The sequence below is a fragment of the Balaenoptera musculus genome, chromosome 11 (assembly GCF_009873245.2).
Source record: "Balaenoptera musculus isolate JJ_BM4_2016_0621 chromosome 11, mBalMus1.pri.v3, whole genome shotgun sequence".
Classification (NCBI taxonomy): Eukaryota; Metazoa; Chordata; class Mammalia; order Artiodactyla; family Balaenopteridae; genus Balaenoptera; species Balaenoptera musculus.
In genome coordinates, this window is record NC_045795.1 from 95,988,372 (window position 1) to 96,059,744 (window position 71,373).

The following is a 71,373-nucleotide window of genomic DNA, read 5'->3' on the forward strand; positions in this document are numbered from 1 at the left end:
TCCCGGGTGCTCTGAATACGTCAGAATCACAGACCAGCGGAGCGGTGTCCAGTAGAAATGTAATGCGACCCGTTATACAATCACCCTATGTCATTTTAAGTTTTCTAGCAGCCATGACTTTAAAAAGGAAAATCAAACAGGTAAAGTTAATTTTCATGACATTTCTCATTTAAGCCAGTATGTCCAAAACAGTATCATTGCAACGTGTAATCACTACAAAACAATTACTGGTGAACAACTGTATAATCTTTCTTCATCTTCAAAATCTAGTGTGTATCTGAGACGTGGGATGCATCTCAGTTCAGACTCCAAAGTTTTTATGAGAAACCCTCTGTCTCGAGATTTCATAAAATGAACAGTTGAAAATTGATTCACAAACCCAAGCTGTGCCAAACATTCTTACAAGTTTCCCAATCACAGAGTTAACTATCAGTTTTTACATTTTTAATTAAAATTAAACACGATTTAGAATCCTTCAGTTGCACTAGCCACAGGTCAAGTGCTCGTACACAGCTCAAGGCCACTGGGTTAGACAGCGGGGTTAAGGGCTCGTTCTAAAGGACAGCCCTGCGTGGTCACCTTCAGGGGGACACCTCCCATGCTGCATGAGTCTAACGTCCCCCCATGGCATTCGAACCCCAGCACGTCTGGCCCCCACCTTCCTCTTCCACCCCCAGCCCCCATGCCAGGAGCTGGCCACACCAGCCAGAACACACCCCTGTGTCTTTGCCAGCACCTGGCCTCCTCTCCTCCACGCGGTGGACGCCCACCCGGCCTTCGAGACCTGATGCAAACGTCACCTGCTCAGGAAGCCTTCCCCAACTCCTCCAAGCAATCGGGAGCTCCCTCCTCTGTGCCCTCACTTCACTCAGGGCATTTCCCTGCAACAGCTCACATTATGCTATTACTGTATTTATAAATATCATTTGTGGTGCAGAGAGGGTCATCACAGCACAGTTTGGGAAGTGCGGCAAAATTAGGGCATGAATTTTCCAAACTGAAAAGCACCATACAAACGTCAAACAGTATTTGTGGTGGTTTGTGCAGTGTGATCTAGAGGGAATGGTCCCAGACTTGACACTAACAAATGTGGTTTCAAATCCAGATTCCTCTACTTAAAAACAAAGACACTGGACCCCCTGTAAAACGAGCATAATGTACTCCCCCGGGGTAAATGGATCTCAGAGCAGCGCTGTGCAATAGAAATAGAACGAGAGGATTGCATGAGATAAGAGGTTTGATAGTGCCTAACAGAGTCCCTGGCACACAGCAAGGGTGTGCAAATGTGAGCTGATTAGGAGCCTGGAGGAGCTTGCAGGACAAGAGAGCTAAGCCAGGGCCAGCGCTGACACTCAGGTTCCCCTCTGGTGGGCCCTAGCTGGCTGCGGGAATGCAAAAGAGGACCCTAAGGGAGAACGTGTTTTCTGCAGGATCCCGCAGCAGGTGACAAGTGGAGAGAGGCTCTCGGGTCCCAGTGAGCCAGGAGTGAGCTGGCTCCAGGCTCGAGGCCCAGATTATAATCCAAGGGAGGGATGGGGGCGGCCACACAGATGCAGCTGCTTATGCAGCCTCCCAGGGGGCTGGGAGCTACCCTCTCCTGGAGGCCCTGAGCCCCAGAAAACCATGCCTCAAAGGTGAAGCAAAAGGCCCACAAATGTTCTTGTCGAGAGGAGATGATTATTTGGTATATTTACTGGACATTCCCTGGTTTGGGAACTTATTTGACTTTTTCTTTCATTTTTAATGAGTGAGAGATGAAAACGTTTTGAAATTTAGAACAGGGATTCTAAAACAGAACCAGATAAGTACCACAGACAGGTTCAAGAAGACTTCAGGTTGGTGTAATGGGATGTGAAAGAATGCAGAAAAGGAAGAAATGGGAGAGAGCGTGGCTGAGAGAGGTCCATCTGAACAGGCTGGCCTTCGGGTCACCTGGATGTCTTTCATCGACCAGGGAAAGGACCGGGGTGGGGGGGGAGGACAAGGGACCGAGGGGGTGAGGAGGACAGAGATGGAGAGGAAGAGAAACAAGGTCAGGCCAAGATGAAGGCTGGAAAGGCTCCCGTCGGGGTGGTGTCACATGTGGTAACAGGCTTCACGTGTGTGAGGATGACGCCGTAAGACAGTAGAATAAGACAGGCTATAGAGACCCAAGTCTACTCCCAGTCCTGACTCTAACTTGCTGTGTGATGCTGGGCAAATCCCTTTCCCTCTCTGGGCCTGAGTCCCTAGTGTAGACAGAGGCCGGGTGGAGAAGAGGGAGACCCGTTCCCTCCACCGCCAGCTGCTGAGGTTTCACACAGAAAAGACAAGGGTGAAGAGCAGGAGACGCACCCACCAGGTCCTTGGATTTGACCCTCAGCAGAAGGAGGTGCTCCCTCTGGATTTCTAGAGTCAAAACTTTCCCAAACTTCCCTGAGCAAGGCCTGGTGCTACCCTTGAACCCAGGCTGGAAAGTGAGTGCCAACAGCAGAGGGAGAGCCCTGCACAGCCCAGCAGACTTGACTGTAGTCTCCAAGCTCCGGGCTGGGCCTGGGCAGAGGGGAGGCTCGCCTCATTCCCTTCACCCCCACCATCACCACCACTCATGGAACATCGATTCCACGAGTCATTCCTGAGCGCCTGCTCCGTTCCAGGCACTGTGCTGTCGCAGACGACATGGCAATGAGCAAGTGAGACCCACTGCGCGTAGGGCCCGTGCTAGGCTCTCGGGGGGAGGGAAAGGAAGCCAGCGGTCCCTGGCACTCCAGCTGGTCAGTGAGGACACCATTCCCTTCAGACCCAGATTGCAAAGCCTCCAGCCCCTTCCCCGTGCACTCCTGCAGGCCCCCAGTCCCACCCCGAAGTCCACCAGTTATTTGTGAGAGGTCTCAGGGCTTTCTCATCGACACCCCTCCCCCTCCCCAACTCACACTTAGGCAGCCAGGCCCTAGAGGAGGGACACCTGAACCAAGCGTCAGGCAGGTCCTTCAGCTTCTGGTTTCAACCACTCTCCCCTCAGGCACTCAGAGCCGGCCCCTTCAAACAGGGTGGAGGGAGAGACCTGACCCCAGCCCATGACACTAGTTCCCACCTACCTCCAACCCACATCTGCCACAAGACCCTCCCCCTTCAGAAAAGCACAGAGACAGCAGCTTCTGCCTCTCAGCTTAGGCTAACAAACACCCAGAGGACCCAGTAACCCTCCTTCCCCCAAGGTCTCCAAACTCTGCTGCCAGTGTGGGCCCATCTGGACACCCTGCTTCACAAAGATGAAACTGACCTGGTGCTTCCTCTTGAGAAGAATCCAACAGATTCCAAGAATCCAAGAATTCCAACAGACAGAGAAGATGAGACTAGAAAAAATGAGAATGCACTGGAGGAGGTGCTAAATGCCTTAAATCAGTGCCAGATGAAGGGTCAGGGGAAGGAGGAAGACATTACTTTCACCTGGGAAAATCAGGCACCAGCTTCATGGAGAGGTGGTATCCAAGGTGCATAAATAATAAGAAAAATGTAAAATGTGGAAAGGGGGCATCAGGCTTTCCAAGAAGAGGGAACAAAATAAGCAAAGGCCACAACGTAGAGAAGAATGATGGGCAGAGTCGGAAAACGTGAGGAACGGGTATTGCCACTCCCCTGCCTGTGTCCGTGGCAGACATTACTAATGGATCACAGCACGTTTCCAGGAAGCCATGGACCATCAGCTAGGCTGAGTTGGCACACAGGCGAAACCTCTTTGCTATGCTGTCTGCAGGCGAACAATGGGACTAGGAGCATCTGAAAGGGAATTTGTGGGAGAGGAGGCAGAAGGGGCAGGTTGAGGCTGAATTAGGAACGGTCATGACCTGCCAGGCATTCCACATTGGCAATTCCTTCATTTTGGAAAGTACCCCTGGCAAGTACCTCTAAGAAGGGCTATACCCTGGATTAACTCACACTGAGGTATTTACAACTCAGTGTTATGGGGACTCCTGTGTATCAACTAGAGTTTTTAAAAACGGCCACTTTTTTGGGGAGCTTGTGAAAATGCAGATTTCTGGGCCCTGCCACCAGAAATTTTACGAGGCAGGGCCGGTGAATGTTTTGTACTTTAAAGTACAAACAAGTCCCCCTTGTCCTATAGAAGATAAACCTGTAGTCCAGAGTTGTCACCAGTTTCCCCTAAAGACACAGCGTATCAGTTATCCACTGCTGCGTGACAAATCACCCTAAAACTCGATGGCTTAAAGCAGCAAGCCTTTGAGGCTCTCTCAGTTCTGTGGGCTGCGCAGCCTCAGTTGGGCAGCTCTGCTGGTCTCACTGGCGGCCTCTCATGCAGCTGCAGCAGCATCTCCTCTACAGCATTCTGGTGGTTAAAGCGAGTCACAGGGCAAGTCCAGACTCGCTATGGGCTGAGACTGTGTGCTGAGAGGCATGACCAATCTGGGGTCATCTTTGGAGACTAGCTAACTTCCCCCCAGAAGCTGGTGCACAGCCAAGCCTACAGCTCAACCCAGGGCCGTTCCTACTGCTCTCCAGTCCACCGCACCAGCCTTCCCGAAGGCACAGACTAAGGGGGCAGGGAGGGAAAGGAAGAGACGGGCAAGGACAAGGCTCACTGAGATCTGATGGGGGCTCCTCTGGTGGATCCCTTCTCTTCACCCCCCCACCACCCCGGTCACCCTCCGTTACCTTGGTCTCTTCACAGTTCCTTTATATGAACCCAAGTGTCCTTACCTCCAGGCCAGGTGCCCCAGGCACCCCCTGTAGGATGCCCTGGACCCCAAGATCCCACTAATCCCTGGCTCCCCTCTTCCTGCCCTCAGAACCAGCCTGTGTTGCGTTCTTGCCTCACCTCCTGCTGAGGTCCCCAGTCCTGCGATGACCCTGATCAGGGAGACAGCAGGGGAAATTCAGGCTCAGGCTTTGATGTCAGGTCAACGTGGGCTCCACCCCTGTTTGTCCCTTACAGGCTGGGCGAAATGCTGGATATAAGACACATGGCCAGAAACCGACACCTACAAGGGCCAAATTGTGGGCGTTACTATGGTTACCCCAGATTGTATAGAATTCTATTTTTTTAAATTAATTTTTTTGGAGTACAGTTGATTTACAATGTTGTGTTAGTTTCAGGTGTACAACAAAGTGCATCAGTTATACATATACACACATCCACTCTTTTTTAGATTCTTTTCCCATATAGGTCATTACAGACTATTAAGTAGAGTTCCCTGTGCTATACAGTAGGTCCTTATTAGCTACCTGTTTTATATATAGTAGTATGTATATGTCAATCCCAACCTCCCAATTGATCCCTTGCCCCCTTTCCCCCTTGGTAACCATAAGATTGTTTTCTACATCTGTGATTCTAGTTCTGTTTTGTAAATAGGTTCATTTGTGCCATTTTTTTACATTCCACATATAAGCGATATCATATGGTATTTGTCTTTCTGGGTCTGACTTACTTCCCTCAGTATGACAATCTCTAGGTCCATCCATGTTGCTGCAGATGGCATCGTTTTGTTCTTTTCTATGGCTGAGTAATATACTATTGTATCAATATATATGCACCATATCTTCTTTATCCATTCCTCTGTTGATGGGCATTTACGTTGCTTCCATGTCCTGGCTATTGTAAACAGTTCTTCAGTGAACACTGGGGTACATGTATCTTTTCAAATTATGGTTTTCTCCAGATATATGCCCAGGAGTGGGATTGCTGGATCATATGGTAGCACTATTTTTAGTTTTTTAAGGGACTACCACACTGTTCTCCATAGTGGCTGTTGCCAATTCACATTCCCACCAGCAGGGTAGGAGGGTTCCCTTTTCTCCACACCCTCTCCAGCATTTATTGTTTGTAGACTTTTTGATGATGGCCATTTTGACTGATGTGAGGTGATACTTCATTGTACTTTTGATTTGCATATCTCTGATCATTAGTGATGTTGAGCATCTTTTCACGTTATTACCAATTATAACACATGAAGCAGAGCTTTGTCATTTCTCAGCTATTCTACAGCTATCACCTCATCTTAGCTTTAACTTTACAGGCCAGTGCTTCTCAGGCTATTTGGGTGAAAGGCCAGTTTTATTATTATTATTATTCCAATCTGTTGTACACCAATAGTTTGCAAAAGTTAACAAAGATTAACTACTAGAGAGATGAGGTGAAAAATAGGCATTGACAATGTAAGCTCCAATTTTTATTATTATTAGAATCAACAGACATAAAATTATTGGCTCAAATCACTGTGACTATTTCCGAATGCCTACTCTCAACTTCTGTACTTGCCTTGTTGGGAAGGGGGCAGTGGCTGTGGACCACTCTTTAAATAGCAAGGTAATAGGTGAGAAAACCAAGACCCAACAAAGCTAAGCCACTCCTTTGGGTCTTGACTCTGAAACTAACTCCGTGTCACTAGGGATGTTGGTCCAATCCTCTCGGTAGAGTTAAAGCAAACAAACAAAAAACTGAAAACAAACAAAAAACAGAGGCCCAGAGAGGGCAAGCACCAGGCCCCAAATCACACAGTGACTCGCTGGACAAGTGGAAACTGGACCCAGATATCTGTCCCCGGCCTAGAGCCGTTCCCCCCCCACCCACAGAGCGCCTGTCTGAACTGCGCAGCGCCCTGGATGCCCAAGGACTGAGTCACGCAGGAATGCGGGGGAGGCATTTTTGAAGGGGGTGTGGCGTCAGGCCGCCCCCTCACCCGCTGGCAGCGCCCGGCCCTGCTGTCCTGCGGCTTCCCCGCCCTCTTGGGGACGGCGGCGGGAGCGGTGCTGGCCGGTTCCGATTAATCAACTGGCTCTCTTGCTGTTCCAAAAATAAATATGCCAGAGAAGGGGGCACCAACCTTACGAGCAGCCCCTTCCTCCCCCTCCCACCGCCAGCCCCGCCTCCAGCTGCACACGGAGCCCTGCGGCTCCCCCAGGGCCCGAGCCCCTGCCGCACACTCGCAGAAACAGCCATCTCCCCTCCACTGGCGGAAAAGAATCAAGAAGTGAAGTCACCTTGCGCCTCTGATACACTGGCGCGTCTGCCTAGGGCTGCCTCAGCCGGGTCTTATAAATATCTCCCCAAACTAGTGCGGTGACCAGAGAGCGGTCTCGGTGCTCAGTCCTGATTAGGAACGGCCGCCTCCTCCCAGGACGACCCGTCCCTCTGAGAGCACATGTTCGCATTCACAGACAACGGAGCAGTTGCCCTGTGCACAGTGCCCAAGGCAATTACTGGAAATAATTCAAATGCCAGCAACAACAGCTTCTGCCTTGTGCAAAAAAAAAAAAAAAAATTAAAAGACATAACAGAGAGATCCTTGGGGGCAGGATTATTACCATAAGCAGAAAAGGAGGGAAAAGAGGACCCCATCCATCTTACCAGCGCAGGCTGAGTACGCACGCACACACACATTTGTGACCAGGTAGGCTGGAGAACTGTCGTACTTACGATCTGGGTGTCAACAGCTTTTCTGAGATATATTTTCATAGGAACTTCAGAGCAATTGAACAAACGATTACTGTCACTGGGCACCTACCATGCATTGTACAAAGCATTGCCCAAGAGGAGGTGTGCCTAGCACAGAGTGGGTGCTTAATAAATATTTGTTTGGATGAATGGATGGATGGATATGAATTGGTGGATGGATATGGATGGATGGATAAGAGGATGGATGGATAGATAGATAGGCCGATAAATGGGTAGATGGATATGAATGGATGGATGCATATGGATAGATTGATGGATCCATGGATGGACAGATAGGTGGGTGGATGGACGGGAGAATGGATAGATGGATGGGTAAATGAACAGATGGTGGGAAATGGATGGATGGAAAAGAAATTACTTCTATTCTTCATAACAAGGTTGTAAGAAGTAGCAAACACATTTTACAGTTGAGGAAATGAAGCTCAAAGAGGTTATCTGCCAAAGTCACTCATCAGATCAGCAACTGCACTGGTGTGCAAACCCACCTTTGGGACCCTAGCTTCCTGTTGAAGAAAGCGCTCTGTAACAGCCACCAGCAGCTAACAATTAGTGATCAGGGATTCTGTGCCAGGCAACGTTCTGAGTATTTACATGTCGTATCTTATTCAATCCTCCGATAAACCTAATGAAATCAAGCTAGGAAAACGAGGCATAGGAAAGCTAAGACACTTGCTGAAGGTCACAGAGCCAATAAGAGGCAGAGCTGGACGCAAACCTCAGCAGTGTGACTTCAGTCAAGGGCTCTTTTCCACTTCGTCGCCTCTTAGAGGCCAGACACAAATCATCAAACGTGCTGAATGGAGGAATATGCTGAAATAAGTGAACAAAGCAGGTTGGGCTGCCGAGGGGCGGGGAAATTGCAGACTGCTTGGAGCAGAGTGGGTGGCTGTGAAGAAGGGGCTGGGGGCCCTGCCCTGGGGCAGGTCTCTCTGGCCAACAAGGCCCAGACCTCAGAGGAGACAGTCACCCTCCCTGAGAGCCGGCATCTGCCTCGGGGTCCGGGGTCTGACCCTGGCTGGGGCCGCGTGAAGACCTTAGATTAGAATCAGGACGCCCAGATGCACCTGTCTGCCCAGCTGGACGTGAGGAGGCAGGGCTGGGTCACCTGTGAGTGGGGAGACATGGTCCTAAGGAACAGTCACAGGAGGGGCAGTAGAGGCCCCAGGCGCTGAATGGGAGAGAGGAGGAAGGAGCAAGAGCCTGCTGGATAAAGGCAGGGAGCACGCCTCTGCCCTAAGGCCTCCCTCAGCTGCCCAAGTTCCTGGGGCCACAGCAGGATCCAGAGCCCAGCCCAGGTGCTAGAGGCATCAGGCACAGGCCGGGCACGGCCATGATAGGGGAGGGGCGGGCTGCAGAGGTCAGAACACCTCAGTCGGCAGGATCCAGGCCCTGGGGGTTTGACTGAATCTCCACAATCATGGTGCATGTACCAGGTCAACGTTAGAATGGTCCCCCAGGGCCTACGGTCCCCAGCTTCTTGGATCTGAAAGCAACAGCAGCTCTGGATTTCTGCCCATATAGACCAGATGTAGAAAGATGCCAGCCCTTTCCATCCACTCTCCAAAGCCATGGGACGTTCCCCAAGCAACTTGGGCCTTCTTTTCCAAACATCCAGCACACTACTCCTGCATCTCTGCCTCCAAACCCCCCGTCCCCCAAATTCCCAGACAGCCACCACCTCCACCTCCAAGAAGCCCTCCAGGAAGAAGTGCCATCCTTCCAAGGAGATGAGGAACATATTCATATTCTTCCTTCCAGCCCTTCCCTTCCATCCAGGGGGCCATATGACAGGTTATGCGACCTCCGCTAAACCCCTGCAGAGAGAAAGCTGGAGGTTGAGATTTACGAGCGGGTCCTGGAAGGACCTCTGACCACCCAAGTAGGCTTTTGAACATCGTCTGCAGCCTGAAATCTCACTCCGTGAACTTTGCTCCCCATCAACGTACCACCCCCAGGGTGGGGCTGCATCCTCAGCTGTCTCTGGGGGGACCCAGGGATCTGAGGCCTGGCACAGGAGCTCAGAATCCAGCCACACGAGATAAACAGGGCTCAACACTGGACATACAACATGGTCATGTCCACTCCCTCCAACCAAAAGAGTTACACTGGAAAGAAAAACACCAAAGCAATAATAATTTTAGTACTAGAGAAATACAAGTGGGAGATACTTGTGTTTTGTTTTTGCTATTCCCTTAATTTTCTGCAATGTGGCTATGTTATAAGAGAAAGTAATTTTAATAATAACTTTATGCATAGAGAGGATCCCCTTCCCCCGAAAAAGTGGGAAAACGGTTCACTTGGGAGTTGAAGTTTGAGCTCTGACATCACTGGTCCCCACTCCCCCCGCCAATTAGTCTGATCCATTCATGCATTCATCCAACCAACTACTATGAAAACAGCCCAGGAACACACTGACCCCATGTTACAGACAAGACAGCTAAGGCTCAGTGCCACTAAATGAAATCACATACGAGAAAGTAGCTATGACGGTGCTTAATGCACAGCAGGGATTAACGAAAAGTTAAGTGACTTGGCTGAAAGCAGTCTTTTTTATTTTTTCCGTCTTCCCAAATGGGGCCTCAGTCACCATTTCAGCGGGATGCGTGAGCAGGATTCTCTGAAGGCCCACGTTCCTCGCAGCTGCAAAGGAGGGGAGGGGTGGGCAGCGGCAGAGGAGGGTCTGAGGTCGCTGCAGGACCAGCGTGGGGAGAGCAAAGCCTGTGTCCTCCACGGGTGCTGCGCTCAGGTCCCAGATGCCTCCACCGGCCAGGATGACGCGGCCCTCACCTCACCACGTGCCGTATCCTAACGCAGCTCTCAGGCCGCTGCACCTCCATCTAACCACCTCCATGACCCCAAACCGGGCGGGATTCAGCGACGGCTCCCAACTCGCCCCCCATGTGCATCCTCACATCCACTCCACCGACCACCCCAGCTGCGGCAGCCAGAACGAGCCACTCAAAACTCAGATCAGAGATGCAGAGGACAGGCTGGTGGTTTCCAGAGGCGGGGAGAGGGGTGGTGAACTGGGTGGGTGAAGGGGCTCAACTGGTGCAAACTTCCAGTTATGAGACAAGTAAGTCCTGGGGATGTAAAGTAGAGCGTGGTGACTACAGTTAACAATACCGTATGTAGCGTCTATTTAAAAGGTGCTAAGAGAGTAGTCAATAAAAGGTCTCATCACACACACACACACACAAATACGTAACTATGTGTGGCGACACGTGTTAACTACACTCAGTGCGGTGATCATTTCCCAACATATACAAAATCAAATCATTATGTTGAACACCTGAAATGAATATAATATTAGATGTCAATTATACCTCAACTGAAAAAAAGCTCAGATCCAGCCGAGCCACACCCTGTGCAAAAGCCCTCAGTGGCTCTCATTGCACTCAAGCCCCCATGCCTGCCCCGCCTGGCCTCTCCAGCCTCCCTCCGGCCTGGGTCTGCGCTTGGCCTTCCAGAAGCACCTACATCTCCCCAAGAGCACACACTGTCTATCCCACTGGGTCGTAGCAGCTGGTGCCCCAAACGCTCTTTTCCAGCCCACAACTCCTCCCTCCCCCTGGCTACCTCTAGGTATCAGCTTAGCTAGATGTCACCTCCTCCAGGAAGCCTTACACTCAGGCGAAGTTAAATGTCACCCTGTGGGTGCGCACGGCCTGTCCTTCCCTTACCGGAGCACTGGTCGCTGTGGTGTAAGCGCCTGCTGTAAGCTCCAGGAGGGCGGGAAACTTTGCCTGTTCAGCATCCTATCGGCAGGCACCCGGTACATTTTTTCGGGATGACTGACTGTCCAATTCCCTAGGATCACAAAATAATAGAATTTCAGAGCCACGGCTCGTGGCCTGCCTCTAACTTAGTTTCTTTAAGTAAGTTACTCAGCTCCTGGAGGCCTCTGATCCACCCACGAGAGAGAGAAGTGGACCGGCTCCTGTGCCTCACTGCTCTGGGACAGCACCAGCACCACCCGGGACTTGTCAGAAACGCAGGATCTCAGGCCCCACCCTGGGCTCACCGGGGTCAGAATCCCAGGGGGTGGGGCCCAGCCGCCTGGCTTAACAAGCCCCCCAGGGGGTTCTGACGCTTGAGGAGCGGGTGGCTGCTGTGACTTGAGGGTTCCCCCTCCCACCCCTGCAGGTGGATTTCGAAGACGTGATCGCGGAGCCCGTGGGCACCTACAGCTTTGATGGCGTGTGGAAGGTGAGCTACACCACCTTCACCGTCTCCAAGTACTGGTGCTACCGCCTGCTGTCCACGCTGCTGGGGGTCCCGCTGGCCCTGCTCTGGGGCTTCCTGTTCGCCTGCATCTCCTTCTGCCACATCTGGGCGGTGGTGCCCTGCATCAAGAGCTACCTGATCGAGATCCAGTGCATCAGCCACATCTACTCGCTCTGCATCCGCACCTTCTGCAACCCGCTCTTCGCTGCCCTGGGCCAGGTCTGCAGCAACATCAAGGTGATGCTGCGGAAAGAAGTGTGAGGCCGGGTGGGCGGCAGGGGTGGCGGGGCAGGGGAGCCCGGCCGGGCTGGCCCCACCGCAGGGCTCTGCGGGGCTGCCGGCAAGCTCTTTCTCCTTGGGGACCGCTGCTTCCCCCCAAGACGGGAGCACACAGAGTAGGGAAGCCGGAGAGAAAAGACAGCCCGCCACGGAAGTGCACTGGCCTTCCCTCTGCCCCCTGCCCCACCACAATGCCCCCATGACCGGGTGCCGGGAAGATCATTGGCTAAGAGGCAGCTACCGCAAATCTTTGCATTCACTTGTACTGTAACGGCATAACCCAGCCCTCAGCTCCCACCTGGACGCACCCCCTCCCCACCAGGAAACCACCAGTGACTGCTGGCGTTAGCAGGGTGGCTCCAATAAAGGGTTTCCGGCTGCATCTGGGAAATGCTGTGTTTTGCATGTGTCCATAAGGTGGGTGCGTGTCCTGACCAGCTCCAAAAATATATTTCCCTGCCCTGAGAAGCAGGAGGGGCAAGCTGGTTAGCCCTTCTCTCGGCCAAATGCAAGAACCAGATTTTGGTTTCTCTTGGAATTCTTGTTTGCTGGGTATCTGTTCCTTGGGAGATTATTTCCCATTGATTTCTGTTGCCCCTGGGCCAGCCAGTGGTCACCCACAGAAGAAAATGGCCACTGGGCTAGAAGGGGAAGGTGATACTCCCTGGGCCCCACTGAGGGCAGGGCCTGGGTTCAAAGCTCCCCTTTGGCTCAGACACGGAGCCCCTGGCACTGCCTCTTGGCATGTACACCCTCAGCCCCGCAGATGTGATGATGGCATAAGGCCCCATTCGAGCATATGTGGACTCACCATGGAAATAAAATGGAAATAAACGGCAATGGAAAGGATATGTCCCACCTCCTGCCCACCTACCCTCAGCAGCAAGACAACAACAACAAAACCCCCAGAAATCTTACATTCTTTAGGGATGCTTTTCCCAAAGGTGTTATCCAGAACTAAGTCCTCAGAAAAAGGAGGGGGGAGGCTTTTGTGCTTAAGTTTGTTTGGAAAATGCTACAAATTTCTCTTAGAGATTTTTCAATAGACATTAGTACATTCAAGGCTCTGACAAGTCCCGCAGTAAAAAAAGTTGTTTAGGCCAATAGCCCCCAACCCTATTTGACCCTTTTTTTTTTCATGCAACACCCATTTAAGTCTCATAAAATTCAGGTTCCAAAACACTTGGCCTGTTTTCAGAGGCATCACCTCACTGGCACCCGGCCATGCGCCCAAGGGTCCTGGGGACAATGAGGTAGAGGGAACCGCACATGAGCCAGAGACAGGCCACAGGCAGCCTTGGTTCTGCCTCTCCTCCTAGTTGCCTTCTCTGGCCTCAGTTTCATCATCCATGAAATCATCTCTCATGTCCATTTTAGCTCTTTTTACCCATTTTCGTTTTTTCTAGTGTCTTCATATAACATTTTCAAACACAGAGGAATGTTGAAAAGGTTTGCCGTGAACACCTATCTACCCGCCATCTAGGCTCTACGATTCACAGTTTACTGCTCCTCCTTTGTTGCATCTCCATCCATCTATCATCCACCAATCTCACCTTTCTTTATGCACTTTTAAATAAGCTGCAGATATTGGTATATTTTCCTCCTGAACACTTCATCAGCATCCCTTACTTTTTGCAAACAAGGAAGTCACCGCCCAGAGAGGTCAGCAGACTTGCCAAAAGGTACACAGCTAGCCACATTCGTGCTGTGGTTCCAGCCCACTGCTCTCTGCTCTACCTGGGGCTCTTCATGTTCTCAAGTGGACTCAGAGGCCAGGCTCCTCCTGCTGACGGGTTTAAAGCCAACATCGCTTCCTCCCTCTCAAAGGGCCTCCCCATCAAATGTCTCTCACGTTGTCAGGCCATCCGTTTCAGACTTGGAATCTTGGGTTACGCAGACTTTTGACCACCGCCGCATTTGCTGTGACCTGACTTGACCCTGACTCCTATTTTTCAAGCTGGCTCTCCTTCTCTAAGGGCCAGGCTACAGCAGGTACTCCATCCCCCGTGAAGCTCATGGGGCTGGAGAAAGGACACACATCTAGATGCATGTATGTCTGAGGTGTTTTTCCTTCTGGGGACCCCCGGCCCCGAAAAGTAGCAGGCAGGACAGCACGCTGGGGGCGTGATGAAAACGGGCCAGAGGAGGGGGTGGCATTCCGCTCTCTCTCATACGTGACGTCTGGCTCATCAGGGACTCTTGTTTAAGACGCAGGTTGTGATTCAGTAGTGGAGCCCAGGAACAAACACAAAACCACTTGTGATTCTGCAGGTGGCCCCCATATCCCACTTGAAGAAATATGCCTTAGGGTCCCTTCAAGGTGACAATCTAGAATCCTATTATGTCCGGAGTTAGACAGTGGCACACGGTGGGTGTGGCTACACCGTACAAGAGGTTTGTTCCTGGCTCTTAGAGCATCTTCCGACAGAACTCTGATAAATGAGAGTAACTGTGACCCAAGAGATTGGGACCAGGTCCCCTCCTGCCCCCCCCCCACCTGCCACAGCTCTGATGCACCTGTGTCATAATCAGACAGATCTATGGGGATTCAAGGGAAGCCGGCAAAGAAATTCAAGTCTGTAAGCCACCAGATATGGTCACTGTTCTCAGGCTAAAGAAAGAAGGCAAAGCAATCTATGGAAAAAAATATGTTTATTAAGTGCACCTTTTATAAAGCAGCTAATGAAGCAGGCATCTCATTATCGGGCACATCATTCACCAATGCGCACAGACAGCAGGTGCCACAGAAAGTCACTAAGTAGAACAAAATCGAGGAATTCACATTTTGCATTTAGGGGCGTTTCATCGCAATTAAACACAAAAGGTCGAGCACTTTGAAACCAGGATCTTCTTAAAAGGCAGCTTCCTGCAGTCATAACCCGTAGACCCATCCCCCAAGGGAGACCAAATGGTGTGACAGACTTTTTTTCAGGGCCTAAAGAGATAAGGCTCAGAGTCCTCAAGTGTTCGCATTTCACTTTTCAACATCAGAACGATGAAACATTCCGGAAGAAAATCTGCATGCTCCAATTTATCGGCACCTCTAGGCATGCGTTAGGTTTGTAAACAGGCCTGAAACTGTGGGCAAAGGTGGTTGGAGGACCTTAGGAGTGGGGTCCAGAGGAGGACAGAAACGACCGAGCCCGAGGCAGTGTCCTGGACCCCTACTCTCCTTCTTCCAGGCTTGGGTTGGGGAAAGAGCAAGCGATTGTGAAAATACTCTCCAGGACGAGACTGGGAGTGGAGGGGCGTGTAGCCAGGGGCGCTGCTGGAATCAAATGTCACTGACTGGCTACAAAAGACTCCTGTGCCATCATGAGAGCCAAGGTCCCAACCAGAGCTTTCACAGGAGGAGAATGAGGAAAGTGTCCCAGCTGGTTCTGATGCCCAAGAACCCTGCAGCTCCTGGGTTCTCAGCAAGGTTGTGCCCGTGGTCAGAAACATCTACTGAGTGGCTGCCTCCTTGATCCCCAGTGGCCTCTGGTGGCTGCTAGGATGGCAACTTCCTTGGGAACCGCAGAGAATGGGGCGTCTCTGGCTGGTGAGCAGAGAGGCTCAAATGCCAAAAGACCCCACCACTGCTGCACTTGCACCCAGGGTGCCCAGTGTCCTGGATGTGGGCACGGAACCCCAAACCAGCATCCTGTTAGCTTCCCAAAGAGCCAGGACTGGCTGGTGTTGACACTAAGCGCCCGTCACAGCAACACTGCACTGCCTCTGGGTCCAAAGATGACATCGTTCTCAGTCTCCAGGTATACTGAAGATCTTGTCCTAAATGCTGGGGTTTCGAACACTGGCATTTCAGTGCATGCCTCTCTTCTCCCTGAACATCCAGACCCTGCTAGCTCATTCTACTGTGTGCGTGTGTATGTGCACGTGTGTGTACAATGCAGTGTGGAGGGAGAAGAGGAAAGTGTGTGTGGAGATCTGGGGCTTTGGGAAGTGCTCTTGCTGTGTCACAGTGAGTCCAAAAATATATGTGCAAATAAAAAAAGTGCCCCAGAGTGCCACTGAGCTGGCCAGTCCCAGTCGGAAAACCTCTGATCTATAACGTCCTGTATTTAACGACTAAAGGTGTTTCTTGGACATGGTCATGTTGTACCTCAAGGCTGAGAGGACATCTGACGACATGTTTACCAGGTATTATCACTGCTGGTACTTTTGCTGAAACCGGAAACACCATCTCTTGCAGGAAAACTGAGTAAGAAAACCATGGATTCTTCTGAAATGGTGAGTCAGTGAGAAACAAAAGTTCTGGGAGGTAAGAGATTCCAAGAAATGCATCCTTCAAGCTGGTTGCCTCTGAATTCAGCTGGTAAACATTTTTTTAAGTATTTAATTCAGTGGCTTTTAGCATATTCTCAAAATCGTGCACATCACTAACTCCAGAAAATTTTCATCATCACAAAAAAAGCCCCATATGGGGCTTAGCAGTCACTCCCCATCCACCCCAGCCTCCAGCCCCTGGCAACCACTATTGTATAATATGTCTTGGTAATTTTGCCTACTCTGGGCATTTCATATAAACGGAATCATGTAGTATGTGGCTTTTCGCAAGGCTTCTTTCACTTAGCATGATGTTTTCAAGGTTCATCCACGTTGGAGCATGTGTCAGTACTTCCTTGCTTTCCATAGTTCAATAATGTGCCGTTGTATAGATATACTACATTTGTTTATCCATTCATCAGTTGATAGGTATTTGGGTTATTTACATTTTTGGCTATTATGAATTATACTGCTATAAACATTTGTGGACAAGTTTTTGTGTGTATATATGCTTCCGTTTCTCTTGAGTAAATACCTAGGAGTAGCATTTCTGGCTCATATGGTAATTTTATGTTTAACTTTTTCAGGAACTGCCAAACTATTTTCCAAATTGGCTGCACCATTTTACCTTCCCACAAGCGATGGAGGAGAGTTCCAATTTCTCTCCATCCTCGCCAGCACCTATCGTTGCCCATATCTTTGATTAGAGCCATCTTAGTGGGTGTGCAGTGCTATTTCACTGTGGTTTTGATTTGCATTTCCCTCTTGAGTAGTAATATTGAGCACCTTCTCATGTGCTTATGGGCCACTTATATCTCTTCTTTGGAGAAGATACGAAAATATGTCTATTCACTTGTTTATTCAAATATGTTGCCCATTTTTTAAACTGGGTTATTTGGCTTTTCATTCTTAAATCGTAAGAGTTCTTGATGTATTCTAGATACAAGTATACGGCTTCCAAATATTTTCTTCCGTTCTATGAGCTGTCTTATCACTTTCTTGATAGTGACCTATGAAACACAAAAGTTTTGTGCCCCATTTTGATGAGGTCCAATTTATCTATTCTTCCTTTGACTTCTGTTTTGGGTGTCATTATCTAAGAAACCATGGCGTAACCCAAGGTCACAAATATTTATCCCTATGTTGTCTTCTAAGGCTTTTATAGTTTTAGCTCTTACATTTAGGTTGATGCATTTTGAGTTAATTTTTGTATATAGTTTGAGGCAGAGATCCAACCGCATTCTTTTGCATGTGGATATCCAGCTGTCCAGGTGCCATTTATCGAAAAGACAATCTCCCCAATTGAATTCTCGTCACACTTGTCAAAAATCTACTGGCCATAAACGTAAGGTTTTATACCTGAATTCTCTATTCCATTACATTGGTCTATATACGTATTTTTGTCTATACCACATTCTTTTGATTACTGTAGCTTTGTAATAACTTTTGAACCAGGAAGGGTGAATCCATCAACTCTGTCCCTGTTTTTCAAGGTTTATTTGGCTATTCTATTATTTGTGCAATTTCCATGTGAATTTTAGGATCAGCTTAGCAATTTGTGCAAAGAAGCCAGCTAGGATTTTGATAGGGATTACACTGAATCTATACATCAACTTGGAGAGTATTGTTATCTTAACAATATTTAAGTCTCTGAGCCATGAACACAGGATGTCTTTCCATTTATTTAAGTCTTCTGTTTCTTTCAACAATATTTTGTAGTTTTCAGGATTTAATTCCTGCACTTCTTTCATTAAATGTATTCCTATTCTTTCTGATACTATTATAAATGAAATTATTTCTTAATTTCATTTTCATACTGTTCATTGCCAGTGTAAAGAAATACACTTGATTTTTGTATTGACCTTGTATTCCACAACCTTGAATTCATGTATTAGTTCCAATGGGTTTGTGTGTGCATGAATTCCTTAGAATTTTCTATATACAAAATCACATCATCTGTGAGGAGTTTTACTTCTTTTCCAATCTGGATGTCTTTTATTTCCTTTTCTTTCCCAGCTGCTTCTAAAGTATTAGCTTCTTAAACATTTTTTTCCTCTTAAAAATTTTTAACCCAAGTTTTAACTGGCTGCCTGTGCCAGACAGTCTCCAAAGAGAATCTCCTGCTCTGGGGCCACCGCCTGACAAGCTGGTGCTCAAGGATGCTGGCACCAGTCCACTCGAAGGCAGAAGCACTCTGAGGCCAGGAGGATATCAGCACCACCACCATCGAGGTCCCATTTCTCATCCCAAGCTCAGAACACTAGGCTTCCGCACCCATCTGGTCACCAATCCTATACTTACCACCTTTCACAAGATCCCAGAATAAAGGAGTAAAAAGATACTGGAGTGAAATGACAGGTCCAGGGGAAAAAAAACAAAACAAAACCACAACCCATCCAGCAGCCAGAGGCAACAGCGGGGTCAGGGCAGCAGGAGTACCCGTGGGAGCCCAGGGTAGATCCGGGGCTTGGCTGATGGCTGAGTCACCCTATCACCTTCCCCCATGGAGACCACTTCCCCACCCCGCTCGAGCCCCCGCAAGGTGAGGAGGGGCACAGACTGAAAGGTACCTTATACACACACGTACACGACCACCAATGGCCAGACTGCCCCTGTCGTACAATCCAAGCCAAGAGGGGTGGTCCTGGCCCCGCCGGTCACACCGCGGATGGCTGCGAGCAGCCCCTCTGGCTGGAGCTGTCCGGGCTCAGGACGAAGGTGGACGAGTTGCTCTTTTTGCTGACGCTCGTCTCCCTGGGCCGGCGGCCCTTCTGGCAGCTGGACGAGCAGCAGAGGAAGCGCTGCACGAGGTCGTGGAAGAGGCGGCCCGTGAAGAGCAGGTAGATCCAGGGGTTGCAGCAGCTGTTGAGGCTGGCCAGCAGCATGGCAATGATGAAAGCCGAGGCTGCAAGGTGGGGAGGGTGGGGAGAAATGAGAACAGGGCATCACTACTGGGGCACGAGGCATCACCTCCTGAGGACAGAGGCCAGGTGCCAGTCACAAGACGGAGGACTAAAGAGACCAAGCCTGCCTGCCTTCCGTATCTGTGCTCTGGGCATGCACTCAGCCTACCCCCCACGCCTTCCCCAGCTTAGCCCAGCCCTGGAACATTCCCTGTCCTTTCTCCCAAGCAAAGCTTACCCACCACGGGCTTCCACCGGCACGGCCACCTGTCCGTCCATTCATCACTCACCCCGCAAGTATCGACTGTCTCCCGCTCAGAGTACCCAAGAGCGCAGAGGCAGAAGCTGCCAGACCTGGTTTGTATTCTAGCCCCGCCAGCAACAAATACTTTCACTCCCCAAGAAACTGCTGTTGCCTAACCTTTAAATGGGGATAACTAGAGTCCCCAGATCTCCCTGGAACACTGCGAGGGTGAAAGAGCACCTGGTACCTGAAGGGTGCTTAGGAGGTTCCCAGGCAGAGAAGGGAGGACGGGCGCTTCGGGCAGAAGGGACGGCACAGGCAAAGGCACAGAGACAAGAAGGCGTGTGCTGCCTTCACAGCTGAGAACACTGGAAGTGTTTCTGTGAAGATACGCCTAAGAGCACTGCTTCAGCCGACAAATAAGACTTGTGCAGGAAAAGGGGACACTAAAAGTATATGAGGCACTGTGCAGAAGCTATTACACTGAGGATTTACTGAATTTCAGGTAAAATTAATGATCAGAAATCAACTTCAAGACATTGCTTGTCACAAAGTTAAGCTTCAAGGGGGAAGAACAATTCCTAATCCTAAGTACTTCCAAATAGGGGGTGGGGTGGGGAGCCTGGGTTTCTGTCAATGGCCTTAATCTGACAAATGTACACACTCCCAGCGGCAGAGGAGGACACAGGCACCCCCCCAGAAACCCACACGGAAAACGGTGTTCCCAAGAATGCTGTTCGTGGCCACACCCCTACGAATAACGGTAACCGCAAGAAGGTGTGGAAAATCCACTAGCCCGATATTTTCTGCAACAAGTTTTCAAGGAAGAACTCCAGAATTCAAGAGCTCAATCCAGGAAAGAATTTCTCACAGGCCGACTGGAGTTGCAAGATCTAGACACCACTGTGGACGCAGACAGAGCACAGAGACGTCTGTCAGCCACATCTCCAAGCACCAAAGGGGGAGGGTGATTGTTCAAGAGGAATTCAGTGGTTCTCAAAGAGGGGTCCCCAGCTCACCTGGGAACTTGACAGAAATGTAAATTCTCAGGCCCCACCCTAGATCTAGTGGATCAGACTCCTGGGGGTGAGGCTCAACGATCTGCTGTAAACAGTCCTCCAGGGGATTCTGACGCACACCCAAGTTTGAGAACCACTGCTCTAATTACCTGGCGCACCTGCTGGAACAAAAGCAAGCTACAACACGCAAAGCCCACAAGTCCTGCAAACAAAAATGTTTAGAAAGCAAAGGATTAGAAAGCAAATCTAATCCTTAGATTAAAATAGTAAAGAAAAGAAAAGTGGAAAAGTGAAGGGTGGGGTGGGGGGAAGCCAGTACTGTTGAATTCTATGAAGGAGAATGGAAAAAAATATTTGATTTCGACGTGTAAAAAAGGATGAATTTAAGTTTAGAAACCTGGTGAAATATCACAAAGTCTAAAAATATCTCAAAATCATAATTAAACATATAAAATGAAAGAGGCAAAATAAACACATAAAAGTCAAAATTTGGAAAGGCATTGAGGGACTTCCCTTGTGGTCCAGCGGTTAAGACTCCGTGCTTCCAGTGCAGGGGGCGCGGGTTCAATCCCGGGTCGGGGGATAAGATCCCACACGCTGCATGGCGCGGCAAAAAGATTAAAAAAAATTTTTTTTAAAGGCATTGAGAAGTAAACTGCCAGACACAAGGGAAGAACATAGGTGTACAGAGCTATGAAATGGGTAGAAGGACGTGTTCTCACTTGAACAGAAAGGCAGCACGTTTTACCTCGCTGAACAGAGTTACAAGGCATTATCTTAGCTATTCATATAAGTTACTCGCCTCACTCTTGACATTTGGATCTTCTAACTTATTTATCCTATTTTTTATAAACAACCTACAGAAACAGTAACCACAAAAAAGCAAACAGTTAATGAATTCCTGAGTAGCCCCACCCGAGTTTTTCCACCTCCAAGTAGCCAGCCTGGTTGGGAGGAGTTGGGACCACAGCCAGCACCTCTATCCCCACCTGGTGGCCACAGACACGAATGACCAGCCTAGCCTGGCTCTCGGGGAAGGATGACCCTCTAAGCTGAACCTGCTCGTGTCAAGTTGCCAAATGCTAAGGGCACATTTGGACTTGTTAAAAATTTGGCAATATCCTAACCAACCAAAGACATGGGTTCCCAGCAGTGGAATTTCAAGCTATTTGGGAATAAAACACAGGCTATGGAGGACATTTCAAAGGAAGGATGCTACAGAAATAAAGGTACAAAGGTGATAGTGGCAAGACGGGAATAAAGACACAGACCTACTAGAGAATGGACTTGAGGATATGGGGAGGGGGTGGGGTGAGATGTGACAGGGTAAGAGAGTGTCATGGACATATATACACTACCAAATGTAAAATAGATAGCTAGTGGGAAGCAGCCGCATAGCACAGGGAGATCAGCTCGGTGCTTTGTGACCACCTAGAGGGGTGGGATGGGGAGGGTGGGAGGGAGGGAGATGCAAGAGGGACGAGAAATGGGAACATATTGTATATGTATAACTGATTCACTTTGTTATAAAGCAGAAGCTAACACACCATTGTAAGGCAATTATACTTCAATAAAGATGTTTAAAAAATAAATAAATAAATAAAGGTACAAAGGTGAGACTGTCCAACAGCATTCAGGGGCTGCCAGAGTAAGAGGGTGGTGGGTTCACAGGAGAGGAAACTGGAAAGAGCCAGGCTGAGGAGGAGGATCTGGAATCCAGGCTGAGCATGAACTTGAATCTACAGGCGCTGGGGAGCCATGGACGGTTTCTGAGCATAAGGACTAACTGCACCTCATCTACTTTCTGCACTTACTGTATCTCGCTTAGGCTGTAACATCGCCCTTTCCAGCGGCTAGAAAGGCTTCCTAGAACTGAAGAAGGAGAGGAACAGAACAAAGCACGGAAAGCGTCGTCCCTGGCATTTTACGATGCTGCTTCCAAGGGGGCATACGACAATGCAGCAATGTCAACCATGGGAATCACGGCTCAAGCTTGCACAGAACAGAACAGCTTTCAAAGCAGTCTCATCTCCATTTTATACATGAGGAAAGTGAAGCTCGGAGAAGGGAAGTACCTTCCCCAGGGACACACAAGTCACCCTGTGTTCCCACCTGAAAGTAATGAAGTTTGAAGTCTTTTAAAGCTAGGTCAGCATTCACACTAGGCAGGTTGGTTCCAGGGAGCAAATCCCCTCAGTCCCAAAGCAGAGACATGGGCTGACTGGGCAATTGCCCTCATCATATGATTTGAAGGATAGAGTCAGAGAGCAACTTTCCTTTCCTAAAACAGATGTAGGCCCCCTAGGAGGCTAAGCACTGCCCACTCCCCAGTAATGGCCTTTTATTTTATTATTATAATTTTTTAAATAAATTTATTTATTTTACTTATTTATTTTTGGCTGCGTTGGGTCTTTGTTGGTGCACGCGGGCTTTCTCTGGTTGTGGCAAGCGGGGGCTACTCTTTGTTGCAGTGCGTGGGGCTTCTCATTGCGGTGGCTTCCCTTGCTGCGGAGCATGGGCTCTAGGCACGCGGGCTTCAGTAGTTGTGGGTCGCGGGCTCTAGAGCGCAGTCTCAGTAGTTGTGGTGCACGGGCTTAGTTGCTCCGCGGCATGTGGGATCTTCCCAGACCAGGGATCGAGCCCGTGTCCGCTGCATTGGCAAGTGGATTCTTAACCACTGTGCCTCCAGGGAAGTCCCGTAATGGTCTTTTAAAATCCAAGCGTACCGGGAGGGGAAACCCATTGCCTGTCAGATCACCATCCTTCCTGGCAGAAATGTCTCCTGGTCTGGACGAGGGGCCAGCAAACAGCCCATGGGCCAAACCCCACCTGCTGCTTGTTTTTGTAAATGAAGTTTTACTGGAACACAGCCATATCCATTCATTCATATATTGTCAATGGCAGCTTTCGCACTACAAGGGCAAAGCTGAGTAGTTGTTACAGAGACCTTACATCCTGCGAGCCTCAAATATTTACTGTTTGGCCTTTTACAGAAAAAGTTAGCCAATCCTTGATCTAAATGCCTGTAGGAGAAGATGTTAAAAAGCAGAAGGAAAGGGCTCAAAAAGGGGAGGGGCAGACCCACAGGGTAAGCTGAGCCCACTTCTCCCCACACCACCAGAAGCAGAACTGGGTGATGCCTTTACTTTTAAGTACCCAGACCTCCCACAAACCCTGGCTCGGCCGCCTTGCACCTGGGGCCAGAGGGTAACACCCTGTCCCGGGCAGCCCACGTCCAGTGCCTGCTCCACACCAGGGCACCAAGGTCCGCCCCGTGCCTGCATGCCCGCTGCTCTGAAGAGCCAGCTCAGCTACCAAGCTCCTGGCGACAATGGCGCCAGCCACACTTTCCATAAAGCAGAGCGACGGTGAAGTCAGTGTGGATAAAAGAAGGTCCTGGAAACCAGAATCGACAGACTCATCCAAGAGAGGTGTGGTCAGCAGCCAGCACCTCCTGGGGAGCCCCTCACAGAGGATCCAGACGCAAAGGCGTGGGGTGTGAACCCCCCTCCCACCTACTCATTTCTCTGAGCCACATCTACTGTCTGAGCCTTAATATCCTCATCTGTGAAATGGAGGTGACACCCTCAAGGACTTGGAGAAAATTGAAAAAAAAAAAATGGAAAGGGCTTTGTAAATGGCAAAGTGTTTGTTCATGTTATCGTATTATTACTTACAGATATGAAATATGATCAACTGTGTATGACTTTTTATCGCCCAAGGTTGGGGACTCCTAATCTAAGGTTGATTCAAGAAACTGTCCTTTGCCCTTTTCTCCCCGACTTCAAAGTTAAAAAAACGAAACAAAACAAAATGAAAACCCAGAGCCCTGAGATTGGATTACATGACCCCAAAGGAACTCTAGATAGTCCGTTTTGGAAAAACTTACTCTGCCGGTGACACAAGAAACCCAAAAGGGAAGGGGGCTGCAACCCTGGGCAAGAACGGGATTTCAGGGTCTCCACCGGAGAGCTGGTTCTCGTCCGTCTCTTCCACCCCACTCCGTAAAAGGAACACTTGTCCCCCAGGACTGAGCCCTGAGGGCTGCAAAAAGCTCTCTCTGGTCCTGGCAGAGAAGGAAGGCCGAGTGGGAGGCGCTGGGCCAGGGATCGGCCCTCACACCTGCCTGGCCTGAGTTTAGGGCATGGGGCAGGGGGTGGGGGGGTGGAAATGAGGAGATCGATGTTCCACTTCCTTCCATGCCATCTCTGCTCAGTGCCAGCCACCGAGTTGGCCCTGGGGACGTGCCCTCAAGGGATTTACAAACTCAGGCGGGAAAGAGAGAAGCACAGACAGGCCCTCCAGTCAACAGGGAGCTGCAGCACCGGGGGAGGGGCGGTGGGCCCAGGGCTGGGGACTAGGGGTGATCCTCAAGCGGGGGCTCCTACGTGCCAAGCAGAGGACTGAGCGGGAATGGCCACGCGCCAACGGCAAACGTCCCCTGCTGGGCATTTTACCCCCGGGACACAGAGACCATGCTGAACTTCCACCTGGCGCCCTCACTCACGGAGGAGGTGGACAGCCGAGGGCCATGCGAGGACAGGGTGCCCCCAGCAGTCACCCACCCACCAGCCCGGCTTTACTCAAGTCCCAAGAAGTCCCCTGTTCGGATTTCCCGGCACTGCCCCCGCCCATCACCATCGCGTCACCCTGGGCCCAAATTAGCCCAGAACAGCTGACGGGGCAGCTGGCCACGGCCTCTCCGGCTGCGCTGTTCCTGAGGCAACGAACACGTGTCACAGACAATTCAAAGACCTGTGGCTCAGCTGACACCTCTCATCTGAATCCGGTCAAGCTCAGCCACTTTCCTAAGAGGCTCTCACTCCAGAAACCAATCACTTGGTTCAAGGTCTCCTCCCCGCCGCCCAGATCCTGAATCAGGTCTCCCTCACAAGGAATCTAAATCCCTTATTCCTTTAGGAGCTACATGAGAATTTGGGAGTTATGGTGTACAGAAGGCTTTTTTAAAAATGTTTTTTGAATGTGCACTTACATAAGGATTGAATACTAACACGTATTCCAGGGCACCTTCTTTGAAAAGACCACCATTTTACCACACTGGAATTGTAAAAGTCACAGATGTGTGATCTCGCCATGTGTAAGGTCAGGAAGAAGAGCTAAATCTGTGGGCTACAGAGCTATAAATGGTCCTCTGTGATGTCACTGCTCAAATCTGGGGACATGTGGGGCCCACCGGGCAGGACCTGAGGAATAACCACGTCCTAGAAGCAGAAGAGCTGGGGCTTCCTGTGAACAACCAGCTCTTCTCTACCCTTCAGAGAATGACAGGGCCCTGCCGCCAATTTGGGCCACACGTGTAAAGGCAAGCCACATGTTTTGGTCACAGAGATGATACATTAAAGCCTCATTACTCACTGTGCAGTCAACAGGCCAGCTGCAGGAGCCCTGCACAGGTATCACCTGGGAAAGTGTTAAAAATACAGACTCATGGGCCCCACCCAGACCTACTGAATCAAAATTTGCGCTTTAACAAGTTCCCCCACGTGATCTGTGTGCACACTGAAGCATGACAAGTATTCCTCCAATACAGGGAAAGAAAATAAAGTAACTGTTCAATGACCTCATCAGGGAATGTGCATCTGCTTCTTTGCATAGCCAGCTCCTACTCATCCTTCAAAACCTTTTTCAAATGTTGTTTCCTCTCTGAAATCCTCCTGATTTTTTCCCAGGGAGACTGAATCAATAAATGCCTCCTGGGGGCACTCACAGTACTTGATAAACGAATACCTCTCTCACAGCATCATCCCTTCATACTGTCATTATTCTTGTTTATAATCTGTGGTTGGGGACTGTGTCTCATCTGTGGCTCTGTCCTTGGCTGCGAGCAGAAACTGGAAAATGGGAAATGTTCAATAAGGGACTAAGTTGAAGTGAGCATGAAATTAGCAGACAGGAAGTCCTGATAAATCAGCCACCGACACTAGCATGTTGGAAAAGCAAAAAGACAATTTCCCTGCCTGACAATGGGAAATGGGCCCCTAACAAGATGAGTGGACTCAAATGCAATTCCCTCTGGGAAATTACATTCACGGTCAGATATCAAGGTCAGGCAGAGAGAAAGAGAAAGAAACAGAAATGAGTAGGAGTGACCATTAGAGTGTGAGGCATGGGCCGTGGAGGGCAGAGGCCCGTGGCACTGAAGCATCTGGCAAAGGGTGGGAGGTGCCAGCTCCCAGTAGAGTAAGGAGGAAGGTGCTGGCAGAGGGTGCCCCTCAGTGGCCAGGAATCAGGATCACTGGAACCAGGAATCAGGGGCTGGGACACGAAAGACCACCTGGTTACACCTCCTTCCCGCCCGTCCCTCATGCAAGGGTCCCCTTGGGTTTCCAAACCCAGAGCTAGAGCCTCCCCACCTTGCCTCCTACTGTCTCCTCCAGGAAAAGCCTTAAATTCTCTTGACCTCTTAACAACGCCCTTGTTCCCAGCATCACCGGGCTTGCCATCACTCAACAAAAACTGCAGCCCCTCAGTGAAAATGTGCTCCTGAGCTCACGGCAACCTGCATTCCCTCAGCTTCACGGACTGACTCCAGGACGACACATGTTGAAATTTCTCTATTTTTAAAGCGTTGATTGAGCACTTACTACATGCCAGGCCCTGTGCCACCAGCACCCTCCACCCGGCCCACAACCTAAACCCTATTCTTAACCCCAGCAAAGAGCCCCAGACAGTTCTCGTCAGCCACCCAGGGTGACGGCTGCTGCCCCATCTGGCCACACCCGGGGACAGAACCATCCCGGCAGAAACTGGGGGCGTCCCTCCCAGAGACCAACCTTGGCCTGACTGTCCCACATCTATGCGTGTGCCAGCTGCTGGCCACAGGAGGGCAGGTGAGGGACTGGGGAGGGGTCCTTGCCAACTCTCCTCATAGGAGGACTGACAGATCGAGGCAGAGGTTGTGTGGACAGGACCCTTGGGAGGCGCTGAATCACTGCTTGTAGAATGAATGCACTGGAGGAGGAAGGAGACCCTCAGGTGGCGGCAACAGGGAAAGCTTCACGAGAGTCGGAACTGGATGAAGCTGCCGTGTCCAGTTGTTCAGGTTGTGTACTGCACAGCTCCTAGGAATACCATTCTCACAGACCATTCTCATTCTCAGGTTCCTTAAATGGAACCCCCTGGAGTTGTGCACAAAGCAGCCCACACAGTGGACTTGGGCTCTGAAGGATGGGTCTCTGCAGAAGAGACTCGGGTAGGCGTTCCTGGGATGGAAACAGAATTAGCATGGGTGCAAAGCAAAAGGCCCTGTGGGAAGTGGCAAGTCAGCAGGCCTGGCTGCAGGTGCACTAGGAAGATCGGCCAGAGCCCAGGGCAGAGGGGATGAGGGTACTCTTTTGTTAGATATTAGTTCAGGACAGGCCAACACAGTGCGTCCAAACCAGTGGTTCTCAACCAGGGCGATTTTGCCCCTTAAGGGACATTCGGCAATCTCTGGGGACATTTTTTGGTGGCCACAACTGCGGGGAGGTGCTAGTGGCGGGAGCAAGGGATGCTGCTAAACATCCTCCGTCACACAGGACAGCCGCCCGCCCCACACCACACTCACAACGAAGACTGTCTGCCCCCTAGTGTCAGTAATGCCAAAGTTGAGAAACCGTGCTCTAAACCAAGAAGGTGGTGATGGAAAAGGGAAGGAAAGTACAGACACGAGAGGTACTAAGCGAAGACGTGGCTGCGACAGTGGGGTCAGCGGATGGCTGATGGACATCAGGGTGGAGGAGTCGAGGGGCATGGGCTTTGAAGCCACGGTGCTGAGAGGGCCGGCCACTAGTGCCCCTGTAGCTGGGTGGCTGCATGCTGGGTGTTGCAGGGAAGAGATTCCAGGAGAGGGTGCAGGGCTCTGCTTTGGCCGGCCTGGGGCGGGGCCAGAAATCAACTTTTTAACAAGCACCCAGGAGACCCAATGCCGAGGATGGTGGGGAGGGAAGCAGTCTGGCGTGAGATGATCTGGGTTCGAATCCCAACCCCATTACTTACTCAGCAGTGCTGTTGAGCAGGCTGTGCCACTCTGAGCCTCAGTTTCCTCATCTGTAAAACGGGGATAACGCCCCCCCTTACCTTGCTGTGTCTGGAAGAGGACAAGAGGTGGGGTCGGGCACAGGGTCCGGCACTCCATAGGGGGCGACTACTGATTTTAACGAATGCAACTCCTCACTTTACTGAAACCGATGCCAAGAGAGGGTGTTGTGTTCTATCACAAGGTATTATCCCCACTGCTCAGGTGGGAATGACAGAGGCCCAGAGACATGCCCCAAATCACACAGGTGCCCTGAGACCAGGCCTCTGAAGGGGACTCTCACCACTTCCCAGGGGCCAGGGGCTCTGATAGGCAGGGGTGGGCCCTGGGTGGGCCCTCCCACCCCCTCCCCCCTGCTCCACCTCCCACCCCCTCCCCAAACCACTCAGCCATCCATCAAATGGGAAAAAATATATAGCAAAGCTTCACCCAATAGACTTTGTTGTTGTTGTTGTTATTCATCAAACCTTTGGGGGAAAACAAGTGAAGTCACCTTGGGACATAAACCCAAGAGAAAACATTAGCATTAGTTGAGAACATAAAAGAACCCATAATTACTTAATCAGACCAGAGTGTGGTCATTAATTGCCCATCTAATGGCAATTTATGCCCAAGAGGGCCAAGCTTAAGACAAGGAAAGCTGCATCCTATCTCCTCCTGCCGCCGCCCAACCCCCCAGCCACTGCTCTCCCAGTTATCATCGAGCAGGCCCCTCCGAGGTATGTGGTCCACCCACACCTAGGGCACAGTGTCCTTGGAAAGGCAGGGTGGGCGGGCAGCCACACTGCAGGGACCACAGTTCCACAAAAACTGGGAGGTGCTGGCAAGCTCGTTTCACAGACGGGGGAAACACTTAAAACTAGGCCTCCTGTGCATTTCAACCCTCCTCCTGGTACCCACCGCGGCAGAAGCTTGATTGCTCCCAGTACTGGGGCGCTCACTTCTTCACCAAGTAGCCAACCCTACGGCCAGAGCGCTGCCTAGAGAGCCCTCATTTCTCTTGAGTCCAGCTCTGTACACCCATCCCAGCCCTGTCACGTGCACCTTCCTCTTCCCATACCCTATGTATTTGTTCAACAAGCATCAGCTGAGCTCGGACGGGTGGCCCGCCTTGTGCTAGGCACTGGGCCCACACCAGTGAACAGGACAGGTGGGGCCCCCGCTGTGACAAGGCTCACAGTCTACCTCTCCGGCTTTAACAAGCTTCTCCACATACCAAGCCTCCCCGGACACACCGCCGACCGTCCAGCAGACTCTGCTGCCACCCCAGGCCCCTCCACCCAGGCTCGCAAGAGAAAAATGTCTAGCTCCTCCAGCTCAAATCCCTGCCGAGATTCTCAAAGTCAACCCCACGAAGACAAACGAAACATTTAACTAGAATGGGGGGAGGAGAGAAGAGTGACATTGATCACGTGGCCCCCCAGGTGCCACGGGTCACACCATGTCATCCTCGTAACAGCCCCGTGAATAGACTTGCTATCCTCATTATAACAGAGGAGGAAGAAGCTGAAGCTCAGAGAAGGGAGACCACCTGCTCGAGGACAGGCAGGAGAAAGTGGGAGGGCGGGCTCCAAACACAGGCCAGTCACGTGGCTCCAACACCTGCTCTTTCCCTGCACGGGGACCTGGGGTCCTATGGCGCCCACCCGCAGTCTCCACCAAGTGGATCCATCCATCCATCTTCATCTCCTCCCTGAGAACCACTCCGGGGTCAGACTCCTTGGGACCAGCAGCAAAGCAAGTTCCACGGAGTTCAAGGGAAAAGGTTGGTGCCAAATCTTTGGCTGTGCAATTTGATCCTGAAAGTTCCATCCGGGGCTTGTCCAAACCTGCCAGGGGTGTCTGGTCCCAGCCCTCCTTCTGCAGCGTCACCAGTCTCACCAAAGCAGGGCCCCACCAGCATGTGGCTGCTCTGAAACGGGGGGAAGGGGGGCTCATTACATTACCACAACCCTCCCCTTGCTTTTTTTTTCCTCTCACTGCTTTTCTCTCTGAACAATGGAAATACTGAAATTGAGAGTTCTCCTCTTTGCTTTGGCTCTTATGAAAGGAAGCCCCATGTGCAGCTCACCCCCTGCCCCGGATAGAGACTTCATAATTGCTATTATTGTATTACCATTTCTCTAACCTTTTCCCCCTTTCTTCCCAGTTTCCTCACGTCCATTTTATCTTGCTGTGGCACCCGAATCTTTGGGCCCCCCCCCTCAAATTATTTTTGGAACAAGGTGAGCTCTAAACCCACAAAGGCAGTGCTCGGTGTGACTGAAGGTGTACAAGGGGAGAGATGGGAAAGGCGCGCTGGATTTCGAGGGAATTGCGGGGGAGGGAACCCTAAGGAAGGAGGGACTTGGAGTCCTGTGGTGGCCCCGAGGCCAGCTGCCAAGGCACGTGTGACTTCTCCAGCCGCCCCGTTAGCCCCGACCCGTGGTCAGCGGTTAAGGAGCTGCTCGATGACCCAGAGGCTTTTGTGATGAAGCTGCCGGCAGGAAGGAGGCCCCCCTCCTGCGTCCCTGAGGCTGCCTGCCCCCGGGCTGCTGGGAAGAATGTCTCGCTGTTCACAAGGGCTCCCTGGATTTCCAGGCCCCACTCGCCAGGAGGTGAGCAGAGCCAGGGGCCCTGAGCTAGAGAGTCTGCGTTCTGGTAAATTCCCTTCCTCCTGGACAGGAAGGTGAGGGCTGTGCATCCATTCCACTTCGCTGATCAAAAGCTCAAGTAGCGCTAACGCCCTGTGCTGTTCCTTCCTTACTACTTGCCCAGAGCCTCGAGATTGAGTCACGTCTCCGAAGTGACTGTAACGCAATTGTTTCTCATCCCAGCCTGCTACTCGTAATTATCCAAGTTAATGCCAAGTGGGCACAAGGCGTGCTTCTGGCTCAGCCCACATCCCCGGACCCTGCAGCCCTGAGGCCGAGGCACGACTGGACCAGGCCAGTGGCAGGTGCCCAAGCCCTCTGAGGTTGGTGAGCCGGGAGCCCGCTCCTGACAACACTGTGGGGGAGGGAGTGCTGGGGTTTGTGCTCTTCTCAGAGCAGCCAGGGCAGAACGCCAAGGAGGACCCGAAAGACCTGCGTGTTTCACGTGCCACCACCCTCTCCCCTGAACCAGGAAAGGAGCAAAGAGAAACAGGACCTGAGGCCCCTGGAGCCCGTCTCTTCCTCTGCTCCTGGAGCCTGAGTAGAAGCCCATCTCCGCTGCACGTCTCCCCTCCCACCCCCCGCCACCCGGAAATCCTCAGGTGGCCACATGTACCCAAAATGCCTCTGGCCCCACTTTAGTGAGAGGGGACTCCCTCTCGCTCTCTCTTCCTGTATCTTGTTTCTAAGACAGAAAAATGAATTGTTCAATAAGCTTTTCAAGTGTAGAAAAGATCTAAACTTTACTGGGTGACCATGATCTGCGTTGACCACATACTCATTCTCTAGGGAGGAAAGTGAGGAGGGGGAGCACAGGTGCGGTCATGGAAGTCACGGGGGGAAGGGAGGGGGAGAAGGAAGGAGAAAAGTCACCAGGGAGAAAATGAGCAGGAGAGGCGAGGGGACGGCAAAGAGAGAGGAGCAGACCATCTGCAGAATGAACGAACGCAAGGAGGGAGAAGAAGACCCTTCAGTGAGTAAAGGCTGGAGGGAGGCCTACATGCCAAGTCTCCACAATAGCTGCTCTAAGGGAGTGTCGGTCTCACTTCCTTAAGGGCTGGTGTCTGAGCTTCTCAAGACCTGTGTCAAGTATCTCTTCAGATCCCACCCAGGAAACAGGTATGGCCTGATGCCTTGTCTAGAAACACCCACTACTGGCTTTTGCCCAACCCAACTCCCTAGTCGTGTGCCCTTTAAAAGAAGCCTGGTGCTGGCGGGATGAGGCGGGGGCAGGAAGCCCCAGTTCTAGTCTGCCTCCCGTTGGCTGTGGGATCTGGAGCCAGTGCCTTCCCCTCTTTGGACCCCCGAACCCCTTCTGCAAGGTGTTCCCAGGGGCTGCACCATGAAGCCAGGCTGGCTTTGCTGAGTCTTCACAGCAATCCTCACCTGCAAACCACCCAGCCGGGCATACCCCAAGTGCTCAATAAATGCTGAATGATAACTGCTCTGGCCACTAAGGCAAATGCTGGGCTAATTGGGATGGCTGGGGCGAGCAAGGAGCCTGTGGTTTGGGGAAGAGAGCAAAGCAAATTTATCCAGCTGCATGAAGGAAGATTTCAGCTTCCACGCGATGGCTGTGTTAGAGACTACTGTCAGCAGTAGTGATTCTATCCAGAAACAGGACATTTGCGCTATCTCAAGGGCAGAAGGGGTGAAAGCAAACCCCTCGGGTCTTTCCTTACAAGCATTTGAGCCGCGGGCATCCCAGCGCAGTGTTACGTGCTTACCCTCAAACCAAAAGGTGTAAGTCATTCACCACCACTGATCATCCCTCCTGCTCTTCGCTAACGAGCTACCTGAATTGTCCGTGGTGAAGGCTGAAGGCGGGAGCTGCCTCGGGGTCCCAGCCGCAAAGCGACGGCTACAAGTCGGACCCGAGGCGCTCTGCTCCCCCAATATCCCTCCCCACAGAGCCTTCCATTCTACCGTCTCCTCCCGGTCTCCTGGCCACCCGGCCACCCTCAGCCCTGACCTCCCAGAGCCCTGACCTCCCAGAGCCCTGACCTCCCAGTCCTTCAATCTGGAGAGGGCGTTCACCGCCTCCCGAAATCCCCCAGCCTCCCCGGTCAAACGGGAAAGTCTGCATCCCCTTTCCCTTCCCTGCCCGTCCCCGACCCCCGCTCCCCCCCAGCAGAAGCGCCATCTCGGTTCCTGAGCACCGCCAACCCCGCGCCTGCCCGCCGTCCCCGCGTTACTCACCTCCGCGCGGCAAAGCTCGCCGTCCCCACTGGGAGACGGGTTCAGGACTCGTCTCCGCACCCTGACGGCGCCCCGCCCCGCAGCTTCTCAGCACTTGCTAGGGAGGAATCCAATCGCCCACCTCCCGCTGCTCTGATCCAAACCAGACCTCGGGCTCAGGCTGACTTGAACTTAAAGTGGAAGTTCAACGTAAAGTGAACTTTACGTGGCAGGAGCTTGAGCTTGGGCCTGGGTTGGAAACTCAGCTCCCCCGCTTCGCTAAGCAACTGGAAAAGGCCAGTCACTGGAACCTCAGTTTCCTGGTCCATAATAGTGAACCAAATATGTAGCCCAAAGACTGTGCTACGGATTTTACGTGCATTTCCTCATTTCATTCCCCTGCTGCTGGGGAGAGCTGGTACTTTTATCATTTTTGCTATTTTACAGAAAGGGAGGTCAAGGCTCAGGGAAGTTACGCCCCAAATCACTTGGCCAGAGGATGACGGGGCCATGAATCAAATCCCCCATGAGGCCCCCAGAACAGAACGGCCCCTGGACGTTCAGAGGCAGCAGGACCACGACCCCGGCCCGCCGCACTCCCTCCTCCCGCTTTCCCGCCAGCGCTACCTTCCTTGGGCGCCTCGGCGTCCCAGACGCTCCACATCTGCACGAAAAAGAATGGCGTCCAGCACACGATGAAGGCCAGCACGATGATGAAGGTCATCTTGACCGTGCGGATCTTGGCCTTGGAGATGAGCTTGACGCTGCTGACGCGGGCCAAAGCCCCGTGCCCCGCGCTGTCCGCCGCCGCGCCCTCGGGCCCCGCGGCCGCCTCGGCCGCCGCCGCCGCCGTCTTGAGCCGCAAGTTCTGCCAGATCTTGAAGCTGATGAGGCCGTAGCAGGCGGCAAGCACGATGACGGGCACGATGTAGACGGCGAGCGTGATCCACGTGATGTAGGCCTTGGGCCCCCAGGGCTGGATGAAGACGGCCCAGCAGTCGAAGACGCCGTCGGCCACCTCGCGCAGCGAGAAGATGTGCACCTGCGGCGCGCTGGCCACCAGGCAGCCCAGCCATGTGGCGAGCACGGCCAGACGGTCGGCGCGGCGGCGCAGCACGCGTAGCGGCTGGCAGATGGCCAGGCAGCGGTCGAGCGACATGAGCAGCAGGAGGTAGGTGGAGGCGAACATGCCCACCACCTGCAGGTACTTGACGAGGCGGCACAGCAGGTCGGGTCCGTAGAAGCGGAAGGTGATGTCCCACAGCAGCTGCGGCAGCACCTGGAACACCGCCACCACCAGGTCGGCTATGCTCAGGTGCTTCATGAAGAAGAAGAGGCGCGAGTGCTTCTGGCGCGTGGTGCGCAGCGCCAGCAGCACGCACGCGTTGCCGCTCAGCGCCAGGAAGAGGATGAGGCACAGCACGGCCACCTCCACCCGCGCCAGGGCCTCGTTGCGCTGTGGCGGCCCAGCGGTGCGGTTGCCCTCGGCCCCCGGGGGCGCCGCGCTCCCGTTGACCGCCTCGGCGCTCCAGTTGGCGGCAAGCGCACCCTCCATGGCCGTGGCCGCGGCCGCCGCCGTGCGCCCCAGGCCTACGAGCCCTTTAAGGCGTGGCGCGCGGGGCGGGGCCCGACGCGCAGCCCGGGCGTGCCTGGGGGCTCCTGGGCTCCACTCCCTGAGACTCCGCGGAGCGATCTGATGGATCGGCCTCTGAAACAAACCCCGAGGGCCGTGAGAAAACGCACGCTTCTCTGCCGACGCCTGTGCGGCTCAGCTGTCCCCTTCCCAGGAACCCCAAATCATCTAGGACTAGGGTCACAACCGCCAGCCCTGGAGGTGCTCAGCCGCCACCCTAGAAATCCCCGTTTCAGGTACCTCCCTCTGAGACACGAAGTGAGCGGGAATAGCGGACCCGCAGTTCCTTGAGAAAGTCGCTTCCAATGAAGGAGAGGGAGGGTTATTATCAGTGTCCTCCGGGACTGGGAATTCTAAGCCAGCCACCTCCCCTAGGGATCCCCCTACTAGCTACCCACACCCCAGAACCCACAGCACAGCCACCTCTCCTAGTCAACCCTACTCCAGTGGCTCCCTCCGGAGACACCCCCCCCCCAAACAGCCACTTGCCCGGGAAACCCAGCTCAGGACCAGCCCCCTCCAAACCCTCGTTTCTAAAATGCCTAGCCATCCGCCCCTGAACTTCCACAACAGCTGCTTCTTTGGAACCCAGTCCAGGGGTCCATCCTGGAGGCACTCCTGGCTCAATACTACCCAGGACGCCCAAACGCTGTTCCCAGTACCCCTCTGGCCTAGACACCTCTCGCGGCTTTCCTCCCCAACCCAGCATCCTGGAAAGTTCGGGAACTCGACACGTGTCTTGGCCCCCGACAGCCAAGGGAGGCGGCGCCTCCAGGAACCACAATCGCAAAGCACCCCACCACCTCCACCCGGGTCCCAGTGGTCCCACCAACCCCAGCCATCCCGTCCACCCGTGCGCAGGACCCAGCTACCTGCACCGAGTTGTTAGGCGAACCTAAAGTTGGCTCCCTGGGGAAGCTGCACCGCCGCCGACAGCTCCAAAGCCGCTTGCGCTCCCGGCCCAGGTTGAGGTGGCTGCTGCCGGTACCCAGTCTGATAGGACGCTGAGGGCTCGGACTCTGGAGCCTGTTATGGAATCCCCTCGCCCGCAGCCTGACTGGTCGCTGGATAGGGACTGGAGGCGAGCGAAGAGCGCTGCCGAGGCTGTGCGCGCAGACGGCGTCAGGGTGCGGCGCTGCCGGCCGGTGGCCCGCTTTTCTGCAGCGGGTGGCAGGGGCTGCACCACCCTACTGGTCCGCTAGGAGGCGCGGGAGGCAGGCCTTGCCGACCCCCGCCGAGCGGTGTAAACTCGCCCAGCCTTGCCCGGCGCGGTAACAGGCTAATTGCACAGTGGCTTCAAGCAGCAAGAGGGAAGGAGCTCGTAAATAATCCGCTTGGTTTCTTCCTTTCTTGGTTTAGAAGCTCCTGACTCTCAGGCAAATGGGAGGCTTGGATAGCAGTGTTTTCCCGTTGACAGTGATGAAGTTACAAAAGCATTTAACTGGTATTTCCCAATCATCAGGTCAACTTCAGGGCTTCCCCACCGCCCCCTTCCCCGGAGCTTGATGTAGTGGATTCAGCACTGAATTCAAGTTATGTCCTTGCTTTGGAATACTTTTGTTCCTATTTTCATTCATAAGGAATTAGAAATACTTTCTGTTCCAATCAGCACTGGGAGAGGTCTTCATTCTTTAGCTAGTTTTAGGGGAAGATCTCAAGCCAAAAAAAGACTATCTTCATTTTAAAGTGATTCTGCTCGTCTATGGCCCAAAGCCATTTCTGCCTCTTTGCCATGCTTCAAAATTAAAATCCTAAAAAATGTCAAAGGAATATGAAAGGTTAAAGACGTCTTCTCTCCTAGCTCTTTTCCTATTCTAAAATCATTTTTTGAAGTAATTTACAGTGACCAAGAATTAAGGCAGGGAAAAAAAAAAGTGAGGATTCAAAAGTGCACAAGCCTCTTTAAAAATTTTTAAAGGCATATCTCCTCCTGACATTTCTCTTACCCTTCTTTTAATTTTGTGGCTAGAATAGAGTTAACCAAGGACGGGGTTTCCACAATTACAGCTCTCTGTCAAGACATCCTAGGAGCAGACCACTGCTGCCATCCTGGGCCCAGGGTTCTAGGTGAGGGAGCATTCCAGGGTGGGCCTGGGAATTTCGGCACCATCGTGAAGGGGTGAGAGACAAAAGTTGTCTTTTTCTTGCCCTAGAGAGTTGTGTCATAATATTGTTCAAAAACAAAACTCAACTGAATAAATGTTAAAGCTTTTACTGGCTTTATTCAATGGTTCATGAGTTAGGCAGCATCCAATCTAGCGCATATAAAGGAGCTCTGAGGAGCTGTACAAAATGACAGACTTTTATAGGCAGAAGGGAGTGGAAACAAGGAAGTTATGCTAGGCAAAGAGCAGATTGGTTATTGCAAGGTTACTTTGCCTACAGAGGATGGCAGGGGTCAAGCAAGCAGATTACCTAACTCGAGCTGATCAGGTGATTCCTGCTTGACTGGTTTAAAATTCCATCTCTGGACAGCCAAAACTATATTTAAGTTAAATCCCAGTTTGGTGACTTGGGGCTTAGCATAAGTGACTCCATTTTGGTCCGGATGTCTTGTTTTTAATAATATTAATAGTAGTGTCATATAAATTACAGGTTAAAGTTACAGACCACTCAGGTGAGGATTAAGTGATCCTGACCATCTCACTGTGCCTCAGTTTCCCCATCTGTAAAATGAGGGGGCTGGTCAAAATAGCTAATCTCTGAGATCTCATCCCTCTGGTTTTCTGGAATTTGATGATCTGTGCCATCTGAGAGTTTAATTCTACCGAGTAAAACACGTCTGCCCCGCTCCATGTGGGATGAGGAGGGGTTTTTCCTAAGCACTCCTGATGGGTAAATTCAGGGTAGAAAACACGGCCTCCAGAGCCCAGCCTGCCCCTCTTTCTCCTGGAAGAGAGCTGCCTTCAGGGAGCAGATTTCCTGGACCACTGAAATACAGAAGGATGGAGGGGAGGGAAGGCAGGAGGAAAGGACAGAGGGAAGGATAGAGGGAGGGAAGGAGAGAAGAAATAAACATCCCCATGGGCAGTGTCACTCTTGAGTGGACCAGGCCACCTAAGGAATCTTCCCACCCAGAGGATGACCTGTCCAGTACCCACACCTACCTCCAGGAACTGGATCCTGAGTTCTAGTGTCTTTGGAATTTTCCAGCTCTGGTACATTTATTTAGACATGGGTCCAACCAAGCCCAGGTGGCCCTGCTCTTCAGTCAGGGTAGAAATGAGCCATAAACACATTTAGTCCACTCCTTCCCCCCCGCCCCCAATGATCTCTGACTCTCCACTGGGGCTTCTAGCAAGGACAGCATCAGAGACACACTCAGACATGAAGACAGAGGACGCATCCTAGCAATAACCTTGCTGCCAGCACACCTGCTCCCTGGTGTCCTTACGTTTACTGATCCTGTCCAGATGTAGGAACATCAGGGCAGGCGGGATGGCCTGGGAGGCTCACGAGGCTGGGCCAGGGCGGCAGCTTTCAACTCTCACGTACTTCTTCCGGCCCGCACCGTTTTAGGCCGCTTCTCAACATATGTTTCATTCCTCTGTTCCGTGGAGGGAGGAAAACATGTTTTAATCTTGGAAAGCGCTGTGAACTTGCAGCAGTAAATGCTAGAGTCTGGGTTTTACCACCTACTTACCTGTGTGGCCAAGTCACGGAGCCTCTGAGACTCACTTTCCCTGGGTGCTGACCTCATGGGGCTGTGAGGAAATAAGACTTCATTGACGTGAAGAGTGCTTTGCAAACCGTTAAATCCTGTACATCTGAAGCTGTTTTCTCACGTTGACAATCCTCACCCCACGACCATCCTATGAAAATATATTTTCTCATCCAATCAACCTCCATCTTATTCATCTTCCGGACCGAACTCATGTGTCTTTTCAATTCAGTATGACCAACTGTGTGTGTGTGTGTGTGTGTGTGTGTGTGTGTGTGTGTGTGTGTGTGTGTGTGTGTGTGTGTGTGTGTGTGTGTGAGAGAGAGAGAGAGAGAGAGAGAGACTGTGCCAGGCAAGGAAAGTAACTCCTTTGAACCCCAACTGGTGTGATGAGAATTTGAGATCTTTACCTCTTCAGGGAAGCCCTCCCTGACCACCTCAGCCCACTGAGAAATCCCCATTTTCAGAAACGCTGGTGCCTGACTACAGACTTCACCTGTAATGTGAACATGTCCGGTCTCCCCAGTGCTGTGTAAGTGCCTAGAATAAGTCCAGCAGACCACAGTCCTTTATATATTTACCATTATCTTTCCTATTGCACATACCTGTCACTACCAATGTGCTGAGAGAACAAGGCTGGATTACCCAAGAACACCCCTCAGCAAATTAACCACTAGGGTCAGTCAGTCCTTTGTTTCCCGGAACAATCTCTCTGGGGAACTCTGGCTGAAAGAAGGCTCTTTGTGACAAAGTGTGCTATTCAGACATGTTCCCTATTCTTCCCAAGAGGGAGTGATGGCAGAGATAAAGCGTGATGCTTCCAATTCCACAAACATGTCCACTGACCGTGGATTGGACAACACAACCCCTATTAAGGAACTAGTGTCAAGGCACGCATTCTCCACTTGCAGACACCAGTGGCCTAGGTTAAGGCATGACCAGAGAGAAAAGGCCTTCTTCAGAAGGAACGGAGCTTGGAATAAAAGCAGGGTGTTGTTTTTTTTTTTTCAAGTAGGCTGTTCTTGGGCAGAAGAACAGGTTTATTAAGAAGAAGGAGCTTCGGACTGTGTGATTCTTTTGGAAAAGTAGGGCCTAGAGGAGCCAAGAGTCATTTAAAGCTGGGTGTTCTCTCCACGGCATGCAGAATGGGAGGCTCATGATGTCTGTTCTACAGAGGAGCAAGCTGAGGCTGAGGGCGAGGGGCTTGCCCAAGGCCCCACAGCTGGCTAAAGAAGGCCAGCGTGGCTGGCGCAAAGCCTGAGGCAGAGCTAGCCAGGTGCAGGCACTAGCCCCCCAGCCTGGTCGTCGTGGTGACCAGAGTGCCTGGCGGCCTGAGTGTTTTACCTGAGGGACACATGTGACCGGTGATTAGGCAAGGGGTCGGCAAGGGGGTTGGGTATGATCCGCACGGAGGTAAGAGAGGTGACTTGAGACAGTCCCCTGGAATCACTGGGGAGTCAGTCCAGATTCACACAGGGCACACGAAGGAAGCAAAGCTCTTCTCCTGTCTGCCTTACCGCCCCCGCCCGCTTCGATCAGTCCATCTCTGGTGGGAGGAGAGAACCTGAGGGAAATTCCAGTGACCTGACTGCTCCCACCGCAAACCTGTCCCAAGCCCCAGGCAGCCCCGTCTCTCCGCCTCCACCAATTCCAACAGCCCTCTCATTTTCCTTTTCCATTCAAAAAAAAAAAGGGGCATTTCTCTATGGAAGTCTGCCTTTCCTCCTGGGATGCTGAGCACACCGTGACAGAGCGTACTCTGCTCTCTTGTGCACAAACATTCACTCAGTAAATAGCTTTCTAAGCGCCTACTGTGTGCCCGGCAGCGTGACCCTGGAGGGCAGCACTGAGTCGGGAGGTGAACTCCACCACCCAGTGACCCTGCGCTGGACGAGAAAGTCAAGACAAGCAGAAGGACTGGGGTGCCGGGTCACAATTCCACCAGGAATGCACAGCCCCGTGTGGCCTCGGGTTCTTCCCCTAAAAAGGAGGGTACTGGACAGTCTCAGATCCCTCACAGCTCTCCCTGCCTATCATCCTCTAGGTCTAGTGAGCAGAACACACACAGTGGAGCTGCGAGCACAGACTGCGTGATGAAGCGTGCTCAGTGCCACCGATGGCTCGGGCACTCAGCAGGCACTCGGCAAACACTAGCAGAAGGACCGAGTATGGACGGTGAGGGAAAAGCTAACGCACTCGGCCAGGAGAGTGAGGCTTCAACAACTCAGACATCACCTTTCACCTCTCAGGCTGGTGAAAATGAAAGAGAAGGGTGCCTCGTGGGATCTGAGGCTCTCAAAGATCGCTGCCACGACTGTGTTCTGGAAGAGCCTCCTTGGAAGGAACCTGGACAAGATGTATCAAAAGCCTTAAAAACATGGCTACCTTTGGGCACAGCAGTGAACCCTTCTAGTGAGGCAACCTGGAAACAATCCTGTAAAAATACAAAAAGATAGGTACACAGACGCTAATCAAGCATTGCTGGTAACAGTCACGAGGGATGAGGGGAATAACACTGTTGTATGTGCATCCAGTGAAAAACCACATGGAGGTGAAAAACGACAGAATGGATCTGTGTTAACTGACATGGAATGGTCGTGTGTGTGTATGTGTGGGTGTGTCTGTGTGGGTGTGTGTGTGTGTGGGTGTGGGTGTGTGGGGGGGTGTGTGTGTGGGTGTGTGTGTGTGTGTGTGTGTGTGTGGGTGGGTGGGTGTGCGTGCGTGCGCCCATGTGAGGAGGGGGAGGACAAGGAGGAGAAGGAGGATGAAGGGAAGGAAGAGGGAAGGGAAGAGGAGAACCGTCCCTACAGTATATGACAAACACACAGGGGTGGTTTGAATACTTTTACTATCTGTGTGTTCTGATTCTCATAGTACATAGGGATTACCTTTGCAACGTGAAAAGAGAGAATCTATTTCCCAAAGCCTCATCACAGACCAGTGGAAGTACCTCCGGCCTCCACTCTCTGCCCTGCCTGCACATGGAAAGTGCTCCCCGGCTCGCATGCTGGTGAGTTCCCCAGCGTCCCCAGTCAGCTCGGGCTTGAGTGGGGCCGGGCAGCCAGTGCAAAGGCAGAGGAGCCCCTCGCAATGTCAAGCACGCAGCACCCTCCCCCCACCTGTAAGGTGGTGACACTTCGTCACTTCGACACTTCCTAGAAAGGCCACTCTCCAGCAACATGTCCTCGCAAGACAGATGCACCAAACCAGGGCGGGACAGCCAAGGTCCCCGCAGCCTGTGTTTTGGGGTGAGCCGAGTGCAGGAGCTCTTCCTGAACGAGCAGTCTCCCAGAGCTGACCCAGGATACCTGACCCGAGGACAGGACCCCAAGGATTCTAGAGCCTTAGGACATGAGGAACACAGACACACGTCTACATTCATTTCACACAGGACGAGTCTGAGGTGTGGAACAAGGAAGGTGACATTGTTCAATGTCACCCAATGAATCAGAAGCCGAGCTGAGACCAGGACGCCAGGCTCGGGGTGCTGATCAAGTGCCCCGCTGACCAAGCCACCTCTCCAACACGGCACAGACACCAAACTCCTAGTTCTTAGCAGGCTGCTTCTAATCCCACCCTGCGGCCCCTTCCAAGCCCCTGGCCCATCCCGTCGGCCTCCCCTCCACCGACACCGCCCTGCTCCCTGGACCAGGCATAGCTCCCGGGCCGTGCAGGTCTCCCAACACCCCCTCCTCCCGTGCATTCCACCTCCACGCCCTTGCTCAGCCCCTTCCCCTGCTAGGAGTGTCCCCCCTGCTCCAACTATCAAATCCCATACCTTGCTCACTTCACAGATGGAGAAACTGAGGCTCATGACATTAAGTGATTTGCCTAAGACTGCCCCGCTAATTGGTATCAGACCAGATCTCTGACTCCCTCCTGGTCTGCCACCCTTTTTCTGAAAACTGTGTGTTCTGGAGCTACGGACCAGGGTGCTCGAGAGTGGATGTGCCCTTTGCTTGTGAAACAATGACTTGGACAGGACTTGGCAGCGACAGCTCGTCTCTGCTCTGTCCAACATCAACACAGAGGCCGGGGGCTGGGATCATCGCCCTGTGGCTTGTGAAGGCTTGCCTGCCCGCAGAGCATCCGATGCTGGCCAGGATCCTAGCTGTGGGTCAGAAGGCCTCTGCGTGGGTTCCCAGGCTGCCTCACCACATGGTGGCTGGGTTCCAAGGCAAGCGTCCCAAGAAAGAGTAGAGACAGACAGTAAGCCAGAGACACAGAGAGACAGTGAGCCAGAGACAGAGACCCAAGAAGAAGCCACACCGCCGTTTGTAGCTTAGCCTCAGAAGTCGCAGTGCCTCCCTCTGCCACATTCTGCTCCACAAAGCAGTCACGAAGCCCCACCCAGGTTCGGGAGGAGGAGAACAGACTTTGTCCTTTGCAGGGAGCGGTGAGGTGCTGCAGGCATGTGTGACTAAAAGCACTGCTGTGCCATTTGGGGAAAATACACAATCCCACCACGTCAGTGAGTCGTTCAGGAAGCTTCAATGAAAGAAGAGGTGGAATGGTGCCTGGTGCGTGGTAAGCATCCAAGAGACAGGCGCTAGGATGTGGCCGCTGCCACCAAGGATGCCCAGGAGTCTGGGGACCACAGGTCAGGAACCAGTGGCCACGCCCAGAGGCCTGAGCTGGAATTTGTCCTCTGCACCCCAAGCCACAGAGCTCAAGGTTCACTTCACTGTACCCTGGTCTGAGTGAACCAGAGGCCTAGGACACAAAAACCACGTTAGTGAGCGTTTTCCCCACGTGCCCCCCACATCCATCACACCCCAACATTATAGCCCAAGGTCCCAGATTTAGGAGCCAAGGGTGTTGGTCCTAAAGAAACCACACATCCTAAACAAGACGCGACGTACTGAGCAAACCGCTTAGAAATGAGAACAGAAACCTCTGCGGGCCGCGGGGCCAGTGGAGACGCGTGCAGCTTGCAGAAACAGAGGCTCAGATGTCCTCCAGGCCAGCAAAAGAGTCCCTGGCAAGCCGGGCGCTTCTGGCCCACCCTGGGGACCTGCGCCACCCAGCTCTGGGCCAAACTGTCACTGGGGGTCTGTCCTCTCTTAACAGATCTCCTCCCGCCCCTCCAGTGAAGATCACAGCACAGAAATTTCAGCGGAAAGTAGCCACAAGTATCACTGCTCCCAGAAGTGGTTTTCTGTTGCTGTTGTTGTTTGTTTTTTACATCTCGGTACATTTCTCTCTAATGGTGGGAAGTCAGGCACAGCGTGACAGAGAAGTGACAGAGAGGACAAGCAAGGGCCCTGCCGAGCCCCTCCAAGCCAGCGTCTACATACACATCCCAGCGGTCCTGAGGGCCGGCACAGCATGGAGAGGCCGCAGGAAATTGGAACAAAGACACAGGAGAATCATAAAGACATTAAATGTTGAGCCAAAAAGGACTCCAGAAATCGTGTCTCGCCATCTCCTTGCTTTTTAGAGAGTAAAAGTGAGCTCCAGAGTGGGGTCAGGACTGGCCCCGGTTGCTGCTCCCTTGCAGGGCCAGGCCCCTATGGCTGCAGCTCTGGCCTGTTCGCAGCTTCATGGCTCCAGGCAGGGAGCCCTCCAGGTCCAGGGCCTGCACTACCTGCTCCAGAAGAGCTGCTTCTGGACCACCTGGAGATGGGGGGAGGGGGCCTTAGAGCCCCAGTTCCAGCCCCAGGGCAGGTCTAGGCACCTAATTTGCAAGGCTTGGTGCAAAGTGACAATGCGGAGCCCCCTGTTCAAACCTGATTAAGAAAGTGACAGAAGAGTGTTAAACCAGGGGCGGGGCCCTCTGAGCTCGGGGCCTGAGCTAACGGAGGGGCCGTGGGCCCATGAAGCCAGCCCACCCACCACCCTTCGCACCGTCCCCTCCATCCCAAGGACTATCTGACTTACTCCCTAGGTAGCTTGTGAAGCTGTCTCCCCCTCCCCCATCTCCACGCCACCGCTCCACTCCAAGCTGCCAGCCACACACACTCCCTGGACGCTGCAACCCCCTTGTCCCCTCCCACCTGCGCTCCATACAGCAGCTAGTGGCCTTTTAAAATGACACTTGTGATGATGTCATCCTCTGTTGCAAATAGTTCAATGTCCTCCCCCTGCCCCGGGGGTAAAGACCAAAGGCTTTAAGGCGGCCCAGGGCGCCCGAGTGGTCCAGGCCCTGCTGCCCACACCAGCCTTGTTTCACACCACCCTCTTTCCGGTCCCCTGAGCCTCAGCTACTGCCCACACACCCTGGCCAAGCGACCTCCTGCTCACGCCTCTTACCCCAGCAAACCCGCCACAGCTTCCTGACTCCGTCAGGACCGCTCGCCCTGCAGACCTCTCCTCCGTGGCACCTTCCACGGGTGTGATTTCGGGTACATTTGTGTGGGCTTCTGGGTAATGCCAGGTCTGGTGTGGTCACCACTGGGTCCCTGTGCCTAGTATGCTGTGCGTGCACAAGACACGTGATGAATGAGTTGGCTGATGAACCAATGGCTGCCTCAAACGTGCAGATCCTGGGACTGACAATGTGCCCGCCTGGTCATGAGGGGGGACAGGGAAGTCTCCTCAACTGTAGCAATATGACTAGGTGCCCTTCCTCAAATGGATGCTGTAAGGGTGAGACTGCTGAATGTTAAGTGAAATCATTATCCTGTACACCTGAAACAGAGCTGTGTGTCAACTGTATCTCAGTTAAAAAAAAAAAGAGACTGTGTATACAAAGCACCTGGCACAAGAGCAATGTTCAACAGTGTCTATTAAATGTTTGTGGAGGGACATTGTGAGGTCCAGGGACAAGGGGACATCAAGGGAGCCCTGTCTTTCCCATCCTGTCCCCAAATATCTGGGATTGAACGAAGAAACACTTAGATTCACTTATTTCTATGATGGATTAGAGATTTCATGCATTTCCCCTACCTGAGGGAGATGCATTTAAAGAGGGGCTTCTGATGCCAGCTCGGGTTGCAAAATACCCCTCCCTGGCCAGGCCCAGTGAGCAGGCGCGGGAGGGAGAGGTTGAAATCCAGCGGGGGCGAGTTCCAAACCCAGGTCACATTCTTCTACACCGGGTCGCCTTTGGGGGAGAAAGTTTCACCTAAATTAATTAACTTCACCCTGAATTAGACCTAGCCTAAACCCTAATTCTAATCTAAATTAACTAACTTTCAGAATGGAGAGAAGAAGCAGGTGGACACCCACCCTACCCACAGGTAAGAGCTGCCCCAGGCTTTGACCAGCTTTCTTGCACCTGAAAAGCTTCTTGAAGTTCAGACTCAATGAAAACATGATTAAGTGGCCTGGTCAATTCAAAAAGAAGGGGAGCTGCCCTCCCTGCCACCCACCAGGGATGGGAGTAGCGTGAGGGCTCCGTTCATTTTCTCCTCCAGCCTGACCTTTGGTTTGTCCTCCCAGGCGGGCTTTGCAGCGCCCAGGGGTCCTGTCTGGCCTAGAGACAGCTGGGCATTGTGAGGCCTCCCCCCACCAGCTACCCAGGGCATCTAGAGAGGAGACAGCCACCACTGGCATCCAAATGAGGCTCCAGGCAGGGGGACTGAACCTCGAAGCAAAGCCTGGCTCCCCAGAGCTTCCCTAACCTAATTCCTCTGAAGGATCTGGGCAAAGTAAACGGACAACCTTCTGGAAAGGATTCACCATTGTAGACGCCATTAAGAACATTCCTGATGCAGGAGAAGAGGTCGAGATACCAACATTAACAGGAGTTTGGAAGATGCTGATTCCCTCATGGATGACTCGAAGGGGTTTCAGCCTTCACTGGAGGGAGGAGCTGCAGATGGAAATCGCAAGAGGACTACAGTTAGAAGTGGAGCCTGAAGATGTGGCTGAACTGCTGCAATCTCACGACAAAACCTGAACGGACGAGGAGCTGCTTCTAACAAAGGAGCAAATAAAGTGGTGTCTTGATATGGAGTCTATTCCTGGTGAAAATGCTGTGAAGATTGTTGAAATGACAGCGAAGGATTTAGAGTACATCAACTTAGTTGATCAAGCAGTGGCAGAGTTTGAAAGCACTGGCTCCAGTTTTGAAAGGAGTTCTACTGTGGGTAAAATGCTACCAAACAGCATTGCATGCTACAGAGAAATCGCTCATGGAAGGCAGAGTTCATGAATGTGGCAAACTTCACTGTCGTCTTATTTTAAGAAATTTCCAGAGCCACCCCACCCTTGAGCAACCACCGCACTGATCAGTCAAGCAGCCATCACATCAAGGCAAGACCCTCCACCAGCAAAAAAAATGGTAACTCACTAAAAGCTGAGATGACGGCTAGCATTTTTTAGCAATCATTTTTAATTAAGGTTATGTAGAGTTGACCCTTGAACAACAGATTTTCGAGTGCACAGGGGGTCGGCACCCTTAACCCCTCCATTGTTCAAGAGGTTAAAACATAACTTTTATATGCACTAGGAAACCAAAATATTCGGGACTCGCTTTATTGCAGTATTCACTTTATTGTGGTGGTCTGGAATTGAACCCACAATACCTCTAAGGTACGCCTGGCACAGGTTTTGTATAGACACGTATTTTCAGTTTTCTCGGGTACATACCTAGGAGTGAAATTGCTGGGGCATATGATAACTCTCTTGAACCGTTTGAGGAGTTGTACATCCCCACTAATAGAGCATGAGGGTTCCAGTTTCTCCACATCCTTGAGAACACTGTTACCATCGCTCTTGTTGGATTCTAGCCATCCTACTGGATGTGAAGTAGTATCTCACTGTGCTGTCCATTTGCCCTTTCCTGATGTCTAATGCTGCTGAGCATCCTTTCATGCGCTTGCTGGCCATTTGTATATCTTCTCTGAAGAAATGTCTATTTACTCTCTGCCAATTTTTTAAATTGGGTTGTCTTTTTATTATTGGATTTTAAGAATTCATTATATATTCTGCATACAAGTCCCTTATCAGATATACGATTTGTAAATATTTTCTCCCATTCTGTGGGTTGTCTTTTCACTTTTTAACATCTTTATTGGAGTATAATTGCTTTACAATGGTGTGTGAGTTTCTGCTTTATGACAAAGTGAATCAGTTATCCATATACATATGTCACCATATCTCTTCCCTCTTGTGTCTCACTCCCTCCCACCCTCCCTATCCCACCCCTCTAGGTAGTAACAAAGCACCGAGCTGATCTCCCTGTGCTATGCGGCTGCTTCCCACTAGCTATCTATTTTACGTTTTGGTAGTATATATGTCCATGCCACTCTCTCACTTTGTCCCAGCTTACCCTTCCCCTTCCCCTTCCCCGTATCCTCAAATCCATTCTCTAGTTGGTCTGTGTCTTTATTCCCATCTTGCCCCTAGGTTCTTCATGACCTTTTTTTTTTTTAGATTCCATATATATGTGTTAGCATACGGTATTTGTTTTTCTCTTTCTGACTTACTTCACTCTGTATGACAGATTCTAGGTCCATCCACCTCACTACAAATAACTCAATTTCGTTTCTTTTTATGGCTGAGTAATATTCCATTGTATATATGTGCCACATCTTCTTTATCCATTCATCCGATGATGGACACTTGTTGCTTCCATGTCCTGGCTATTGTAAATAGAGCTGCGATGAACATTTTGGTACATGACTCTTTTTGAATTATGGTTTTCTCAGGGTATATGCCCAGTAGTGGGATTGCTGGGTCATATGGTGGTTCTATTTTTAGTTTTTTAAGGAACCTCCATACTGTTATCCATAGTGTCTGTATCAATTGACATTCCCACCAACAATGCAAGAGGTTCCCCTTTTCTCCACACCCTCTCCAGTATTTACTGTTTGTAGATTTTTTGATGATGGCCATTCTGACCGGTGTGAGATGATATCTCATTGTAGTTTTGATTTGCATTTCTCTAATGATTAATGATGTTGAGCATTCTTTCATGTGTCTGTTGGCAATCTGTATATCTTCTTTGGAGAAATGTCTATTTAGGTCTTCTGCCCATTTTTGGATTGGGTTGTTTTTTTGATATTGAGCTGCATGAGCTGCTTGTAAATTTTGGAGATTAATCCTTTGTCAGTTGCTTCATTTGCAAATATTTTCTCCCATTCTGAGGGTTGTCTTTTGGTCTTGTTTATGGTTTCCTTTGCTGTGCAAAAGCTTTTAAGTTTCATTAGATCCCATTAGTTTATTTTTGTTTTTATTTCCATTTCTCTAGGAGGTGGGTCAAAAAGGATCTTGCTGTGATTTATGTCAAAGAGTGTTCTTCCTATGTTTTCCTCTAAGAGTTTGATAATGTCTGGCCTTACATTTAGGTCTTTAATCCATTTTGAGTTTATTTTTGTGTATGGTGTTAGGGAGTGTTCTAATTTCATTCTTTTACATGTAGCTGTCCAGTTTTCCCAGAACCATGTATTGAAGAGGCTGTCTTTTCTCCATTGTATATTCTTGCCTCCTTTATCAAACATAAGGTGATCATATGTGCGTGGGTTTATCTCTGGGCTTTCTATCCTGTTCCACTGATCTATATTTCTGTTTCTGTGCCAGTACCATACTGTCCTGTAGCTTTGTAGTATAGTCTGAAGTCAGGGAGCCTGATTCCTCCAGCTCCGTTTTTCTTTCTCAAGATTGTTTGGGCTATTTGGGGTCTTTTGTGTTTCCATACAAATTGTGAAATTTTTTGTTCTAGTTCTGTGAAAAATGCCATTGGTAATTTGATAGGGATTGCACTGAATCTGTAGATTGCTTTGGGTAGTAGAGTCATTTTCACAATGTTGATTCTTCTAATCCAAGAACATGGTATATCCCTCCAACTGTTTGTACCATCTTTAATTTCTTTCATCAGTGTCTTATAGTTTTCTGCATACAGGTCTTTTACCTCTTTAGGTAGGTTTATTCCTAGGTATTTTACTCTTTTTGTTGCAGTGGTAAATGGGAGTGTTTCCTTAATTTCTCTTTGAGATTTTTCATCATTAGTGTAGAGGAATGCAAGAGATTTCTGTGCATTAATTTTATAACCTGCTACTTTACCAAATTCATTGATTAGCTCTAGTAGTTTTCTGTAGCATCTTTAGGATTCTCTATGTATAGTACCATGTCATCTGCAGTGACAGTTTTACTTCTTCTTTTCCAATTTGTATTCTTTTATTTGTTTTTCTTCTCTGATTGCCGTGGCTAGGACTTCCAAAACTATGTTGAATAATACTGGTGAGAGTTGACAACCTTGTCTTGTTCCTGATCTTAGAGAAAATGGTTTCAGTTTTTCACCACTGAGAACGATGTTTGCTGTGGGTTTGTCATATATGGCCTTTACTATGTTAAGTTCTCTCTATGCCTACTTTCTGGAGAGTTTTTATCATAAATGGGTGTTTAATTTTGTCAAAAGCTTTTTCTGCATCTATTGAGATGATCATATGTTTTTTCTCCTTCAGTTTGTTAATATGCTTTATCACTATAATTGATTTGCATATATTGAAGAATCCTTGCATTCCTGGGATAATCCCCACTTGATCATGGTGTATGATCCTTTTAATGTGCTGTTGGATTCCGTTTGCTAGTATTCTGTTGAGGATTTTTGCATCTATGTTCATCAGTGACATTGGCCTGTAGTTTTCTTTCTTTGTGACATCTTTGTCTGGTTTTGGTATTCCAAATACCAAATACCTATTTGGTATAGCAGAGGGAGTGTTCCTCCCTCTGCTATATTTTGGAAGAGTTTGAAAGTATAGGTGTTAGCTCTTCTCTAAATGTTTGATAGAATTCACCTGTGAAGCCATCTGGTGCTGGGCTTTTGTTTGTTGGAAGATTTCTTAATCACAGTCTCAATTTCAGTGCTTGTGATTGGTCTGTTTATATTTTCTATTTCTTCCTGGTTCAGTCTCAGAAGGTTGTGCTTTTCTAAGAATTTGTCCATTTCTTCCAGGCTGTCCATTTTATTGGCATATAGTTGCTTGTAGTAATCTCCCATGATCCTTTGTATTTCCACAGCGTCAGTTGTTACTTCTCCTTTTTCATTTCTAATTCTACTGATTTGAGTCTTCTCCCTTTTCTTCTTGATGAGTCTAGCTAATGGTATCAATTTTGTTTATCATCTCAAAGAACCAGCTTTTAGTTTCATTGATCTTTGCTACTGTTTCCTTCATTTCTTTCTCATTTACTTCTGATCTGACCTTTCCTTCTGCTAACTTTGGGGTTTTTTTGTTCTTCTTTCTCTTAACTGCCTTAGGTGTAAGGTTAGGTTGTTTATTTGAGATGTTTCTTGTGTCCTGAGGAAGGACTGCATTGCTATAAACTTCCCTCTTAGAAATGCTTTTGCTGCATCCCATAGGTTTTGGGTCGTCGTGTTTTCATTGTCATTTGTTTCTAGGTTTGTTTGTTTTTTTAATTTTTTTCTTTTTTTTAAAAAATAGATTTTATTTATTTATTTATTGGCTGCGTTGAGTCTTCCACTGCTGTGCACGGGCTTTCTCTAGTTGCGGCAAGCAGGGGCTACTCTTCATTGTGGTGTGAGGGCTTCCCATTGTGGTGGCTTCTCTTGTTGCGGAGCACAGGCTCCAGGCGCGCAGGCTTCAGCAGTTGTGGCACACGGGCTTCAGTAGTTGTGGCTCGCAGGCTCTAGAGCGCAGGCTCAGCAGTTGTGGCACACGGGCTTAGTTGCTCTGCGGCATGTGGGATCCTCCCAGACCAGGGCTCGAACCCGTGGTCCCCTGCATCGGCAGGCGGATTCTTAACCACCGCGTCACCAGGGAGGCGCCTCTAGGTATTTTTTGATTTCCTCTTTGATTTATTCAGTGACCTCTTGGTTATTTAGTAGTGTATTGTTTAGCCTCCATGTGTTTGTATTTTTTACAGATTTTTTCCTATAATTGATATCTAGTCTCATAGCGTTGTGGTCAGAAAAGATACTTGATACGATTAGAATTTTCTTAAATTTAGCCAGGCTTGATTTGTGAACCAAGATATGAGCTATCCTGGAGGATGTTCCATGAGCACTTGAAAAGAAAGTGTATTCTGTTATTTTGGACAGACTGTCCTATAAATATCAACTAACTCCATCTTTCTTAATGTATCATTTAAAGCTTGTGTTTCCTTATTTATTTTCATTTTGGATGATCTGTCCATTGGTGAAAGTGGGTGTTAAAGTCCCCTACTATGATTGTGTTACTGTCAATTTCCCCCTTTATGGCTGTTAGTATTTGCCTTATGTACTGAGGTGCTCCTATGTTGGGTGCATAAATATTTGCAATTGTTATATCTTCTTCTTGGATCGATCCCTTGATCATTATGTAATGTCCTTCTTTGTCTCTTGTAATAGTCTTTGTTTTAAAGTCTATTTTGTCTGATATGAGATTTGCTACTGCAGCTTTCTTTTGATTTCCATTTACATGGAATATCTTTTTCCATCCCCTCACTTTCAGTCTGTATGTGTCCCTAGGTCTGAAGTGGGTCTCTTGTAGACAGCATATATACAGGTCTTGTTTATGTATCCATTCAGCCAGTCTATGTCTTTTGGTTGGAGCATCTAATCCATTTACATTTAAGGTAGTTATCGATATGTATGTTCCTATTACCATTTTCTTAACTGTTTTGGGTTTGTTATTGTAGGTCTTTTCCTTCTCTTGTGTTTCCTGCCTAGAGAAGTTCCTTTAGCATTTGTTGTAAAGCTGGTTTGGTGGTGCTGAATTCTCTTAGCTTTTGCTTGTCTGTAAAGGTTTTAATTTCTCTGTCAAATCTGAATGAGATCCTTGCTGGCTAGAGTAATCTTGGTTGTAGGTTTTTCCCTTTCATCACTTTAAATATGTCCTGCCACTCCCTTCTGGCTTGCAGTTTCTGCTGAAAGATCAGCTGTTAACCTTATGGGGATTCCCTTGTATGTTATTTGTTGCTTTTCCCTTGCTGCTTTTAATAGTTTCTCTTTGTATTTAATTTTTGATAGTTTGATTAATATGTGTCTTGGAGTGTTTCTCCTTGGATTTATCCTGTATGGGACTCTCTGCACTTCCTGGACTTGGCTGACTATTTCCTTTCCCATATTAGGGAAGTTTTCAACTATAATCTCTTCAAATATTTTCTCAGTCCTTTTCTTTTTCTTTTCTTCTTCTGGGACCCCTATAATTCGAATGTTGGTGCATTTAATGTTGTCCCAGAGGTCTCAAACTGTCCTCAATTCTTTTCATTCTTTTTTCTTTATTCTGCTCTGTGGTAGTTATTTCCAGTATTTTATCTTCCAGGTCACTTATCCGTTCTTCTGCCTCAGTTATTCTGCTATTGATTCCTTATAGAGATATTTAAATTTCATTTATTGTGTTGTTCATCACTGTCTATTTGCTCTTTAGTTTTCCTAGGTCCTTGTTAAACGTTTCTTGTATTTTCTCCATTCTATTTCCAAGATTTGGGATCATCTTTATTAACATTACTCTGAATTCTTCTTCAGGTAGACTATTTCCTCTTCATTTGTCTGGTCTGGTGGGTTTTTACCTTGCTCCTTCATCTGCTGAGTATTTCTCTGTCTTCTCATTTTGCTTAACTTACTGTGTTTGGGGTGTCCTTTTCACAGGCGGCAGGTTCGTGGTTCCCGTTGTTTTTGGTGTCTGCCCCCAGTGGGAAAGGCTGTTTCAGTGGCTTGTGTAGGCTTCCTGATGCAGGGGACTGGTGCCTGTGTTCTGGTGGGTGGGGCTGGATTTTGTCTTTCTGGTGGGCAGGGCTGTGTCCAATGGTGTGTTTTGGGGTGTCTGTGAACTAAGTATGATTTTAAGGCAGCCTCTCTGCCAATGGGTGGGTTGTGTTCCTGTCATTCTAGTTGTTTGGTATGGGGCATCCAGCACTGGAGCTTGCTGGCCGTTGGGTTGATCTGGGTGTTAGTGTTGAGACAGAGATCTCTGGGAGAGCTCTCGCCAATTGATATTACGTGGGCCCGGGAGGTCTCTGGTGGTCCAATGTCCTGAACTCGGCTCTCCCACCTCAGAGGCTCAGGCCTGACACCAGGCTGGAGCACCAAGACACTGTCAGCCACATGGCCAGGCACGTGGGGATTTTCTTGCGTTTTGGGAAGTCTGAGCTCTTCTGCCAGCGTTTGGTAGGTATTCTGTAGGAGATGTTCCACATGTAGAAGTATTTTTGATGTATTTGTGGGTAGGAATGTGATCTCCACGTCTGACTCCTCTGCCTTCTTGAAGGTCCACCCCAAACAAACTTTTAACAGCAGCATTTGGGCTGCCATGACTGATCAGAATCCTGAAGAGTCACACCCACAGAGTGGATCTGTACCCACTCACCATCTCTTACCCTGTGAATCTTCAATGTATGGGGAGTAGTACATTGAAAGCAGTGGATGGGGGCAGAGAAGGAGAGCAGAGAGAAATCCATGCTGCAGTACATCAGGCTGAGACCTCTCTCCAAGTGCAAGATCCCCTCAGAAGGTGAGGGATGGTCAGGAGAGCTGAGGGAAAGTCTATAGTATAGTGGAGGACATATCTGGTCTTTGTCCCTGATTCCTGGCACAGAGCTTCAAAAATTCTTGGAATTTCCTGAGTGACAGAACTCTTTGTTTTGCTAATGAGGTGACTTATGGTGGACCTCTAGAGAGCTTCAGGATGGGAGCTGGTTGCCCAAAAGACCAACCACATGATTAGACAGTTGGAACTCTGGGCCAGCATGACCTCGGGGAAGTGAGGGAGGTAGAGATTGAGTTCAATTTTATGGCCAATGATTTAATCCCTGCTGAAGGGAAAGTACTGATTCTGCCTTCAAGTAATTTGAAGCCAATGGTGAAATGAATGAAAGGAAGGCTATAACAAAGTCCAAACACTGCTCAATTTCAGATCCAATCAAGTCAGCCCCTGCTCTAGCAGCCTGACAGAAACAGTATTTTTCTTTCTATGTTCTTTAATATAAAATGTTTAGCATGCAACCGAAGATAACAAGTCATATGAAAAAGCAAGAAATGTGATCCATGGTCAACAGAGGAAATGGTCAATAGAAGCAGACCTAAAGATGGCCCAGATGTTGGAAAGATCAAACAAGAATATTGAAATAGCTATGATAAAGACGCTAAGATATGTAATGGAAAAGATGGATAGTATATGTGAATGAATGGGAAATTTAAGGAGAGACATGGAAACAAAAAAGAATCAAATGGATGTGCTAGAGATGAATAATACAAAATTAGAAATGAAGACTTCATTACATGGACTTAACAAGGTACTGGACACAGCACAGGAAATAATCAGTGAACCTGAAGACAGGTTAGTAGAAAGTATACAAATTGAAACAAAAAGGAAAGTATACAAATTGAAATACATAAAAAGACAGAATAGAGAAAAGGGGATCTGAGGGAGAATATAAAAATGTCTAACACATACAATTGGAATCCAGAAGGAGAAGAGAGATTAGAATAGAATAGGATAGAACAGAGTAAAAGAAATATGTGAAGAATAAAATGGCCATAAACTTTCCAAACTGATTAAGGCATTATAGGTTATGGTCACCAATTCCAGTGCATGTGGGGGTTCCCACACACCATCAAGCAATTCCCAGACTCCAACTTGGTGTTCTACAATTCGACTCAATTCTGACACTATATCCAGAGATAGTGTCAGATCCCACATGTTAAGAGTTCAGTCCTATGAAGACTGGCCCACCCACCCACTTCAATCATCAACTGCAAGTCCAAGTTGTCACCTGTGTTTACTACTGACTAGCTATAGATTGAAGGTTCTATCAAGAAAGTGAAAAGATAACCCACAGAATAGGTTTGCAAATCATCTCTCTGATAGGGGACTTGTGTCCAGAATTTTTTTTTAATTATTGGGACTTCCCTGTTGGCGTAGTGGTTAGGAATCTGCCTGCTAATGCAAGCGACAAGGGTTCGATCCCTGGTCCGGGAAGATCCCACGTGCCGCAGAGCAACTAAGCCGTGTGCCACAATTACTGAGCCTGCACTCTAGGGCCCATGCTCTGCAACAAGAGAAGCCACGGCAATGAGAAGCCCACACACCACAACGAAGAGTAGCCCCCAATCACTGCAACTAGAGAAAGCCCACACACAGCAACTAAGACCCAAAGCAGCCAAAACTTAAAAATTTATAAAAAATTTTAAAAGTATTAAAACTCAATAATAACACAAATATAACAATTTTAAAAATGAGCAAAATATATGAATGGAAATTTCCACAAAGAAGATATCCAAATGGCCAACAAGCACATGAAAAGATGCTTAACATCATTAGCCACCAAATCAAAACCACAATTAGATACCACTTCATACACACTAGCATGGCTATAGTAAAAAAGACAGTTGATAACCGGAATGTGGAGAAATCTGAACCTCACACACTGATAATTAGACTGTAAAACAGCACAGCCACTTTTGAAAATAGTCTGGTAGTTCCTTAAAAGATAAAACACAGACTTAATAGTGCTCGCTCCGGCAGCACATATACTACAACTGCAACGACACAGAGAAGGCTAGCATGGCCCCTGCGCAAGGATGACACGTAAATTCGTGAAGCGGTCCATGTTTTTTAATATGTGAAATCTAAAAAATAATACAAATTAACTTATTTACTGAACAGAAACAGACTCATAGACACAGAACACAAACTTATGGTTACCAAAGGGGAAGCGGGGGGGGAGGGATAAATTAGGAGCTTGGGATTAACAGATACACACTACTATATATAAAAGGGATAAACAACAAAAGACCTACTGTAGAGCACAGGGAACTCTATTCATTATTTTGTAATAACTTATAATGGAAAAGAATCCAAAAAAGAATATATATATATACACATATATGTGTGTGTGTGTATATATATATATATATATATATGGAACCGAATCACTTTGCTATACACCTGAAACTAACACAGTATTGTAAATCAACTACAGTTCAATAAAAAAAACACAGACTTAATAGACTTAGTATATTAGTCGGCAACCCCCACTGAAGGCAAGTGAAAACATGTCCACACAAAAACTTGTACATGAATGTTCATAGCAGTATTATTCATAATAGGCAAAAAGTAGAAACCCAAATGTCCATCAACTAATGAATGGGTAAGTAAAATGTCTTGCATCCATACAACAGAATATTATTCAGCCATAAAAATGAATGATACATGCCACAACATGTATGAAACTTAAAAAAATACATGCACTAAGTGAAAGAAGCCAGTCACAAAAGACCATATATTGTATCATTCCATTTACATGAAATGTTCAGAACTGGCAAATTCATAGAGACAAAAAGTAGATTCATGATTGTCTAGGGCTAGGAGGTAGAGTGAGAAGACAGGGAGTGACTGATAATGGATACGGTATTTCTTTTGCAGGTGATGAAAATGTTCTGAAATTGGATTGTGGCAATGGTTGCACAGTTCTGTGAATACAATAAGACTTTAGATTTTAAATGGGTGAATCGAACAGTATGTGAATTGTATCTCAATAAAGCTATTTTTAAAAACTCTATAGAGTCTATTTAAAAATTACTAGAACTAATAAGTGCAGTTGGTAAGGTTTCAGGTTACAAGGTCAAAATACAAAAATCAATTGTATTTCAAGATACCAGCAACAAGCAATTAGAAAATGAAATTCCAAAAACAAATACCATTGGACTTCCCTGGTGGCGCAGTGGTTAAGTATCTGCCTGCCAACGCAGGGGACAATGGTTTGAGCCCTGGTCCGGGAAGATCCCACATGCCACAAAGCAACTAAGCCCGTGAGCCACAACTACTGAGCCTGCGCTCTAGAGCCCATGAGCCACGACTACTGAGCCTGCATACCACAACTACTGAAGCCCACACACTTAGAGCCCATGCTCTGCAACAAGAGAAGCCACCACAATGAGAAGCCCACGCACCGCCATGAAGAGTAGCCCCCGCTCACCACAACTAGAGAAAGTCCGTGTGCAGCAATGAAGACCCAATGCAGCCAAAAATGAATAAATAAAATAAATAAATTTAAAACAAAAGAAAAAAAACAAATACCATTTACAACAGCATCAAAACACTGGCCCAAATCAAATACCCAATTAAAAATCTAAAGAAAGACGCTTGAGAGCTGTAACTGAAAATTACAAAATACTGCTTTGCAAAATTAGTCGAAAGCAAATGTAGAGATATACTATGTTCATGAATTGGAAGACTCAAAATTGTCTAGGATGTCCACTCTCCCTAATTTAATCTATACATTTAACATAATCTATTTCAAATACAAGCAGTCTCTTTTGAAGAAACAGGCTGATTCTATTATTTATATAGACACACAAATGATCTAAAATAGCCAAAACAATTTTGAAAATGAGGAACAAAGTTAGAAGACTTTTGATTACCTGATTTCAAGATTCACTATAAAACATCGGTAACCAAGATGGTGGTTTACTGGTATACGGACAGGCAAAATAAATAAATGGAACAGAATTGCAAGTCCATAAATAGACCCTACATATATACTATTAATTGATTTTTTTAGCAAAGTGCCAAGTAAATCCAATGGAGAAAATAAAAAATGTTTTAAACAAAGAGCTAGATATTCATATTAAAAAAAAGAACCTTAACCTTTTCCTTATTCTTATAGAAAAATTAAATTAAATATAGCAAAATGTTAGTAGTAAAACCAAGGTGGGGGGTACAGGGGTTTTCACTGTAAAATTCTTTCCAGTTTGTTATATACTTGAAACTTTCTGAAATAAACTTTTTGAAAAATAAAATCAAGTTAAAGATGAAAAACATTAGTTTGAAAATCTTAAATCATCAAATTTCTAGAAGAAATATAGAGTATCTTTACAACCTTGAGATAGCCAAAATTTACTTGATGCAAAAAAAATCACTGGCCATAAAAGAAAAAATGTTAAACTGGGCTCCACCAAAATTAAAATTTTCTGATTTTTAAAAGATACCATTAAGAAAATGAATAGATAAGTCACAAACTGGGGGAAAAAAAAAAGTATTTACAGCATATATAGTTGACAAAAGACTGTATCTGTAATATATAAAGAAATAAATGAAAGGTAAACAACCCAATTTTTAAAATGAGCAATTTGAGACATCACTTCATCAATGAAGAAATGGACAATAAGTATATTAAAAGATACTCAATATCATTAATTATCAAAAAAATTAAAAATAAAGCCACAATGAGCTACCACTTCACACTCAGTAGAATGCTAAAGTCAAAAGGACAGATAATATTAAATGTTAGCAAAGATGTGAAACAACAGGAATTCTTACACATGGCTGGTGGGAGGCTACACGGTACCATAACTTCAGAGAACTGTTTGGAAGTTTCTAATTAAGTTAAGCACATATATATCCTATTATCCAGCTATTCTACTATGTATTTACCCAAGGCAAATGAAAGCAAATGTTCACAAAAATACTCATAGAAAAATTTTCATAGCAATCTTATTCACAAAAATCAAAAACTGGAAGCATCTCCAATATCCATCAAGAGTAGAATGGACAAAATCATGGTACATTCATACAATGAAATATCAGTCAACAATTAAAGAGAATTTACTTATCCACAATAACCAAAGGAAGAAACAACCCAAGTGTCCATCAACTGATGAATGGATAAACAAAACGTGGTATACATATATGATGGAATATTTTTCAGCTTTAAAAAAGAAATTAAATTCTGATATGCTACAACACGTATGTACCTTGAAAATATTACACTAGTTGAAGTACACCAGAGACAAAAGGACAAATATTATATGATTTCACTTATATGAGGTACTTAGCACGAGCAGATTCATTGACACAACAATTTTGGAAAAATTTTTCCTATCTCTGGGGTGTGCATGAGCGTGTTTGGGCTTCAAACAATCAGTATCAATTTACATGTATTTGAAATCTTTATTTTTTCAGTGTTAGCTTCTGCATCCAATAAATGGAGCCAATAAAACATTCTTTAGTGGAGAAAAAAATTAACTATTGATAGCAGCAATCTAGATGAATTTCCAAAAATGTTATGCCAAGAGAAAGGAGCCAGACACTACAGAGTACGTACTGTATGATCCCACTCAAAGGAAATCCAAGAACAAGCAAAACTACTGTGCAGTGTTAGGAATCAGAAAGTACTTGCTGCGACTGGGCAGGGGGTTCATCAGAAGTGGTAGGAGGAACTTTCTGTGCTGGTGAAGATGTTCTTTATGTAGTTCTGGGTGCCAGTTACACAGATGGATGTTGTCACCACATGCTGAAATTAACACTTGAGATCTGTATAATTTATTGTTTGTTAATTACACCTCAAGACAGAAAACTTTCTAAGCGAGTGGGCTGAAAACCAATCTATGGTAAAAGAGGTCAGGATAGTGGTTACCTCTGGAGAGTGGGCATTGACCATGAAGGGATTGACAAGGAGCTTGCTGAGGTGTTGGACCGTTCTACACCTCAGTAGAGGTTGTTTCACAGGTGTTCTTGCATGTACACCTCACCGAGCTGTACACTTCACAATGATGCACCTTCCTGTATGTAAGTTACATCTTGACTGTAAAACAGTGAGTGGGCCGGACTCCCCTCCTCCAACCCCAGCTCCTTCCCGGTGAGTCCTGTGAGGTCGCGTGAGAACCAGCCGAGCGTCCACGGCAAGGATGGGCAGGGGTGGGGGGCGCCTCCCTGCTGTCATCCACAGAGAGAAGGGAAACACAGTGGCTGCCAGTGCACTGGAGTGAGAACTAAAACACTCCACAGACTTGATTCCTTAACTTCCACATCTAAGAAACTGAGATAACGTAATTTCCCTAAGTACAAGAGGAAAGGAGTCAAAATACCACCTGGTTGCATTAGAACATGTCTGCAAAGTAATGCTCTTACCAGAGTGACAACCAGATTAACGAGAAACATGACACCGAAAAAGATTTCATTTTCTATTTCTTGTGACTATTGCTACTTGATGAAGAACTGTTTTCCATATTATTAAGCAGGAGAAAGAGAAAGATTTTTTGCAAAATTTCTGAGGGGGATGTCTGGGAACTTTCAGGAATTATCTGATTTCACTTGGACATCATCACATTCCTTTCCTTGATGAGTGTGTGCCCTGGAGATGCCTGCCCCTGAGAACAACTGCTTTTAGGTCTAGAGTGAAGCAACAAGGAAAGACTTTTCTGAGGAAATCAGGGGGCAGTTGGAAGGAAGGGTAAAAGGAAGGAGAAAAGGGGTCAATGGTAAGAACAATACCCCCCTTTCAGTTACTTTCTGTGTGATGCTAAGGTTACCAGTATCCTCTCTTCCTTGGGTCCAGGGCCCTCCCCATGGGCTCTGGATACAAGAGATGTGAGAATGATGTAATGTCTACACACCCAGCGCTGCAAAAAGGAAACAACACCGTCTTAATCCAAATGACCAGCTAATGATCCAGCAATCCCACTCCTGGGCATATATCCAGACAAAACTACAATTCAAAAAGATACAGGGACTTCCCTGGTGGCACAGTGGTTAAGAATCCATCTGCCAATGCAGGGGACATGGGTTTGATCCCTGGCCTGGGAAGATCCCACATGCCGCGGAGCAACTAAAGCCTGTGTGCCACAACTACTGAGCCTGCGTTCTCGAGCCCACAAGCCACAACTACTGAGCCCGCGTGCCACAACTACTGAAGCCCACGCACCTGGAGCTCATGCTCCGTAACAAGAGAAGCCACTGCAATGAGAAGCCCGTGCACCGCAATGAAGAGTAGCCCCCCGCTCGCCGCAACTAGGGAAAGCCTGCACACAGCAACGAAGACCCAACACAGCCAGAAATAAATTAATTAAAAAATATATATATGAAAAAAGATACATGCACCCGTACATTCACAGCAGCACTATTCACAATAGCCAAGACATGGAAACAATCTAAACATCCATCAACAGATGAGTGGATAAAGAAGATGTGGTATATATATACAATGGAATATTATTCAGCCATAAACAAGAACAAAATAATGCCATTTGCAGCAACACGGATACAGCTAGAGATTATCATTCTAAGTGGAGTCAGAAAGAGAAAGGCAGATACCATATGGTATCACTTATATGCAGAATCTAAAATATGACACAAATGAACCCTTCTATGAAAGGGAAACACGGACATAGAGAACAGACTGGTGTTTGTCAAGGTGGTGAGGGAGACGTGGAGTGGGAGGCTGGGGTGAGCAGATGGAAGCTTTAATACATAGAATGGACCAACGACAGGTTCTTACTGTAAAGCACAAAGAACTATATTCAATAGCCTATGATAAACCACAGTGGAAAAGAGTATTTAAAAAAAGAATGTGTATATATATGCATTAACTGAATCACTCTGCTGTACAGCAGAAACTAACATGACATTGTAAATCAACTACACTTCAATTTAAAAAACACTGATTATTTAAAAAAATGTTTGTAATTAAAAAAAAAAAAATGACCAGCTAGAACTGGTTACCAACCAGTAGTGTGATATATTCCACTAATTCTACTTTTTCAATAACTCACTGTTTAACGAATTGACACTTATTTTGGTCCCCCCAGATGTTCTGTTTTGTTTTGTTTTATTCAATGCAAAGATACCACTTTAACGCTCTTTAGCTGGCGAATGAAGAGCCCTGCCTCAACCTCGTTTCTTTGCCAGGGGAGGAAGGTAGCCCATGATGAGGTATGATGACCACCTGTCAGGAGCAAGAGGTTGTAAAGGTTCAGGAAATGTGAGTGACATCATCTGAGTGGTAAGGACATCTGTCTTCTGCAGATGGGGCCAAAGGCTCCACTCATCTCCCAACCCCAGACAGACGGGCTTCAGGGAGACTGAGTACCCTTGTGTCACGGGACAGGCATCCCAGAGGTTCCAAAAGATCACCTGGCTGGCTCCATTTCCCGTAGTTTGTCTTTCCATACGCCAAGGACAGACTCACAGACGAGGTCCCAAGGAGAATGAAAAAAATCTAGTGTGACAAATGCCAAATGGTCTGTGGGGAAGCAGACGACCTGCGACCCCACCTTGAGCATCTTTGGATGGTGTTTTCAGAGCCCTGGGTCTCAGTTCAAGCCAGCTTTGCCCAGAGCCTGAGCTACTCCCATGGTCTATGTTAAGAGGCAGCAGCTGTTGCACTGACTCTTCCATGTGAAGTCCCAGCCTTGCCTCGTGCTAGTTCTATGACACTGCACAAGCGACAAAAATCACCGAGCCTCAGTTTTTTCATTTTTAAAGTGGTGATAAGAATAACGCTGAGCTCAAATTGTTGGTGTACGGATTAAATCAGACAGCTGTACAAAAGACAGTGCTTAGAGAAGATAAAGAAACTTTCATGGATGGTGAGATTCGGGGAAGCTTTCTGAAGTGGGGGATTGATCACCTGTGACACTGTGAAAACCCAGATGGACCTCCAGGAGATTTGGGCACCACCCTCTCGTGACTCTAGACCATCAGTATCACAGAATCCATGGTATATGAACTCTGGAAGGACCCTTCCAGAAAACCCAGCCTAACTCACTCATTTATGGATGCATTCTCATCCATTAGAGAAAGGAAGTTATCCATTCATCAGTGTTAAAACTCAGGACAGAGACCCTGACTTTTTTTTTTTTTTTAGGTCTCTGCATTCCTTGCCCTGCCCACTTCCCTTTAGCCCATGGCCTGGACAAAGTTTCACTCAATTAACGTTCACTGAATTTTGTTAACCCGTCCAAGGACACAGAACTCAGAAGAGACAAAGCTCAGACTAGAATTCCATTTTTTCTGGCTTATAGAGAAGAGGGAACTGCAGTAGATAAGACGAATCCAGACCTTGGTTCAAACCTCAGCTCTGCCCTGAAGTTGGGGACCTCAGGCAAGTTATTTACTTCTTATCAGTAAAGCGGGGACCAGCACATCCACATCTCAGTGTTGTTTCAAGAATCAAAGGAGATACAGGTATCAAGCACCAGGCTCTCTGTTACAAAAGACCAAATACTAACAATGACCCCGAGGAAAAATAAGTCAGTCAAAAATCTGGATATTTAGTTAACATCACATAAAGTCTGTAGATATTTGGGAACAGCTAAGGAAACGGAATTTCCAAGTTTGCAATCATGTCCGTGTTTCACAGATGGTGTCCTGGGCTTACCCACATCTCCTCTCCCACGGCAGTCACACCTGACACATCACCCAGCCTTCTGGGCCTCAGCCGCCCTCCCTGAGCTGTCAACACCACGCTGGCAAAAGTGCTGGTCAGGACTCAGGAGATGGGGGTTCAGAAAAGCTCCACCATCTTGACAAATGACATGCCCCACTCCGAGCCTCCATTTCCTCATCTGTGAAACGCCAATAATAACGCCTTCCACGTAGGGATACTGTGAAATAGACGGATAGAATGATGACTTTGGAAAGTATGCAGCACTTTAGCAACAGGAGGGGGTTTTTTGTGTGTCAATCAAAATCGAGCTTTGGTCTAACTACAATACTGGCTGAAAGTTCTTGGGCATTTCTGCAAGTTAAAAACCTAACTTGGGTCTGAAGCAAAAAAAAATTCTCATTTAAAAAAAAATACTGAAGCTGTTTGTTTCCCACCCCCCCGCCCCAATCCACTGTGGAAGCCATCTCTAATCAAGCTGACATTTTCCCAAAGAGAAATGGCTCGGGTTATTGCCGGCAGGTTGAGATGAGAGAGGCTGGCCCACCCAATGGTGCTGTCAGGGGTAATGACAGCACACCTGGCGTTTCTAGAGCTCCTCTCAGCCTCCCGGGAACCACGGTGCTTTGGAAAGTCAATCACTCGGCAAGGCACAGAGAAGACAAACCAGTGAACAACTGGAATGATAGAAAATCCTGAGTTCTAATGAACACTAGCAATCTGAAAAATGAACCTTGCTTGTTGGCTTGAAAAGATGGGTGGCTTGTGCCCGCCTGTCCTGTGTCAGAGGTGGCTCATCACCATGTCATTACATCAAGTAATTACCGCACTTTTCCCAGGCTCTGTGCGCAGCACTCATGCGGCTGCTCGGCTTACTGACTGCAAAACTCAACTCCCTCCACCTGATCTGGGTGCAACGGCACTGCCGGGGGTTGTCTTCTGCCGTGTCCTCTCGGGCCTGGCCTCGGTGTGGGCAGTGCCATTGGGAGCAGCCAGTTTGACTCTGCAGACAAACTGGCAGCCACACTTGTTTTGTTAGCCTAAAAAAGAACCCACTGACTGCTGAGCATTTATGAAATTTCCCAGTGATGTGTCCAACAAGCACCTTCGCTGCTAGCCCTGGGGCTCAAGAACAAAGTGAAGGATGCAGGGGGGTCAAAGTCGGGTGACGTTTGGTGTTTGGGTTTGGGTGGGTTGCTGGTGTCGGGCCTGGAGGTAGGTTCGGGAATGGGGTAAGGGATGGCATGGGGTCCACAGTGGTGTATTTGGGTAAAGGATGCAGTTAAGGGTGGGCTAAGGCTCAGAAGCGGGTGAGAGACAGATCAGGGCTGGGATGAAGGACAGGCAAGCGAGTTTCATCTCTGGGCAGAGGTAGGGGAAGAGTCTGTGTGAGCACCAGCCTGAGGCGAGGGATCTGGGCGAGGGTTGGTCAGGCCCCGGCGGAGGCTCAGAGATGGACGGTCTGAGCCTCAGGAAAGGATAGGGCAGACCTCAGTGATGGGGTGATGTCTGCTGTACGCACCACTTGATGTTCTTTTTTAAAAGCTGAAAGCTTGAGAGCGTATTTCTTAAGGTCAAGAAATGCGTCCTCAGCTGTATCAAAACACTCCGCTCTTCAGATGGTCCAGAGTCGCCCAGTGCAAAACTGGGAAGTCATCTGTGTCGGGGCCCATTCCCTGCTCTTCTGGGAAGCTTGCCCCCCTTTCTGAAAGGGCCACCTGGCAAGGGCCCAGCAGCTCTCGATGGATTTCTCAGCTTTTAATAGAGTTTTTCATACTTACCTGATGGCTTTGGGGATTGATACAATAATGAATGTGAAAAGAACTCCCTAAGACTGTAAAATGGTATATTATCGTTGACAACTCTGATCATCGTCTCAGCACCAGAGCGCGGACCCTGGAGAAGAGAGCAGTGGCCTCTGATTGGGGTACTTGAGGCTGGTGGGTGGAGCCTTCAGAGGCTGGCATCTGCCCCAGCTCCTCCGAGAGGAAGAACTCCACCCTCTGGATCTCAGAGCCCTCACCCAGGTATCAGCTCTAACAATCTGAGTCTCGGAATTTCTCAAAACCTCTGTGGGGAGAAGGAAGGGCAGAAGCAGCAAACGCCGCCGGGGAGCGGTTTACCTCACAGGCCCAACAGTAACAGGACATTTGAGAAGCCTAGACGGCTCTCTCTTCACCCCTTCTGCAGCCCTGGTTTCTACTTCAGCCATGCTTCTGGCACATAATGCGTTTTTTAAGAATCAGCCACAAACGCAGCTGGTTTCCTGGTGCTACCTGGGGCCTCCCTGGGCCCCAAGCAGATGGACCCTTTTGGTGCCTCCTAGGCAGCCGTTCTCCTCCATCCTCATAAAACCTGAATTTGCTCAGCTCTCCACCGTCCTCCACACCACCCACGAACGACTCAGGCAAGAGGGGATTCATCTAACCCCGCGATGAGGATCCTATTCCCCTCCGGCCAGTGACTCTGAAGGAAAGGTTTCCTGGAGGATTCCTGGGGAAGAGGCTTCTCCCTCACAGGAGAGAGCCTTGGAAAGCAGCCCCTCTGCACAGGCGCAGCCCCTGCTGCCGGCAGCTGACCTCCGACCAAGAGCAGAACCGGCCTTGGATGAAGCTGACACTGGGTGACAGAGTGGAGAGCTGGAAAAAGTCAGGGCCTTGAGGACACCGTTACGCTGCTGGGAGGGCAAAGCCCGCCACAGCCCACGCTGCCCCTCCACCGCCTTGAACGTCATGACGCGTAACTGAAACCTCCTGATGACAAATCGCTTCAGCCGGAAAGAGCCACACCTCGGAGGTGTGTCCCATGACGTGAGGACTGAAGCCCTGGACACAGGCAGGAATAAAATCGTGCTGCTTGAGTTACGCAACGTCGGAGACAGGGCCCACAGCCTGGCCCAGCATCCCCGCCCCTGGGATGTTTCTTTCCAACAGGACCCGCGACGGCGTCTCCTGCTTCCAGCCTCCCTTTGCCACAGGCCATCTCTGCCCAGCTGGGTCTGTGCGTCCGGCATTGTCGACAAGGGAAGCGGCCCAGGCGGAAGAATGACTTCTGTCACCACTTCTAGGCGGATGTGGGACAAGCAGGGCCGATACTTCCTCTGCGACTTCAGGGGGATGGAAAGGAGGCCTGGGCTTCAAGACTGTGGTCAGAGCTACGGCTGGGCGAGGCTGTCCCAAGAGGTTTTGCTGGGTGAGCTCAAGCGACTCACTTCTAAATAGTCACAACCCTTTGCTGGTAGAGCCTGGCCACAGGGGAAGATGCAGACAAGCAGGGTCTTCGGTGGAGACACACCCCGCCTTTCCCTGGCCCTCCTGCTGCTCTGCCCTGCAGTCGGCAAAAAGAACTGCAGGGCAGCACAGTGGCAGCGACGGGTCTTCCAGAGCCAGATGTCTGTGGATCGGGATCACCCCCCACCGCCAGCTGGCTTCACCTTTCTGAGCGTCAGGTCCCTCATCCATGAAATTGCGGCAACGGTGCCCACTTCGCAGGCCTAATGGGAGGGTGAAATGCAATGATCCCAATCACTGAGGACACGGGAGGTACTCAATAAACGGTGGCCCTTGCTGTGATGTTGATTATTATTATCTGCTCTGATTCTTGGAGACGGGAAGTTTTAAAAGCACAGAACATGGCAGGCAACCCCCAAGCATTTGGGTTGAACAAAGAGTAAGCGATGGCTTTCTGGAAGAATATCCAGGCCACATCGTCACCGCGCCCCGGGCACTGTGATTTGCCAACCGTCCGGTCTATGACTAAACACTTAAAAGAAAAGATGGCCCGGAGCTGGAAGCCAGTGAAGTGAGGCAGGGAAACCGCACAGCTGGGCAGAGAAGAGGGAACTCCGACAGTCGGGAAGTGAGCGGCCATCAGCCATCTGCCTTTCCGGGGCTGTTAAACTCCCATGGAAAGTGCTGGTCATTTCATGACCACAGGTGGTCAGAGCGCACTGAGCTCCACCCCTCCGCATGGACTCCAGGATCCAGGGGCCCGGAGGGGAGGGGACCTGCCAAGGACACTTAGCGGGTTGGGGGCTATGCTGGCATTAGAGCCCAGGGCTCCAGACACCCGAGCCCACTGCTCTCATCCTTGAGGGAATCGTGACTAACGGTGTCGAGCTGGCTATGACAGATCCTGTTTCTCTAGATTTATTTGTTTATTTGAACTAAAGTGTCCTTTCTGCAGTCATTGGACAGGACTGCAGAGGAGGCCCTGGGCTGTCCTCAGCCTCCCTTTTTCCAGCCTCCCCATCCCTCCTCCCTGCTCTCTGCTCTCACCACACAGCAGGGCTCCCCAGCCGCCCCGTCTCAGCCCCCTCACCTTGTTGCCATCATGGGGTCCCCACAATCTGTCATCATTTGACAGACTGTTGACTTTCCATCTGCCCCACTGGATTATACACCCCCAAAAAGCAGGAACACTGGCTGACTTAGGACTATGGTTCCAGTGCCTAGGACAGTGCCTGGTACATAGTAGGTGTAAATAATATCTCAATAAATATCTGTGCCAGGAACTGACCAACAAATTCACTTACACTGAGGTGACAGGGCCTCACCATGTTCCCTCCTGTGGTGTAATATAAACTGCAAATCCGGATCCTTAGGGAAAGCAAGAGTGGACCGGGAGGAGGGAACTAGGAGGTGCTGAGCACTGTCTGAGGGCCAGGCACTGAGCTAGGTAATCAGTGCACGTTACCCATGACGATGACCATACATGGCAGATCCTCTTGACCGGTTAATGCTTAGCCCCAAGCAATGAGTCTCTATGGAAGAAATGCAGGCATGGGAGAAAGAAAAAAGATCTTTGGGTCTAAGAATGGAATCTTCCTGGTGCCCCTCCGAGCACACTCTGCAGGCTACCTTGCCAGTCCACAGAAGGAGCCTGCTTTGGACGCCATGACCAGGGAACTGTCACTGTCCAGGCAGGAGGTCTTCAAGCCAGTGGAAGCTTTGTGCAACTTCCATTACAAATGTGCACATATGACTGAAAGACCCTTTTTAACCCTCCGAGAGAATTAAGCTGTTGCCTCCTAGGAGACGCTTTCATTTAGACAAAAGGGCTCCTAGGAACTTTAAGGACACTGTCCCATGGCTGCCTGAGAGGCCCAAAGTAGCTGCGAATAAATCTAAAGGAGGGTCATATCTCAAAAACAACCGTGGGTGTGACGTTTTTCAAATGGAATGAACTCAAATCATATTCATAGTAAGCCCATGCGGTTTTTAAGGGAGCTGAACATGTGAAGGTGCTGCCAGCCTGGATTAAAAGGAGCTCGGATCTGAAACTGTTTAAACTGCAAAAGGGCCTCTAGGTCCCCAATTTTCAAAGACAGGAAGCAGACTGAGGGAGCTACCGAGCTGCAAACGCAGGTCATTTCTTCGGAAATGCAGGTCCCAGAGTGCAAACCCAAGAGCCAGAGAGAAAAACAGACTCAGGAGTCACTCCCAGGAGGCAGACCTAACCGAGGAATATTTCCTACTCTCAAGGGGGGAGACCCGTGAACATGAGCCCAGCTGGATTTCGGCACTGCCATGACCAGTGACTGCTATGTGCTCCCTGTTCTTCCCCCTTTTGGATAAGCACATCCATTACGCTGACCCTTTGCCTGTCTCACCAATGCATGTTAGGTATGCGCACATCACAGAAGTCATCTTCTTGGTTCATGGGTCTCCAAATTAAGAGGAGCCATATTCGTGGCATTTATTCACTGAAACCTGATAAAGATCATGGGATCCTGGACTTCAAGCTTTATGTCACAGTTTAATGAGAAGTTGTTAGGGTTCTGGGATGGGAGTGAACATATTTTTCAGGTGAGAGGAATGTGAACAACATTCAGAGGATGGATGGTCAAAGGATGCACTTTGGTAGAAAGAAAAAATGGCCACAAACCTACATTTCTTCCTTTGTCTGTGCCCTTTGCAGTGTTACCTTGCAGCTCCTCTCATCAACAGATAGTCTATTTCCTCATCCTTGACTGGCTGGCATTGTCACATATTTTGACCATTTGCATCCTCTCTCTCTCTTAGAATCGACATCACCATGTGAACAAGCCCAGGTGAGCCTACTAGACAATAAGAGACATGGCCTAGTCAGCCTCTTTGTCCCAGCTGACAGCCAGACAACTGTCAGACAATGAGTGAGACAATCTTAAACCAGCTAGCCACCAGCTGACCCTGCAGCTGACCACAGATACCTGAGCTGAGCAAGTTCAGCTGAGGTCAACTGAGTCTGACCCAGATCAACAGAACTGCCCCATTCTGCCCAGAACTATAAGCAGTAATAAATGACTCCTGTTTTAAGCCACTAAGTTTGGCAATGGTTTGTTACATAGCAAAAGCTAACTGATATATTATTCTTCAGCTTTTCCCTTTCTGTTAGTCAACCTACATATTGAGTCTGTTATTTCAATTATTAGGTTTTCCTTGTCTGGCATCTTCTTCATCACTGCCTGTCCCTGCTTCATGTTCCAACAGCCTTTCTTATTTCTTTGAGGACACATATGATGCTTATTTTTGTCTTGTCCTGTCTTATCCACTAATTCTGCTTCCTTCAGATGAAACTTGGCAGGATGCAGTCAGACAGTGAGCATGGTTGAGATGGTCTGTGGCAAACGCAAACACACTAGAGAACAAAGAAAAGAGGCTGGTGCTTGACATCCTAAATGACCAGTGCTGGAAGAGACCTAGACCAGCTTCCTTGATTTATAAGTGAGAAAACTGAGATGTAGAGAGGAGAAACAACTTGGATCAAGTTGGTGACAGAGCTGAGTCTTGAATCTAGGTTTTCTCATCTCCAACTGATCTATTCTCAGTACCCTCTGCTACATCTCCAACTCCTAACATTTTGGAGTCTTTGATGGACTCTTTCTCACTTGGCTCTCCAGCCTTCTGAGCCCTGGACACCCTCCTAACATGCACCAACTGCTTTCCAATTTTATGACCTTCCTTGGGTTGCAGGCATCTCTTCATCCCTGAATCCACTAGTGCTTATTTAGCACAATGCCTGCCACACAGTAGGGGCTCTGCAATACTAAGTGAATGAATGAATGGATGGATGGATACGTGCATGAATGAGTGGACAGATGGCCTGGAGGTGCTGTTTAACTTACCAAATGTGAGTTTTCTGTTTCCATGGTGAAAAATAAATTCAAGGCTCAAGACAGTGGCCTACATGTCCTGCTCACCTCCACAGGGCCCAGCCTGGCACTGAGTAAAGACCTATCAACAGCCAATACTCTGACACTGTTGCCCTTCCTTGGTTCAGTTTCTACTAGAGGGAAGGCATGCTCTTTATGGCTTGCTTTCCCCATCCTTCATTCCTGGCCAATTAAGCCCAGACTGTTGCAAAGTAACTTTTTAAAAATTAATCTGAAGGAAAGGAGAAAACCCCTTTGCCCGCAGCCATCGGGCCTGGCCTGCTTCCCTGAGGGTGGGAGGGAAGCAAACCTCTCTCTGCAAAGGGGGACTGTGAAGAAGGCTCAGCTACTCCTGGAAGTCTGATTGGAGCGTTCTAGTGACAGAGCGTCCCAAGGAGAGCAAGAATTCATTCAGTCAGTGACGAGTGCTCTGAATCAGGCTCTGGGCTGGGAGCCAGAGGGACAAAGGGAATAATCAGATGTGCATCGTACACTTGAAAGCATCCAGGCTAGAAGGGGAACAAATACATGGAGACAAGAGACGATAAAATCGAAAATCTTAAAGGCTTTAATAAAGTCTCACTCCATAACTCGGTCAACATTTTGTTAGCATGTACTATGTGCCAGCATGCTGGGCATTAGCCATATAGAAGTGAATAACCTACGGCTGCCATCCTCAGAGAGGCCAGTCGTCAACGGAAAAGCGAGGAGATGGGA

The 71,373-nt window shown here is 49.0% G+C and overlaps 2 protein-coding genes and 1 non-coding gene across 3 annotated transcripts in view; 2 read left to right on the plus strand and 1 right to left on the minus strand.

Moving 5' to 3' along the window:
- The window catches only part of CAV3 (caveolin 3), a 13,354-nt gene extending 1,004 nt beyond the window's left edge, over nt 1-12,350 (plus strand). The window contains exon 2 of the mRNA XM_036869188.1: nt 11,600-12,350. Coding sequence (XP_036725083.1) covers nt 11,600-11,941 — 342 coding nt within the window. The 3' untranslated portion in view covers nt 11,942-12,350. The remainder of the gene's footprint in view (nt 1-11,599) is intronic.
- Nucleotides 12,351-18,200: 5,850 nt separating this feature from the next.
- On the minus strand, nt 18,201-34,799 carry OXTR (oxytocin receptor). Its single transcript, XM_036869233.1, has 2 exons — nt 33,868-34,799; nt 18,201-19,130 (listed from the first exon to the last, which is right to left on the minus strand). The coding sequence occupies exons 1-2, from the start codon at nt 34,793-34,795 to the stop codon at nt 18,883-18,885; spliced, it is 1,176 nt and encodes a 391-aa protein (XP_036725128.1). The 5' UTR covers nt 34,796-34,799; the 3' UTR covers nt 18,201-18,882.
- Nucleotides 34,800-55,869: 21,070 nt separating this feature from the next.
- Nucleotides 55,870-55,976, plus strand: LOC118904638. Its single transcript, XR_005022086.1, has one exon. It is a non-coding gene; the product is annotated as a U6 spliceosomal RNA (small nuclear RNA).
- The last annotated feature ends 15,397 nt before the right edge of the window (nt 55,977-71,373 follow it).

What these genes read in the sequence shown, in the direction of transcription:
- OXTR (XM_036869233.1), bottom strand. Translation starts at nt 34,795, where the DNA reads ATGGAGGGTGCGCTTGCCGCCAACTGGAGCGCCGAGGCGGTCAACGGG. An exon ending in CGCCGAGGCGCCCAAGGAAG is followed by an intron (nt 19,131 to 33,867) that starts GTAGCGCTGGCG and finishes CCCACCTTGCAG; the next exon opens with CCTCGGCTTTCATCATTGCC.